This window comes from Manis pentadactyla, chromosome 11, assembly GCF_030020395.1.
Source record: "Manis pentadactyla isolate mManPen7 chromosome 11, mManPen7.hap1, whole genome shotgun sequence".
In the NCBI taxonomy this organism is placed as follows: domain Eukaryota; kingdom Metazoa; phylum Chordata; class Mammalia; order Pholidota; family Manidae; genus Manis; species Manis pentadactyla.
In genome coordinates, this window is record NC_080029.1 from 87,151 (window position 1) to 159,239 (window position 72,089).

Below are 72,089 nucleotides of genomic sequence, written 5' to 3' on the forward strand. Positions count from 1 at the left end.
ACTGCTTTGCCCTTTACTGCCTCTGCTCCTGAGGTTAGAGTATGTTATCTGTGCCCTGATTTCAGTGCTCAGGGTATTTACCTGGAGCTCATCTTTGCCTCCTGCAGGCTCCTGAAAGGGCTGGAGGAATGTTGTCCCTCACCCTGTCCAGGGCTCTCCTGCTGTCCCCTGTGTGGACACATTAGCAAAAGACAGGAAGCGGGATCCCAGGGGGTGCACGACTTTGGTGACCGTGGGGAGTGAGGAAGAAATGACCTTGTGCTGCTCACACTGTCACTGTGTGACCTGTTCACATGGGCTCTGGGCGGCCTGCAGATGAGCCTCCCTCATGGCTGTGGGCTGTGGGGTGGCCATCAGGGGTCAGGCCAGGCTCACCCAGTGTCCATGGGGATGGTTGTCAGGAAGGCAGGCTGGAGCCTCAGGAAGCTGAGCTGCTGTCCACCAGCAAGGTCATCCCCAGGCCTGTTCTGTGACTCACACCCCAGCAGGTTATCTAGGAAAGCCTCCTAGGTAGGACACTGGATGATGGATTTGAATAAAACTGTAAAATGTCATCACGGCCGGAACCAGCTTAGTGTTTAATAGAAAACTGGGGCCGGGCCTAGTCAGCCTGCCATGTGCAGTTGACCATTGCCAGTACCATTCTGTGTTCCCCCAGCAGAAAGAGTCTCATGACGTCAAGAACTCCTTAACGTGATTTTCTGATGCTTGGCCTTTGAGTGGATAAATAAAGTGTAAATTAAGATGGTTTGCATATTTTGCTTTATTATTTTAGAAAGACAACCTTGTGAGGGACACAGCAAGGGTGCCGGGTGAGGCTGCAGCATCTGTGAGACCAGACCACATGACCTTCGACCACAGCAAGGGTGGGGTGCATGCTGGGGACATTCCTGGACTGCCTGCAGGACTTCCCAGAGGTGCTCTAACCAGACACCCTTCAGAGGGCCCCTAAGTCACACCACAGTGAACCTTTCACAGGCTGGGTCAGATCACAGAATGTGTGGCTTAAACAAAACCCCTGGGACAGATTTTGAAAGAGGAGTAGTGGGTGGCTTGGTGATCTTGGAGTTTTGGGGATGCACTCAGGGCCAAGCCATTGTTCCTTTTTTCATAGGTAAATGTGGTTATCCTGGATCATAGATGATGACGTGGAGAAGCAGGCATACAGTCTGCGAATGGTCTACACAGGTCCCACTGCACTTGTTTCAAGTTCCAGGGAGGAGCCAACATGTCTTTCAGCCCCGCGTAGCACAGGTCCTCAGAGACACATCAGGGTCATTCTCCCATGTTCTCACTTCCACAGAAGACAGACACAGACACAACTGTACCAGGCTCTCTCCCAGGTAATAAAGAGGACGGCCCCCCTCCAGTGTCAAGCCCTGCTCTGGTCTTCATCTGAGAACATGATCAGAATTGCCTTTATTAACCCCTGTACTTAAAATCCTGTTAGAGTAATGTGTTCTCTAGGAAGCAGAGGCCATCTCTAAAGCTCCCATCTTTGTTGCCAAGTCTCACCAGTATCACCTCCAAAATCCTGTCAATGGCAGCATGGGTGTAGGGTAACACAGCCCTCGAAACCTTCCATCCCTGTCCCAGTCCCAAAGCTGTAAGGTAAATTTCTTCCCTGTGACTTGTCTCCCTGTGAGAAGAATGTACAGTATGAGCAGTTAAAATGAGTAATGCAGAAATAAGCATTAACTATTTGTGGAGTTTTGTGTGAACCTAAGTTTTTACATGATTTGGGTAAGTCCCTCAGGGCATGGCTGCTCCATTGCTTGGAATGTCCAGGTTGCCTCCACAGGAACAGTTAAAATGCCTCTCAAGTGATTTTACCATTTTACATCCCCAATCACGACCAAGGGATCCTCATGGCATTTGGGAAGCACTCAAAACAGTTTCCTCCTGGTATGAGGACTGACATGTAAGCCAGTGGAATAGAATTGTGTGTGCACAGAGAAGTCTATACTTCTAGGGTGAATTAATCCTGTCAAGGTTGCTGGGAGCATGAAGTGGAATATCTCCCCACATGCTGCCCAGAAAACTGGTTTTCCGCATGCAAACAATGAATCTGTACCAACCTTACCTTATATACAAAGATGAACTCAAAGTGTTTGAGGAGCTGAATGTAAAACCGAACATCCTGAGATCCCTGCAGGGGAGCCTGAGAGCAGCTCTTTATGACCCTGGATGTGTCATGTGGTTCTTCTTATGACACTGAGAGCAGCAAAGAAAGAAGAGCTACCTTGGCATTCATCAAGACTAAGTACATTTGTTATTAAAGGACATTAGTATGAATGTGAAAAGACAATCAAAAGCACGAAATTAAAGATTTTCAAATCTAAGAATACTCCAGTGTCCAGAATATACAAAGAACACTAACTACTGAAAAATGAAATGGTAAACATGCCACATTTAAACAGGGAGGTAGAAAAGGTCTTGAATGAATCTTACTCCAAAGAAGATATACAATGGCCAACAGACACATGAAAATATGCTCCACACCTTCAGACCCTAGGGAAATAGAAACTGAAAAACCAGGATGTACCATTTCCTGGAACCTAGGATGGCTATGATAAACATAAAGGAAGTAAGGGTGTGGGGAAGTGGGAGCCCTCATGTTACTGGGGGTGAGGATGTGAAAAGTTGCTGGGCACTGTGGAGAACAGACAGAAGCTCCTCAAATGTAACAGACAGGATGAGCACACCACCAGCATTTCTGCCGTGACATGTACACAGAAATGGATGGAAACTGGAACTCAAACAGACATGAATAAATGCATATCTACTGCAGCAGTATTCACATCAACCAGAGAGGTGGAAATGGCCCATATGTTAAACTGTGGATGAATAAATGGTGGACTATCCTTACTGTGGAATATTATTCAGCCAACTAAGGAATGATGTACAGACACAAACTATAAGGTGGATGAACTCTGAAACCTTGATGGGGACAGACACAAAATGCCCAGAGGATGCAATTCCACTCGTGTGAAATACACAGGACAGGTGAGTCCACAGGGACAGAAATCAGGCTATGCTGCCAGGGATGGAGGTGACAGGAACAGGAAGAAGGGGCTTGTGGGACGGTTTCCTTTTCCGGAGATGGGAAGGTTTAGGGCCTGGACAAAGGAGATGGTTGCACAAGGTTGAGAATAACTTAATGCCACTCTAGTGTTCAGTTTAAAAAAAGGTTAGTTTTGTGATATGTGAAGTTCACATCCATTTCAAAAGAGACTCCTGTATGACTTCTTAGCTCCCCTAAAGCTCTCCTCACATTCTGCCAGTGAAGACTGTCCATTGTATGTGTGCAGTACAGAGCATTCACCCCCCCACCTGTGAAAGGACAGCTTGCTTGCCTACTGTTTCAGCCCTTATGAATGGAGCAACGACAATCATTCCTGTCTAGTTTGTGTGGACAGAAGTTCTCATGACAGGTCAGTAAACACTCAGGACCATGACTTCTGGTTCATAGGATAAAACTATTCCCAACTTTGTAGAAAACTGTCCTACTGTGCTCCAGAGTGACTAAGTATACTTTCAAACCCTCCACCATGGTGACCCTGTCAGCTGTTCTGTATGCATGTCAACACTTGGTATTGTAAGGCCTTCCATTTTACCCATTGTGTTAGGCCAGTATAGCAGGAGTGGGAGGTGATGGAGGAGGCGAGTGGGTTTGCTCTGGGCATGATGTTCACAGAGGTGTGGACACCATGCCAGTGCCTGCCCCTCAGTAGAGCTGAAGATACATACCCTCACTCTCCTGAAATTCCAGTGCATTATGACCCTTGCTGGAGGGGAATGGGTTCACACAGAGGCCCAGGCCTTGGTGCAAGGACAGGGCTCCAGATTCCCATGTACAAACTCTTCTCCTTCCTGCACACAACAGAGTGAGTCCAGGAGACCCCTCTCCTCAGTATGCCCATCAATGTTCACTGGCAATTTCAATCCTGGTTCCAGGTGTGGAGAGGATTACAGTGTCCCCTCTGTCTGCTGCCTCTCTGGAAGGCCTGTGTGAGAGCCTATGATAACTGAGGCACAGCACTGGTGTAATGGGACTCATGGTGACTGCACTTGACCCTAGTGTCCTGTCCCAGGTGAGGCTGAAGTATTCACAGTGGGGCTGGCTAACCACATCAGACAATGGTCTATCAGAACTGAGATGGGTTCAGGCTAATCCGACCCCATTATCTCTGCAGGATGCTTGCTAAATCTGACACTGCAGAGAGGAAGGCTGTGCCCGGAGAGCAGGCCTGCTTGGAGAGGGTGCAACCTCAGCCCAGTGCCCAGGACCCATGCTGAGCTCCAGTGTGACACCTCTGCTCTGTGTGATTTCACAGGCAGCACAGTGAGGGGGGTGGTGGGACCCAGAGGGAACCTGAGTAGGAGACTCTTCTCACCGACTGGGGGATCAGTCAGCCTAAAGGGAAGTGTCAGGACAAGCCCCCCTGAAGTAGCCTTTGGCATTGGATTATTTTGAGCTGAAGTCCCTTGACCACCAGAGGCAGGAACAGCTCTTTACCCTCCCCCAAGGCCTAAAAAGGAAGTACAAGTTTGAAGTCCTCTTTTGCAAAGGAAATTGACATTGTAGAGAAACTTCAGGTGGTTATGGAAGAGGGATCTGGGGAAGGCTTTTCCACCTGAGGGGCCACCATGTTCACCACAGGGTGATGCTTGTTTACCACGTCTCCTGCCTCAACCTGTAATCCTCCCTGCCCTGGGATCCCCCCTAGTCCTGAGCTATGCTAAGGTTACATACGAGTCTCCATCTGGTTGCCACTGCAGGCTCCCTTCATTATGGACACCAGTGTGTGTGGCTGTGAATGTCCACCAGTCTCCAAACACCTGTGCACACACAGTATGAAGGGTTCTTACCTGTGCCTACCTGGCGGTCATCAAAAAGACAGGCAGCCTCCAGGGAGCCACCAACATCAGAATAGGTGGCTAGAGCATCAGATGCACATACAAAGGACTGGGAAGGGGCTGGGCTGCAGGCTGGAAGCCTGGGCCTGCAGGGAGTGACTGTGGAGGCCTTTCCCTCCATGTGGGCTGACCTAAGGTTGTGTCCTCAGGAAGATGGGGGCATCCCAAGGCCCTGTGGGATGCAGTCTATAGACTTTGTAAAGGCACCCAGCACCATAGCTGAGGTCCCGAGCATAAAATTAGTCCATTTCCGCATCAGAAAGAAATCTTCTCCCTAATTTAAGGGGACACTGCAAGAGTGTGGATGAGTGAACAGGACAATCTCTAAGCATTATCATAAGGGCTGCTACTCAGTCATTTGGGGTCAGCTTGCAGGATCACAGGAGGGTAGAGGAATGGAAGCCAACTGCCCTTAACTTGCAAACTGAGCCTCTGCAAAAGCAAACATTTGACTCACAAGCCCACTTCTGAGCAGCTCGAAGCCCTCCTGATACCTTGCCAACCACTGTGTCTCCCGATTTGTCCCCAGATATCTGCAGATATGACAAAAGCCAGGACATTAAAAAACAATTTGTCCTTTTGTGAAAGAAAAATGAAAACTTGGACACCGATCCAGAGCCCAAAGAGGGTCTGACCTCATCCATGGACAACACCCATCTACTAGTGGGTCAGCCACCCTTGGATGCATCCCAGAACCACCAGAAACCTAAAACACACTGGGACTGGTCTTCTTAGTGGACATGGTCTGAACCTATCATCTGCTCAGAGGATGTGTCTCTGCCTCAAACCTCCGATTCTATTCAGGCTCTCAGGTCCCGGGCCACCCCGTGACCCTGCCCATCATCTCAGGCCTTCCTAACCCCCTCACTGAGCCTTCCTGGTTTCTGCCTCCTCACCAGCCAACCTTGCAGGTAGAGGTGTGTTGTGCAAGTGTAACAACACCATACAATGGAACAACAAAGGAGTTCCTACTTCTCTGTACCCAGACCAAATTTCCAACTTTCCCTAACGGAGCCCATCTTGATGTAAAGTCCTCTGAAAATGGTGCACTCTGGGAACCATGTGCTGGCCAATTTCTGGGCCTCCAGCAAACAGGTAAGGCTTGCAGGGCCCAGAAACACAGCCTGGGAAGATGTGATCCTCCCCACCAGCAGCCAAATATGCCTCTCTTGGTGCAGAGTGAGGAACTAAGCCTGTGGTAGACTGTCTAATACAACAGTGTGCACAGATGTACAGGTGTAATTCCTCACCTGGTACACCCCAAACCTGCAGTATGGAAAGGGGAAGTTTGAGTCACAGATAAAAGCCTTGTGAGTTTTGCAATCAATGCATAAATAATGTTTGACAAAATCCAACATTCTTTCATGATAAGAACCCTTGACAACCTGGGTATACCAGGAAAACTAACCAGACAGAGGCCAAATTAGACCAATGCACAGCTGACATCATAATGACTGAAGAAAGGTTGCAAGATTTCCTCTAAGGTGAGAAGCAAGACAAGCGTCCCCTCCCACTGTACATATTCCATACACTCTGGGTTTCAATCCCCCACATGAGGTGAACAGGCAGGGAAAAGAAACAAAAGGCATCCATACTGGGCAGGAGGAGGGTGCACTGTCTGCTCAGGGTGTGACCTTCCATGTAGGAAACCGTGAAGACCCCACCTAGAAACTGCTGGGCTAACGGACAGAGGATGGAAAGCTGCAGGATACAAGACAACCATACAAAGCTCAGCGCATTTCTGTCCAAAACAGTAAATGACCAGAAATAATCAAGGAAAACAATCCCCTCTGCAACAGCATCAAACACAGGGACACAGTTCAGATAAATTCAATCAAGGAAGGATTCACACAGGAAAATGCAGGATTGAGGAGAGAAACTGCAGAAGCCAAGAGAAATGGAAGCACCCCACATTCGTGCACATGAGATTCAATGTTGTGGAAATGTCCCCACGTCACCAACCATCTTTAGTTTCCCTACCGAACCCCTATACAGTTCCCATGGAAACCCTTATGGCATTTTTTACATAAGTTGAAATATCCTCAAACTCATTTATAACCACAGAAGACCACAGAACAGTCCTGGGGAAGAGCACAGTTGGAGGACTAACTCTCCCTGACTGTAAACGGCCCTCAAAGCTGCTGCATGCAAACCCCGTGGTGGCGGCGGGGACACCATCACCCAGCCCAGCGGGACAGGCAGAGATCCAATTATGACCCCACCCAGATGGGCTCAGACGGTACTGACAGGAGCCCAGGGCCCTCAATGGGGAAAGGCCGTGGGTATCGGCTCGCTGCTGTATTGAAGGTTTGGCTTCATCCTGCAGACGACAACCCCCTGCCAGTGTCAGGACGTGTTGGGGGGTCTGTGTGAACCCAGCCGGGCCCAGGTAAAGCACATGGCTGCCGTGGTTCCCAGGGGTGATGTGTGTCCCTGCTGGGGCCTGCAGAGAGCTTGGGAAACCCCAGTAATCCCCGTGCCTCTATCCTGATTGGCTATTGTCCCCTTATGTTCCCCTTTGCAGTATGCATGCCAGCTCTGATAGACTCCGGGGCCACAGTCATTTGCACTGGTTGACCGAGTACGGGTTGGACAAGAGGAACCCCTGATGTGTTGACTGAGCCTGGTTCTCGGGTGGGTGTGGGAGCCTGGGACTGGGTGAGGCCTTGTCGGGTTTCTATCCTCCAAAGTGCTAATGCACATGGACACGTGCCATTCAGGGATTGAGGTATGTTTCTGTCCCTCCCTACTATGCCCTCCACAGCCCTAGGGCTTCTCCGTCTCTGCCCTCAGCTCCCAACTTGGAGGCCTTCCCTAAAAATCAAGTCTTCTGTGCCCAGTGAAGGAAGGGATGTGGTTCTCAGCAGGACCGTGGGGCTGACCTCTGGCCCCTCCAGATCCTACTGGTCCTGCAGCACAGGAAGCGGTTTGATGGCTCCCTGAAGGCCGGGTCGTCATCTCCATAGTGGACATGGGTGGGGGGCTGCATGCATTTCTTCAGGGGTTGTTCATCCTCTTTCTCAGCCTGAATCCCTGGGGAGGGCAGCTTTTTGTGGTTTGTCCCCAACCTAGAGGAAAGGGGTTCAGGAGGATGGGGAGCCTCTGTGTGACCCGGGAGTATTTCCCATGATAACACCTTCACCGCACTTTGTGTCCAGACATCATGCACATTTCCAGCTTTACCTGTAATAGTTTCTCTGCCACTTAGGACCCTCTGCCCCAGATAAGGTCATTTTCTGCCCAAATGGCTATTATCTGAAAGACAAGAAGTAACAAGCATTGGCAAGGATGTGGATGAAAGGGAAGCATCACACACTGTTTGTGGGAATGTAAATGCACGCAGGGACTGTGGAAACAGCACAGACGATCCTCAAAAACATAAAAGTACAAATGCCATTAAACCAGTAAATTCCCTTCAAAGAATTTACTGGAAGCAAACAAAACCACACACTCACGCCACCCTATGTTCTTTACAGCATCATTTACAACAGCCAAGACACAGAAGCAACCTAAACATCCACCAGCAGATGGACTGATAGGGATGATATGACACATACACCCAAGGGAATGTTATTCAGACACACAAACAATGACACCTGCCATTAGTGACAGCATGGCCGGACCTCGAGGGTATTATACAAAGTGAGGTAAGTCAGGGAAAGACAAAAGCCATAGGACTTCACTTATATAGAGGATGAAAAAGCAAACAAATCAGAAATAGACTCAGATAAAGGGAACAAACTGTGGTTCCCAGAGGGAAAGGGCTGGAAGAACAGGTGAGACAGTAGAACAGCAGAGACTGCCAGGGATACAGTAAGTCAGTCACTGAGATGAAAGTATCTGACAGGGGACACAGGCAATAACACTGTGACCACCTTGCATGGGGACGGACGGGCAGCAGCTTGCAGGCGAGCGTTAGGGGGTGCATGTGCTGCCCAATCCCCATGTCTTACACCGGGCACACCATTGCCATCAGCCACACGTCACTGAACAGAAGTAAAGGACAAGGTGTGCTCTACAGGGTCTCTCAAGGGCTCCTTCGGCAACAACGATGATGCTTAATAAACACAGCAACCGAGATTTCTTCACAAGCATTTATGATAAACAAAATAAGCCTGACCACAAATGAACATGTGACGTGCCTCCACTTTTAAAAATGCACAGAAGGAAAAGTACCCTGAAGCAGCACAGGGAAGATCAGTCTCTATGCTGGGACAGGGTGCAGAGGGGACAGGAAGTGGCATTTCAGGAGAACTGAGGGAATTGAAGTGGTTCGATGTGTTCACTCCTGATAATGCTGATGCTCATCTCAGCATGTATCAAAGGCACATTCCAAATATGTCAGCTTATTGTACATAACTCATGCCTAATTAGAGTGAGTGCATATAAAGAAAAGGGTGATGTGTCAGTGAAGGGCTGATAGACAGTGAAATGTTAGAGAATCTCCAAAATACATCTGCATAAAATACCACTCAGAGCAAAACCATCATGTCCTCATGACAGTAAGGGAGGCTGCAAACCCATGAGTTGCCCCCAGCTCAGCCCCGAGCTGGTGCAGGGAAGCAGTCAGGCCAGTGGGGAGGATCCCAGAGAGAGACCCTGGGGTTCAGGCTAACCTGAGGTTCATACTGTATGCTTCACAAGTGCTCTGTTATTCAGGTGTAGCTTCTCATCTCTAACATTGGGTAACACCAATGCACACTATGCACCTTGTGTGAAAAAAAATAACACAGGAGTGTTAAATGTTTCCTCTAGGAAAATTACAAAATGAATAATAACATTTTGTGAAATGTGATAAATGCCACCAAATCCAAGGCTCTGATCCTGCTCTGGGGCTCTACCCATTCCATAGACATCCCACCCCAGGGCTGCTATAGAGTCAGAGCTCATGCAAATGGGGCCCTCCCTGTGCTGATGAAAAGCAGCCCAGCCCTGAGACCCTGCAGCTCTGGGAGAGGAGCCCCAGCCCCAGGAGGGCCAGGTGTCCCCAGTTGGTCATCAGGACTCAACACACACAGCTCACCATGGAGTCTGGGCTGAGCTGGGTTCTCCTTGCTGCTCTTCTAGGAGGTGATTGATAGGGAACAGGACACCCTAGGGTGTAGGGAGTGTGAGAGGGGTAGCAGTGGATGTGCGACAGGTGCCTAACCAGGACATCTCTGTGTTTGCAGGCGTGCAGTGTGAGGTGCAGCTGGTGGAGTCTGATGGAGGCTTTGTGCAGCCAGGGGGTCATTGAGACTCTCTTGTGCAGCCTCTGGACTCACCTTCAGTAGCTATGATATGAGCTGGGACCGCCAGGCTCCAGGGAAAAGGCTGCAGTGGGTCTCAGCTATTAGTAATTGTGGAAGCACGTACTACAATGACTCCATGAAGGGCAGGTTCACCATCTCCAGAGACAACACCAAGAACCTGGTGAATCTGCAAGTGGACCGCCTGACAGTCGAGGACTCAGTCCTGTATTACTGTGTGAGAGACACAGTGAGGGGAAGTCAGTGTGAGCCTGACAGCAACATCTCTGCAGGGAATCAAGAGGGGTAGGGCTGCAGGGGCTCAGGACACCAGGGGCTCCGGATCCAGTGCAGGTTCAGCGCTAGGAGCAGGTATAAAGGAAAGGGAAGGGCTGCTTTCCAGTGAGGTGTGGGGCTTCCTCTCCATTTAGCACTGCACTCTGGGCATGAATCTCTGTGGACTCAATTCTATGTTTACCTATTAAGTGTCTGGATTAGAAGCATTTCTGGAAAATGAGGGAACTACACTCATATGCATAAAGGGCAAAGAGTTATGTACTGTGGCTCACCCAATCCCTGATAACTAATTATAATTATTTTCACATAATTCACATAAATCCACAAAAGAGGCTCGTCTGGCCTCCACAACTCAGCCCACACCCCCAGGACCCCAGATGCCAGCATAACATGATGTGCAGGTGGGTGTCAGGCAGTAGAGGCCTCCTGAATCCACAAGAAGAAAGGACAGGCCCCTGTGGGGTCACTGTCTACACCAAGCTCACAGCATCCATGTAGGGGACCCCACACAAAGGTAATATGAGCCATGAAGCCCACATGGACGTGGAGCATCGTGATGCAGGACACACCTTCCAGGGGACATAAATCCTGCATCACCTCCATCTGCGGGTGTGGAGAGCAGGGAGGCCTGTCAACAGGGCAGAAGTGGTTTCATAGAGCCAGGACAGGAGGCTGGTTCAGGGGTTACTGTGGGTCAGGGGTGTCAGGGGTGTGGGTCCTGCTCCCAGGAAGGGCTTCGGCAGGGGCTCCCATCTCCCACCTGCATGTGAGGAGGGGAACACGGCTTCCTATCAGATTCCCATGTGTGGGCATAAGGAGAATGGGGGGAATGAGTGTTGGGGCAGAGAATTGCTTTCTATGTTTTCGAGTGATGTGAAGAGAAAACAAGGCAGCAGGAGTCGTCACCGAGTGAGCTCAAAGAGGCCCCTTCATTCTGCAGAAGTCGATGTGCTGTAAAGCACGGGTGCCCCCTTGTGCGCCTGTGAGTATATCCAGAGCCATTCTGGTTTGTAAAGTCACCTTCTGCATCTGGGTGACGTCATCCAGAAATAGGGCTGGCGAGGAACTTGTTACATTCACAGCACAACATGCTGTGCCAAGGTGTCTTTTTTTAGATTTACAACTATAGTAACAGCTCCTGGAAGGAAGATAGCCAGGGGATAAATCTGCGGATGTGGAGAGCAGGGAGGCCTGTCCATTTGGGATGATGCCAGCAGAAATGTACAGCATCCCAGTTGTGTGTGGGCCACGGCAATGTTTGTAGTTTCTGTCCTAATATGTCAGGGGCGGCCCCATGTACAACCGCCCGTCCAGTTTGCAGGGAGATAGGACCAGCCATATTCCCCACATATCCAAATGGTTTCTTCTGGCAGGGGGTCGGATGGCACGGTGCCCACATGGGTGTAACCATCCCACCAGCACTTAGGGGTGCAATTACCACTGACATTGGCACACAGTTCTCTGGGTAACCAGCCAACCATGAGACTGGGTATGGAAACCTGCTGTTCAGTGCACAGCGGAGCTATGGTTTGCAAGGTTACATGTGTACTAGACATCTGTCCCCACCCATTATACACGGTCCCCTCCCAGGCAGAGTGTGTGCTGATTGACGGATCAACTGCTCAGTCACACAGTTTTGCTACACCTTCAGCATCACTGTGATTCCATGCTCAAAGGTGTTCCCATGCACAGGTTGGCAGGAGCGATTTCCACAGCAGTCCGGCAGTGATTTCCATGGGCAGTTCCATACACACCCAGCAGTGGGATACATTATGTACGTTGGTGACAGTACGGGTCCGTGCCACCAAGCTATTACTCCCTGTCAGCCTGGGCAGAAAGACAGGGCAGACAAAGACACTATCAATGGTAAGTCCCGGTTCTCTGGGAGGGTACAAGTGACCTTGTCATCTTGTGACAAAACAGTGGCTGCCTGGGGGCCTTGCTGGTCTGTGATACCAGACCACAGTGCCCAAGGACACTGGCATAGCATCAGGTTCAGCCTTCAACAGAAATTGTGGTATTGGACACACTCACATGACCAAAGTCCCTGCCAGTATGGCTGTTGCCCTCTCCGGCAAGAAGGCAGTCCATTTAAAAGGCCACTTTCCTATTCATGGGGTAACTTGTGACCCAAGGGTCAGCCCTCCCTCCATACCTCATACAAGGTGACCCATGAATGTCCTTCAAACACCAAGGTCCATGGCCACGTCCACTCCTCTGACTGGCCAGGAGACAACATATGTGGGGCAGGAAGGAGCAATGTTTCTTCCAGCAACTGTGGCTGCAACTCACTGGGGCCTTATTTCAAATATTTCAAGATGTATGGGAGAACCACCACCGACCTCCCTGTGGGGCTTTCCCTGTTTTCCCTGGTGGCTCACTCAGCAAGCGTACTGCTACGGGCAAGAGCTTCACCCACTGCATCCATGCTAACTGTTTCAGTCCCTCTTGCATGGGTACCTGACGACTATGCGGATAAAAGGAAGTGCACTGAGCACATGTTTGCACCATTTGTTTTGCTTCAGAAAACGACATCAGAATGTTATATCTCTGGGCAACTTTACCCATGTTACTAGGGCCTACATGCCCTAGTTTCTTATGCAACCATGGCCCCATGTCTGTAGGGGGCATTCCTGAAGCATACAAGCCCTGGCCAAGGCAATGGCCACATCATTCACAGGACTTATTGCTGGGTGGTGTCCTGACACGCATGTATTAGGAGCCCTTCCTTTAACCCATGGGTCCACAGGTCCTTCCACATTGTTTGTCCCCACAGTGGGTGATGGCCAATTCCCGAGGCCTGTGCTGCCCACTGATGCAGCCAGACAGTGAAGCCCCAAAACCCAGCCCAACTGTCAGTGCAAATGGTTATCAGACCTGATCCCCTAGTCAAAACAAGCCACATCACCTATAATTCAGCCCATTGGCTGGATTGCCCTACTCCGAACTCATACCAGAACTCTTCCTGTAAGGGCTGAATGGTGATGTCCACCCATGTCAGTGGGTGGACCTTTGGGGGTTCATCTTTATACCAGGCATCCACTGGTGGTGTCCCTGTTCCCTCCTCAGAGGGGCATAGCATTGACGCTTCCACACTCAGTAAGGTGGGTGCGGATCTAACCGCAAAAGTTAGTGGTCCCAGACTTGCTGCGATTCCTGTGAAAGGGCTTTTAGAGAATCTAGCCGGTTGTTCTAAGTAGGTTCCCCATTTGGTCAGGGTGGGTGTCTGCGCAGCCCCAGTCTCGGGAGCTGTGGCCCAGGTTCGCACCCACCCCTCAATCGGGAGGGCAGTAACCACCTGTACTGCTTGCATTCCCGTGACTCCTTCAGGAGCCCGTAAGGCAGCATACACGCTTCCAGCTGTTTTTCCAAGAATGAATGGAGAATCTCAGTTCCATTTTACAACTGAGGCTGAAACTATTGGGGCTTTGTGGGCCCTGTGCTTCTCCCATAATCCCCACCCATACCCATCCGTGCTGGCAGACACCGTCAGCAGGAACGGTGTGGAGGGGTCAGAGAGCAACGGTATGGAGGGGTCAGAGACTCACAGTGCCTGGGCCTCAGCCACTGCTGCTTTTGTCTCAGCAAAAGCCTTTTCTATCTCTGGTGCCCAGTCCCATGTTTCCCCTCATGTTATAATGGATGCAGTGCCTTCAGCAACACGGCTAAGTGAGGGATAAACGTTCCCCAATACCCCAACAGTTCCTCTGTATGTTTGTAGCTGCCTAACATTTTCTGGGGTGTTACTCTTGTATTTTATCAATCACTGCTTCAGGTAGTACTTTTGTCTTACCCAACCAGACACACCCAAGAACTTGACAGAATAACCAGGTCCCAGCACCTTGTCCTTGTTGACGGCCCGTCCCCACCCCTGGAGGGCCTGGTGAAAACTGCGAGCTGCAGCTTCTAGATCTGGGAGAGAATCAGAAGGCAACATTCTGTCATCTACATAATGGAACACCTGAACCGAGGGTGGAGGGGACCAGGTGGCCAGGCTACTAGCTACCAAACCATGACACAAGTAGGACTGTGCAAGTATCCTTGCAGGAGGACAGTGACTATCTATTGCCGGCCCTCCCACATGACGGTAAACTGATCCTGGATTTCTGTTGCAAAGTCAATAGAAATGAAGGCATTAGCCAGATCCAACACAAAGCGATATGTCCCCAACATCACAGTCAGTGTATCAGTCAGGTCAGTAATGTGTGGTAATGCAGCGTTCAATGGGGAGTCACTCTATTTAGTTCCCGATAGTACACTGTCATTCTCCAGGTGGCATCAGGCTTCTTCACAGGCCACATGGGTGAATTAAAAGGGCTGTGTGCCAGGAGGTTGATGTGAACTTCCTCCAAGAGCCACATGTATCCACTAGTGCCAACACCTGCTGTCCATTGTGTGGGGACAATGGCAAGTTTGACAAATAGCCTCCAGTACCCGGTGTGTCAATATGCTGGGTACCTCAGCCCCACACCTAGTGGTGGAAGAAATCAGTGTGCAAGGCACAGGTTCCTGGTCCGCCACAGTGCTCACCCGCACCTGCTTCGAGGAACTGGGCAATAGCATTGGTCTGGATGCAATGGCTCCCAAGGTCCCATCAGGACCTCTGAATGCTGTCCATCAAGCTCTCATGAGCCAAAGCAGCTGCCAAAGGTCAGTGCACACCTGTCTGTGGCTCACTTCCAGCGGGGTCCTACTGCAGCTGTCTTATTTATTTTTTCCTTGGGAAGCTTCACCGCGGTAGTTCTCACTTTGGTCGCCTGAGGTCGCTTTACTTCCACGTCTCCCAAGTGAGCTAACTTGGACACTGCTGTGTATTCTTCCAGCTGTCATCTCACAGTCACCACATCCAGGCAGTTACAGATTAACACAAAAGCTGCTTACACTGTTTGGCCAAATTCTGCAATTCCATGGCCATGTATGCCGTTAGTCAGGTAGCTATCACGGGGCCACCTGGCTGGGCCGCTGACCCATGGGTTCCTGCATCTCCACGTATAGCCACACTGCAGGGTGAGCATGTAAAGCCAATGATGCTGTGCCACCACCGGGGCTTCCTGCTGGTGATGAGTACGGGGCAGGACTCACCGATCTCTGTAACGCACATTAGATGTTGTCAGCCACCGCCCGAAGTTCCCCTCCTCCTGTAGGAGCCGCTGCCACTCAGCAGTTTCATGAGGGGCATGACGGATGCCCATCAGGAACATCCACACCACTTGCCCAGCCAACTCCCAGGGGGCCAAAGGAACTATGGGCTCTAGAGTCTCCATGGCATCTATACAGTGCCTGTGGTCAGCTATACACACTCCCAATCCTTGGCACTGCCCAAGCGGTCAAGTATGATGCCACCGGGTACCAAACAGAGGATGGGAGCCACATCTGCTCCACACACACCACCGTGTCCAAGGAAGTGGAGGGAGTGCTGCCCTTGGAACCGCCTACCTCGTTCTGCACACAGCATCAAGTGTTGGGGTCTGGGGGGAGCCTTTGAGGTTTGGGGGCAACACGAAGAGCAAAGAAGGCAGCAGGAGTCACCATGGAGGGCGCTCAAGCAGGTCACTTTATTCTGCATCGAGCTGTACTTCTTATGCAGCTACAGTGCTAATTCATGGTTACATAAGCGTTGAAGATGCACACGCATGTGGCCTTCGTGGCCAGATGTCTGTCCTTCAACGCCCTTATCTAGCTCCTTTCCCATGGGTACAGCATGCTGTATTTTCAGGTTTCTCAAGGCCAGACATATCTAGCTCCATACAAGGCCAGACATATTCAGGGTAAAGCAGCAGACAGCTGTTCTCATAGGACACTAGGGAAAATGGGGGGCTGGGTTATCCCTACAATGATCCATCAACAGCCTGAGTCTACAGGAAGTATGTTCATATGTCAGCAAGCGATAATAATAGCAAAGTAATACTAATAATGCAATTGTCCAGGGGTTAGTTCAGGATCGGGGTGGAAGCTGTCTACTCCCAAGTCATGACCCGATTATGAAACAGGTGCATCAGCCTTGTGAGTCCAAACATCAGAGGCTTCCACGGATCCATGAGATTCATCAGCTGACAGGCTCCCTCAGAGCAGCCTTCCAGTTGTTGGAATTATGTATTGATTCTTCAGGGGATGCTATTAGGTGAAAACTGTAACTACCTCAAAATGTGCACTTTGACACCTAATGGCCAATATGCTGTGTTCAGAGGCGGGGCCTCGGGGAGCAGTCAAGTCAAGAGGGGGAGCCCCATGAATGGGATCAGGGCCCTCCTGAAACAGCACTGAGAAGGCTCCCATGACCCCTTCCTCAATGTGAGGTCACAGGAGGGACAGCCCCCCAGGGACGAGGTTCTCCCAGTCACCAAGCTGCTAGCACCTGATCCCAGGAGCCAAAGCCCCACAACTCTGAGAAATAAATTCCTGCTCTTTATCAGCCACCCAGTCTGTGGGTCTTCATTACAGCAGCCAGAGCAGAGGATGACCCTGGTGAGCCGTGACACAACACACTCTCCAGTTTTCACTGCTTTGTTACTATTTAACATTCCTGATAAAATCCCTTCAGTGAGGTTAGAGGATGATCTCCGATGCTCGTCCCAGGTCACAGAACGATCTGCTCACTTGGAACAGAAGCTGCAGGAGCACAAAGAGCAGGAGCCCTTTCAGGGGATGGTCATGCATGGTGGGGGCACAGGGGGCTCTGGTATGGGGAGGACAGTGCCTGGGCCCCACCCACCCTGGTGTGGGCCTGCCATCCAGTGCCTCCAGGTTTTCAGATGGAATCCACACACACCCCTCATGGCTCTGATGTGGGGAGAGAACTGATCCTGACAAATCCCAGAGACCTTCTCCAGGCAGACATTCAGGGAAGGACACTCCTGACCTGTGTTCTGGGGTAGGAGGAGATTCCTGCCTGCTCTGGACCCAGCATCATGTGATGCCACCTATGGGGTGAATAATACTGAACAGGGTTGTGTTTCACAGAAATGTACTGGGGACAATGCATCTAAGAAGGAATTTGGGTCAGGGAATGTGCTCCATGGAGCAGAATTGTGAGGGTCACAGCCCAGAGCATTTCCACTGGGTCCTGCTGCTTTATTATGAAGACATAATGCCCTCCACACACATGAACAATCCACTGTGATAAGAGCAGGATATGCTGCAAATGCCACAGGAAACAGACAGTATCTGCAGAAGGGAACTTGGGGACACTGAGAGACAACAGTCACACCAAATCAGAGAAGGGACAGCTGTGCTCTTTTGACATCTTCAGCTTCAAGACTGAACTTACAACCTTTCCCTGGCCTGAGACACTTTCTCTCTCTGCCAGAGGTTCCCTGTCCTCATGGGATTTGTGGGTCATCAGGTGTGTCCCAGATTTCCACCAGACACACAGACCAGGAGTGAGGAAGTGGGGGTCCTGCAGGGACCTGGCAGGTGCAGCCCTTGGAAAGCAGGGAGTCTGATGCTGGGCCAGATGCTGGACGCTGGGGCCCATGGACAGGGGATCAGAGAGGAGGTGACCAGCAGGGTGGAGCCCCAAAGATGGACAGAAGTGAGTCCCTCATTGTGACCAGGAGTCCTTCAGAAGCCAGGCACCACTCACGAGCTGGACTCACTCACAAGCCCCGGCTGCCCCACTCCTCAGGTGACCCAACAGAGCAGCCTCCCCTGAGTCAGCTGGTGGGGAGCTGCCTTACCCTGTCACCCTCAGGGGTCTCCTCTCCAGGCCTGGGTTTCAGGGGACACAAGGCTTCTGTGTACTGACTGTGCCAAAAAGGAACAGGGCTCCATGTCTATATGAGGGACACCTTGTCCCACTCTCCCTGGGCATCTGCAGGGTCCGAGTGCTGCAGGAACAAACACACGGGCATGAACGTGCTAATCAATGCTTTGGAAGGTTCTGTGTGGTTCTGATGGAGAGAGGAAGTCACTGTCCCCAGGCCTAGAGTTAGTGTGGTGTCACTGCCCTTTTGCTAGACACAGGAGGGGCAAGTGTGGAGTCAGTAAGAACACCACCTTCTATCTGTGTGTGTGTGTGTGTGTGTGTGTGTGTCTGTCTGTCTCCTGGATTGTAGGCAAGCAATGGTTGTGTATGACGTCCATTTGTGCACATATATTCAGATGGTATCTTGACCAGAAGAGCCTAATGGTCCTGAGGGTCTGGACTCACCCTTGGTGTGGACTGCCAGGGCCTCTCGCAGCTCCAGAGAAAGTGCTCCCTGGTTGGCATGAAGTCCCCCCTGGTCTCTGTGCAGAGCATGTGGGTTTAGTAAGGGCCCTTCTCTGTATCAGGAGACCATATCAGAAGCACGTGGTGCCATGAAAGAGCACCTGAGGGAGGACACAGCCACTTACACTGGACGACAGGTACTGAGAGAAATAGGCTCGGTGCCCAGACAGGATGCCCTGAAGGACAGGGACTGGGCTGCAGGGGGCGCTGGCTCACCAGGACAGGCCTGCAGCCCTGGAGCAGGTGCAGGGAGTGAGAAGCCCTTCCCTCCTGGGGCATGGCACTGACTTCCTAAAGAATTGAAATACAAATTAAAGATGCACACAGACAGCTGCTGTGAGTTATAAATACCCTCTTCTTTAAGAAGTGTTTACCTAACCTGATAAGGCAATGGAGAGCCACCGGCAAAGCAGACATGTCCAGGGTTTCTTGAAATCTGAGTAGGAAGAGCTGCAGGATGGGGAGGGATTATTAACTGATTGGTGCAGCATTAAGAGACAATGTGATCCCAGGAGTAAGACACTAAGATTTCAGAACCCAGCACAGGCTCAGGAGATCTATGTGCCGTTCAAGGTGGGCTCACAGGGAATAGGAACTTTGGAGGGGCTTGTTCCCCAGTATAAGGAACCCTGTCTACACTGAGCTCAGGGATGTGAATGGGACACATATCTGCAAACAAGGACTGGGATTTCTGTTCCTCAAACCCCTGCTCCTCACTACCTGCTGGTTCTCAGGTAGGACACAGCCTTCCCTATAAAGTATTCTGCCTCATGAATATGCAAACGAGCAGGGGTGCACTGGTTTAAACATGGGCATGTCTGTGCCCTGAGAGCATCAACCCAGGAGTGCACCCTACAGAGCACCGCCCTTCACCATGGACTGGAGATGGAGAGTCCTCTTCCTCCTAGCAGTGGCTGCAGGTGAGGGGCTCCCCTGTCCCTGGGCTAAGGAGGGGACAGGGCCAGTCAGGGGCATGTCATCCCCTCCCATGTCCTCCTGCAGGTGTCCATTCCCAGGTCCAGCTGGTGCAGTCTGGGGCTGAGCTGAAGAAGCCTGGGACATCTGTGAAGGTCTCCTGCAAGGCATCAGGATACACCTTCACCAGCTACTATATAAGCTGGGTGAGGCAGTTCCCTGGACAAGGGCTCGAGTGGATGGGAAACATCAACCCTAGCAGTGGAGGCACAGGCTATGCACAGAAGTTCCAGAGCCGAGTCACCCTGAACATGGACACGTCCACAAGCACAGCCTTCATGGAGCTGAGCAGTCTGAGACCCGAGGACACGGCCGTGTATTACTGTGTGAGACACACAGCGTAAGAACCCACATCCTGAGGGTGTCAGAAACCCTGAGGGACAGGGGGTGTGCTGGGCTGAGGAGGGACAGGGGACGATGACTTCCTGACTCCCTCAAACCAGATCAGGAAGGAGACAAAAATATAAATATGTCACAACACAACACTAACAAGAATTTTAAAAAGAACACTAAAAGCAACAGTTGTTTCTTGCCACTTGAATCTGTGGAAAGGCCAATGAATATCTCAGAGTGACTGAAATCCCTTTGGACCACTTGCTCTTTGCCTCCAGTGAACAGCTGATTTTGCAAGAAGTCAGAACATTAGCAGATAAATTGTGTTGCACACAAGGAAAACTCTGGTTTAGCAATCAATTTCCTAAATCCTAAAACCGATAGAACATTCGGGTTTCACCCAAAAGTCAGTTCTCCCATAAGTGTTGGATTCACCCCACCCTCCACCACACACTGTAACCTACCATGGAACTAAAAATATAAGTTCATGAATGGCTTTCTTAAATTTACAATCATATGGCATTCTCCACCTTTTATCCAGGGGATTTGCCTCTCCTGTCACCTCTAATGGCATTTGCACTCTTGGAGTCTCAGGGCACCATTTACACTGCCATGATCTCAGACCACCAACTTATCTGGCTAGGCCCCCTCAACACCCTTCAGGCCTTACTGGCCTCCAGCAGTTCACCAGTAAACCTTCCTGGTTGAGATTTGTAACGTAAATGTGATGCTACTGTAAGCAGCAGTGAGAAGGCTGTTCCTGGGACACTTCATTAGACCAAGTCCCACGTTTCCTATTTTCTCTGCTGGAAGCTCATCCTGATCAAAGGCCCCTGTGAGGATGTCTTTCAGCCACGTCACATTATCTCTGGGCTGCACGTGCAGATGGAGCTGGGTTACTGTGCCGTGGAGGGCCGTGTGCATCTCCTGCAAAGGAAGAAGCCCTTCCCATCAGCGGCTCATACTCTCTCTCCAGAGATTCAGGGCAAGTCATCAGCCCCACAGCAGACTGTCTCCTGAAACACGGAGTCCTGGTCGCTGCTGCCTCACTCTGTAACACCTAGTCTTTCCCAGAATTAAGAAGGTAACTGGGACTCAGAAGGGACCAAATTCGTGGATCTACCTCCAATGTAAAGGACGTAAGCCCTTTGTCATCCCTCAGCAGCCAGTGGTCCCGGCCAGCAGGTCTCCCTCCTCAGTGCTCCCTGAGGCTCCCTGGCGCCATGTCAACCAGAAAGTAAAGCTCTCAGTTGCTTCACCAGCCAAGGGGGTCTAGGTGGGAACAGCAGGGACTGCACTTCAGGAGGAGCTGTGGCTCAGCCCTGGGTATGTGCAGGGAACACAGGACAGCGTGGTCCTTCCTGGAGGAAGGGGGCCTTGGGGGACTGTTCTAAGCAGAAAGCCCATTGGGGGAAACTGGGAGATCCAGGTGTCATGGCTACTCATTGGCTGGGTTGTAGCACCCTCTCATTGGTTGGACTGTTACCAGGGGAGGTGGAAACTCTTCCTCCTACTACTTGGTGTTAAAGCAGCCACAGGTGAGGGGCTCCCCATCCAGAGGCTGAGGAGGTGACAGGGCCAGTCTGGGGCACATCATCCCCTCCCACACCAGGTCCAGCTGGTACAATCTGGGGCTGAGCTGAACAAGCCAGGGGCATCCAGGAAGGCCTCCTGCAAGGCATCCGGATGCACCTGCACTGGCTCCTGCATAAGCTGGGGGCAGCAGGCCCACTGACAGGGGTCTGAGGGGATGGGATTGATCTTCCTCAGAAATGGAAGCACCAATACACACAGATATTCCAGAACAGAGTCACCCTGACCAGGGACACTCCCAGGAGCACAGCCCACATGGAGCTGAGTAGTCAGAGACCTGAGGACACGTCCATGTATCACTGTGCGAGAGACACAGTGTGAGAACCCACATCCTGATGTCTGAAACCCTTGGAAATGCTTCCTGACCAGCTGGGAATCCTGGGTTGGTAGCAGGTCCTAGGGCTGTAGGGCTTTCCTTGTCACAGTCTCCGAGTCCCTCTCAGCTGAGAAGAAGGCACGCTCAGAGCAGCATGACCACCTGACACTCGACACTGGGTCTCACCTCCCACCTATCAGGCCAACGGCACTCCATGACCTTCCCGCAGGGCCATCCTGCTGATATGTGAGAAGCCAGGCATGGGCAGCGGTGCCAGGTCAAGCTGAGGCCGCGTCAGCAGCTCCGTCTTCTGATTTCTCCTCTGTGGTGGGTTCCAGGGGAAGCACATCCCCATGGGCCACAGTCCTGCAGGTGTCCCTGGCCCTGAGGCAGCCCCAGGGGTCATCGCACAGCTGGGACCTGGGTGGGGAGATTCCTGATGTGAGATGCTCTCCTGGCACCTACTCATTTCACACGACTGCCAAGGGAAATTATCCCACACAGGGCATAAAACAAAATATATTTACCTCTAACCCTCTGCGGTCAGAAGGCTGCATTCAGATTCATGGGGCTGCAAACACAGTCCTGCCTTGTGTACACCCCCTGGGACACCTGGAGACTGTGTTATTTCTCTTCAGCTCCTAGACCTGAGTCCTGGCACCTACGGGCTCATGGCCCCTTCCTCCACCTCACAGCCGAGGCCTGTCTGTGTCAATGGGCACTTTACCCACTCTGGCTGTGACCCAGTCTCCCTGTGTCTTCCCCTGATGAAAGCTGTTTGATCACAGAAGGCGCCACCCCAATCCTCCATCGTAATATTTTAATCTCACTTTCTAAGTTAATTAAACACAACACAATACCTTTTGTCATTACATTAATATTCACTGGCTCACAGCCTATTCAAACCCCTTCACTCTGTCCTCATGTTCCCAAATTTTCTCAGCGATCTCACATGCCAAATAAACTCATCACATCCCAACATCCTGCAAAGGGCCAGCCTATGAAAGCATAAATTCATGTCCAAACTATTATAAATATCATCAACTCTCTCATCATCTAAGGTCTGCCTCAGGCTCACCTGCAGTAATGCTGACATGAATGGGGTTCACCATGCACCAGAGAAGGGGCCACATTAGGCCACCTGCATTAGTACATGAGGTGCACGTGCCAGCCTGGATCTAGGAAGGGGCACGTCACCATCTCCAGAGACAGCACCAAGAGCATGATGTGTCTGCACATGAACGACCTTGCAGTCAATGCCTCGGAGTTGGGTAAATGGAAGTTTCCAACCGGAATTTCTGCCTGGCAGTGATATTAATGTGCATAGGAAAGCATGTTTGCCTGTCAGTGTTCTGTTTACTGCTGCAGAGCCTCTTTCTGTTACAGGACTGTCTGTCCAGGGCAAGGGGTGCAGAGGAAGTGGCCATTCCCTCCTCCCCTTCATTCCTGGTACATAATTGGTCAGGCACCTTCCAGTCAACAGGGACCTACCCACGGGATTACCCCAAGATGAAGGACCTGGGGACAGGGGAGCCCACTGCAGTGGGAGAGGGAGAGAGTTGGGGAGCACAGAAGGGTGAGGGGGGCATAGGACACTGGGAGCTAGACTGAGACGTGAGAAATAAAAATTCTTTCCCAACCTCTCACTCTTGTTTACTTCGCTCTCATCACATTCATAGAGAACTTGAACAAGCTGGGCAATCCGCTTCCTCCCAGAGCCGCCCCTGGCCAGGCATTACTGTGCACAACACAGCGCGGTAGTGGGTGAAGGTGTCATGTGATCCTAGACACCCACCTGCCTTCAGGGAGGCAGGAGAGACCTGGTACAGGCGTCTGAGGACACCAGGGGGCGCCCAGGAGACACAGAGCAGGATCAATCCCTGCTGCTGATGCAGGTGGAGTTCAGGCCTGGCTTCCTGTACGCATGGGGTCTTCCTGTGCATGTATTTTCTCTCCACAAAGAACCCCTCTGGAGTCATGACTGTGCACTTCCCACATCAGTCTCTGAATCAGCAGGGGTCACTGTAATAGGAGGAAACATTCTCACATGCACAAAAGGCAATCTGCTCATGTCCCTGACAACCAATTAATTACCAAATCTTATATCAGACATTTTACCATATCAGAGAGGTGCAGCCCAGAGATGCTCAGGGACCTGCTGTCTGCCAGCAGCTCAGGAAGTGCCTGGTGGGCACCACGCTGCAGATGCCTCATGAACCCAAAGCCAAAGGAGAAATCCTGGTGGGTGCTTATGGTCTTGGCCCCACGCGGGCATCATTGACCAGAGTGGGCACTGTGCAGGGCAGGGCACCCACAGGATCTTCATGGGGATTCCCAGTCTGATCAGGAAACATGGAGAGTGACAGGAAAGGAGACTCCCCCAGAGGGTTACTGTGGGTCAGGGGGAAGAGTGAGGGTCCTGCTCCCAGGAGGGCTTCTGTGGCATCCAGGGAGGGGAGCTGTGCTTTCCTTCATATTTCCACGTGTGGGCAGGGGGAGGGGGATGAGCCTTGAGGTGTCAGTAGTCAGACATCAAAACAGAGCCTGAGGATGTATTAAACTGAAAAGTATAAAGTATAGGGGGAGATAAGAGGTCATTATGGGTAGGCATCAACCTGGGTCTGCTGAATGTAAAAGAAAGTTCATAAGAAAGCAAGGAATTATAATAACAAAATAATGCAAGTAATGGAATTAGCAAGGGGTGTGACCCAGTCTCAGGAGGAAGCTGTCTATTACTCATGGTCATGAGCATGTCCTCAAGGTCCTGCATCAGCTGTGCTCATTCAAAAGTCAGAGTATTCTGATAGCCCAGCTTGAGGGGTTGTGTGGCAGTAGACTTCCAGGTGTAGAAATTTTAAATTGACACTTTAGTTATTGACATGAGCTGAAGTTTGTTTCACCACAAAATTTCACATCTTGAATCCTAATGCCCATAGTGATGGGTTAGGTGATGGGGTGTTTGGGAAGCACTGAGGTCAGGAGGTGAAGCCCCATGAGTGGGCTCCGGGCCATCATGAAACAGCACTGAGGAGGATGCGCTTCACCTTCCTCTACATGAGGTCACAGGAGGGACATCACCCCAGGAAGGAGGTTCTCCCCAGAGAACCCAAATTGCTGTCACCTGGGATCAGGATCGCAGACCCCACAGCTGTGAGAAATAAATATGTGCTGTTTATCAGCCACCCCGCCTGTGGGTCTTCAGTACAGCAGCCAGAGCAGAGGATGACCCTGGTGACCCGTGAGCCGAACACACTCTCCGGGTTTCCCCATCAGCACTGCTACTTAACATTCCCGATAAAACCCCTTCAGTGAGGTCAGAGGATTTTCTCTGATGTTCCTCCCAGGGCACAGAGTGATCTCCTCACCTGGAACAGAAGCTGCAGGAGCACAAGGAGTAGGAGCCCTTTCAGGGGATGGTCATGCACGGTGGGTCACAGGGGTCTCTGGTAAGGGGAGGACAGCACCTGCTCCCCACCCACCCTGGTGTTGGCCTTCCCTCCAGGGCCTCCAGCTTCTCAGATGGGATCCACACAACCCCTCATGGCTCTGACCAGGGGAGATGACTGATCCCTGAGAAATCCGCAAGACCTCCTCCAGGCAGACCCTCAGGGATGGACTCTCCTGACCTGTGTTCTGGGGTGGGAGGGGATTCCTCCCTGCTCTGGGCCAACCATCATGTGATGACATCTAAGGGGTGAGTAATAGTGAACAGGGTTTTGTATCAGGGAAATGGACTGGGACCATGCACCCAGGTAGGTATTTGGGGGCAGAGGATATGCTCAATAAGTAGATTTGTGAGGGTCACAGCCCAGAGAAGTTCCACTGAATCCTACTGTATAATCATGAGGACATAATGCCCTCCACACACATACACCACCCAGCTTGTAAGAGCAGATTGTGCTGCAGGTGCCACAGGATGCACATGTTGTCTGCACAAGGGGACTAGGGGACACCCAGAGAGAACAGTCAGCAAATCAGGGGCAGGAGAGCTGTGCCTCTGCAACCCCATCAGCTCCAGACCCAGCTCAGGCCCCTCTTCTCGGCCTCAGACCCTTCCTCTCTCTGTCCCCTTGGTGACTCTGCCAGAGGTCCCCTGTCCTCACTGGATACATGGGGCATCAGGTTTCCACCAGACACACAGACCAGGAGTGAGGAGGTGAGGGTCCTGCAGGGACCTGGCTGGTGCCATTCTTGGGGACAAAGCAGCGAGTCTGACGCTGGGCCAGATGCCGGGGCCTGATGCCCATGGACAGGGTGTCAGGGGGGAGGTGACGAGCAGGAGGAGCCCCAAAGATGGGCAGAAGTGAGTCCCTCATGGTGGCCAGGAGTCCTGCAGAAGTAGGGCATCCCTCATGAGCTGGACTCACTCACCTGCCCTGGCTGCCCCTCCCCTCAGGTACCCCGACAGTGCAGCCTCCCCTGAGTCAGCTGGATGGGAGCTGCCTCACCCTCTCCTCAGTGTTCCCCCTCCAGGCCTCTGTTGCAGGGGAAACAAGGCTGCATGGGCCCTGACTGGACCAGGAAGAAACAGGGCTCCATATCTATTTGAGGGACAATGTGTCCCACTGTCACTGGGTGTCTGCGGGGTCCCAGGTGCTGCAGGAACAAACACATGGGCATAAACGTGCTATTCTGTGCTGTGGAAGGTTCAGTGTGGTTCTGATGGAGAGAGGAAGTCACTGTCCCCAGGCCTAGAGTTAGTGTGGGGTCACTGTGCATGTGCTAGACACAGGGAGCATCAAGTCTGGAGTCAGCAAGAACACCACCTTCTATCCTTGTGTTTTGTGTGTGTGTGTGTGTGTGTGTGTGTGTGTGTGTGTGTGTGTGTGTGTCTGTAGACATGCAGTGGGCTATTGTATGAGGTCAGTATGTGCAGATGCATTCAGGTGGTACCTTGTGCAGAGGAGCCTCAAGGAGACTCTAGGCCCCAGAGCCCTGAGTGTCTGGACTCCTGGTGTGTGTGGACTGTCAGGGCCTCTGGCAGCTCCAGGGAAGGGGCCCCCTGGGGGCATGAACTCCCCCTGGTCTCTGTGCAGAGCATGTGAGTTTAGTAAGGCCCCCTCACTGCTTCAGGAGACCATGTCAGTGCACGTGGTGCCCTGAAAGAGCACCTGAGGGAGGACAGAGCCATGTACACTGGACTAGAGGTGCTGAGGGAAATGGCCTGGGGGCCCAGACAGGACACGCACTGCAGGACAGGGGCTGGGAGGCAGTGGGAGCTGGCTCCCCAGGACAGGCCTACATCCCTAGAGCAGGTGCAGGGAGTGAGAAGTGCTTCCCACCTGGGGCCTGGCACTGATTTCCCAAAGAATTTCATCCAATTTAAAGATGCACACAGACAGCTGGTGTGAGCTACAACATCCTCTCCTATAAGAAGTGTTCACCCTACGTGATACAGTCATGGAAAGCAAGGGACCAAGCAGGCATTTCCAGGGCTTCTGAGTAGGAGGAGCTGAAGGACAGGGAGGGATTCACTCACTGGTGCAGCATTTTGGGGACACTGAGATCCTAGGAGTAAGACACTCAGATTTCAGATGCCAGCACAAGGTCACGGGGTGTCCATGCCACTCAGGGAGGGCTCACAGGGACCAGGACCTTCCGTGGTGTTTGGCCCCAGTGGGAGGTGCTCTGTCTTCACTGAGCTCAGGGATGTGACCAGGACACATATCTGCAAACAAGATCTGGTACTTGGGGTCTTCACCTCCATGAGGATGGTCCCTGTGTCCCCTATATTCTCGTTCTTAGGTAGGGCCCAGCCTTCAGTATAAAGTGTTCTGCATCATGAATATGCAAATGAGCTGAGGTGCACCAGGTTAAACATGGGCATGTCTGTGCCCCGAGAGCAGCACCGCATCCTCCCTACAGAGACCCTGAGAGCACCGCCAATCTCTATGGACTGCAGCTGGAGAGTCCTCTTCCTCCTGGCACTGGCTGCAGGTGAGGGGCTCCCCATTCCATGGGCTGAGAGGGACAGGGCCAGTCAGGGGCATGTCATCCCCTCCCATGTCCTCTTACACGTGTCCACTCCCAGGTCCAGCTGGTGCAGTCTGGGGCTGAGCTGAAGAAGCTGGGGACATCCGTGAAGGTCTCCTGCAAGGCGTCCGGATACACCTTCACCAGCTACTATATGACCTGGGTGTGGCAGGTCCCTGGACAAGGACTCGAGTAGATGTGACGGATCTACCCTTTAGACGGAGACACAGACTATGCACAGAGGTTCCAGGGCTGAGTCACCCTGACCAGGGACACGTCCACGAGCACAGCCTTCATGGAGCTGAGCAGTCTGAGAACCGAGGACACGGCCGTGTATTACTGTGCAAGAGATACGGTGTGAAAACCCACATCCTGAGGGTGTCAGAAACCCTGAGGGACAGGGGGTGCGCTGGGCTGAAGAGGGGACAGGGGACGATGACTTCCTGACTTGCTCAAACCTGATCACGAAGGATACAAAGCATAAAGATCTCAAAACAGAAAACTTACAAGAATAAAAAGAAGACACCCAAATGCAGCAGTGCTTTCTTTCTATTGAATGTGTAGGAAGGCCCATGAGTGACTCAGAGTAACTCAAATCTAATTCAAAGCTCTCACTCTCTACCTCCGATGAACTGCAGATTTTGTGGGAATCTGGACATTCTCAAAGAAATTGTTCTGCACACAGGAAGAAGTGAGGTCTAAGGATAAATTTCCCTGAATTCTATAACCACCAGAAAATTCAGGTTTTACATGATCCTCAATTGTCCCATAGATGTTGGGGACAGTCCACCCTACATCACACCCTCCAACCTACAATCAAACTGAAAATAGAGGATTGTGGCCTGAATTTCTTAGTGGGCACCCATGTGGGTTTCTCCAACATCTGCCAAGGGACCTGCCTCTCCCCATCAGCTCTCATGGCATCTGCACTCTTGGGGCCTCAGGGCACCACTACCGTGGATTGAAGTGGGCACCATGCAGGGCAGGGCACCCACAGGACATTCACAGGACATCCAGTCTGATCGGGAAACATAGAGAATGATGGGAAAGGAGACTCCCCCAGAGGGTTACTGAGGGTCAGGGGGAAGAGGTGAGGGTCATGCTCCCAGGAGGGCTTCTGTGGATTTCGTGACACACCGGCATCCAAGGAGGGGAGCTGTGCTTTCTATCATATTTCCACGTGTGGGCACAGGGAGGGGGGATGAGCCTTGGGGTGTCAGCAGCCAGACGTCAAAACAGAGCCTGAGACTATATTAAACTGAAAAGTATAAAAACTGGGTGGGAGATAAGAGGTCATTATGGATGGACAACAACCTGGGTCCACTAAGTGTAGAAGTTCATGAGTAATTAAGGAATTCTTATAAGAAAATAATGGAAATAATGGAATTACCAAGGGGTGTGACCCAGTCTCAGGAGGAAGCTATTACTCAAGGTCATTAGCTTGTTATCAAGGTCTTGCATCAGCTGTTTTCATTCAAATATCAGAGGCCTCAGACTCCTCAGCCTGAGGGGCTCTGCTGCAGCAGACATCCAGGTGTTTGGAATGTTAACCTGATGCCTTAGTTAATGATATGGGCTGAAGGTTTGTGTCCCCAAAATTTCACATGTTGAAACTTCATGCCCACTTCGATGGGTTAGGAGGCGGGGTCTCTGGGGAGCACTGAGGTCAGGAGGGGGAGCCTCAGGGATGGGCTCAGCGCCCTCATGAAGCAGCACTGAGGAGGCTCCCCTGCCCCTCCCTCCATGGAGGCCACAGAAGGGTCAACCACCCAGGGAGGAGGTTCTCCCCAGTCCCCCAACCTGCTGGCACCTGATCCCAGATTCCCAGACCCCACAGCCATGAGGAATAAATTCCTGTTGTTCAGAAGCCACGCAGTCCGTTTACCAGCACCCAGAGGAGAGGGAGGTATTGGTAAGCCATGAACCCAAGCACTGACTCTCTGGGGTGGTGCAGTGACATTTGTTGTCAGTGTTCCAGAGAAAAATCCCTTCATTGTGAGTCATGGGTAATTTTTATTGGATGTTTCTCCTGAAAGTGAGCTTCTGAAGAACAAGGGGTGTGACCCCATACTGAGAGCTGTCACATGTGCATGGGGACAGGTGCCTGGGGGGACGTGAAGCTGCATCCATGAGGTGGACCTCTGTTCATGTACAGCTGGAGCCATCAGATCCTATACTGCGGGTATTTGCCTGATCCGGTGGTTTTCCAGTAAGTGGCTCAGAGAACTGAGGCTCTTGTCATCACTGATGGTTTCTGTTAACATGTTTCCATCTCATCAGAGATCAGCCTCCAGGTTACCATGAACAAGAGTCCTTGAGCCTAACCTTAATTACGCCCAAGTGTCTATGGACACTTAGTGAAAAATTTCTTCTCATATTTGAGTTTCTTCATTACCAATGTTGGCAACCGAGCTTCCAAGAACATGTAGATAATAAAACCAAAACAAACAAAACTGGTGACAGGGGAATTTCATTGATTCAGCAGCAGAAACTCTCCTGAAGCAAACACACCCCAGCAGCAGTGCCGTCCCTCTGCGCACATTGTCACACGGTCGCTCACCGAGTCCTACAGACTCCACGCTGCAGGCCTGAGGACCCCCTGTGCTGAGACCAGACTCTGCTCCCTGTCCATCCCCTGAGCCCTCTCCAGGGGACACAAGGCATCAGGGGGAGGGTCCCATCTCCCCAGCATGAGAGCCACCTGCCCCTCTAAGTCACCCCAGGTCATGGTGGCTGATTCCCCTCAGTGTCCTCATCACTGGGGACCTTCAATGGCACCTTTCCAGCTTTACCCTTTGTCTTTTCTATTTCTAAAAACCCTTCTGTCTTTATTTTTCTTCTTTTTTCATCTTCCTACTATTGTAACATGACCTAGTGTCCAGCCACAATCACCATGAATAACGTCCACAAATGTCACCAGCATCTCAGAGACCCATGTACCTGTTTCTCCCTTCCTGGGGATGAGCTCTACTTGAAACCCACCAGCACCCCTGTGAACCAATGCCCACCTACCCTGTTGTCTCTTCTGTCTGTCCATGAACCCTGTCTGTCCAGGTGCCCCCACCTCCTGGAGGCAGGATGGGCCCTTCATGTATGTCTGTCCAGTTAAGGCCCTGAGAGCAAATGGACACTTACAGACCCACATGGAAGTGGAGGTGGGGGCCTCTTCCCCTCATTCCAGAGCAGCTCTGCCCATGTTCCCAGGTTCCACAGTGGCTCTCAGGGGCTCTCAGGATCACCGGAGGCATCTAAGGGCTCTGGGGTACTGAGGACACCCAGGGGTGCTCAGGATATACCAGGTGCTCATGACACCGTCGGACACACAGGATAAACTAGGGGACATTGAGACTCCAGAGGGTGCTGAGCACCCACAGCTCAGAAAGTAGCCCCATGAGCAGGTGCACAGGAAGGCTGCTTCCTGCCAGAGTCTGTGGTTTCCTCTGCATCTAACCGCTTCCCATGGAAACCCTCTGTGCACCTCATGCTTTAGGAACTGGGCATTTCTGGCTTAGGATCTTTGTTGTGATGTGTGGTCACTTTATCACATGCACCAAATCCAGGGGTTCAGCTATGGAGGCAGCAATGGGTGCAGGGGTCCCAAGCAGAGGCTTGAGGATGCTCAGGGACCTGGTGGGAGTTTTCCAATGAGACTCTGGGTGGGAATCTTAGAAAACCACCAAGGACAGTCTGAGGATTGGGGTGACACCCAAGGCATCCAGTCCAGGGTCTGTGGCCTGAGGACCTGGTGGCATTGACATATGACCCTCCTCCTCAGAAAGTATCTGGCTCATGCTCTCTGAGCCTTGCTCGCATTGCCCCCACTTTCTGTGAATTAGTGTCTTTCTTTGCTAAACTGTGTGGCCACATCTCTGTCTCCTGCTCCCTGATGTGGCTTCAGGGGTGAACCTGTGGCTCAGGCCTTACCTAGGCTTCAGCTGTGACCTAAGTTGGGGAGCCCTCAGCACCATAAAAGGCCGATGGGACATCCTCACCACTCTTGCCCCTTAGAGCCCATGTAGAGGGACGTGCCTGGTCCCTCCACACGTGGACCCTGGGTAAATGCAGTGGTAGGTAGAGGCCAGGAGGAGGCCGGATCAGTACCTTTAAAGTGGGTGCAGGCCTGTGAGGCTCAGCTGTCCTGCAGAGGCCACCCTCATAGTGGGGTTGGAGGGTGGGAAAGGGTGGTGACTGAGAGCTCAGGGGTTGGGACATTGGGCAGTCTGGGCTCCATTGCCCCACAGGGCCACACTGTCCCTCCTGAGCCACAGCAGAGGCTTCTGTCCCCTGAGCACATCGTGTCCCTCAGTCCTGCTCTGACTGAACCTGGAACACCCCAGTTTCTAGGACACACCCCGAGTCTCAGGGAAATGAGGTGGTGGACTTTTATGACATCTGCAGACCCCCTTACAGGGACTGTGGGTGACTGTTGGAGACAACAACTGGGAGAGACAACCCAGCCAGGTGGCCCAGCTCTGACCATGGCCGTGGTCAGTTTATATGACACCTGCACATAGAAGTAGGTCTCTATCAATCACGGGTTGTCTTTGCCTTTTATTCTGTGTCCCCTAAAGCAGTCAGAAGGACTGGATTTAACTGGCCCGGGTTCTTTATTTGGGCAGCAGCTTTGCGCAGGGAGAAGGCAGGGGGCTGGGCGGTGCTGGGAGGTGGCAGCTCCCGGAGCTCCTCTGACCCGGAGGGACGGGCAGAGGCTGTGGAGGGAGGGGGTTTCTGACACTGTCCCGCAGGCCAGGGAAGGTCCCAGAAATTCATGGGGGTGTCTTTGAACAAAGTGTCCCTTCAGGGACCCCCTCCATCTCCCAGATCCTGCAGTCACTCCCAGGGACAGATGGCAGCACTGACGGCTTCAGCAGGAGCAGAGGGTGGGCATCCGGGCACCGCTGTGGGGAGTGTGCCCAGTGTGTCACGCCATGAGCCACGTGCAGAACAGCCTCAGGCCAGCACAGCGTCCATGGGTTTATTTCAGACAAAATGGCTTTACTGATCACTTAGATGGGAAACACAGGCAGCCTTGAGGTCTACAAGCATTCATTCCAAATGCCTTATTGCTTCAGTTTCCTCAAGCTCACGGCCCAGACTTGGTTTCCCCTTAAGGAATTGTGAACAGTACCCTGATAGTTCCTAGCCCAAACTCACTGGCGCCTCAGCATTAAAGCTCCCTCTGGGCATCCATTTATGTGGATTCTCCAAGATGAGATCACCTGTGAAGCCCCATAAAGATCTTGGACACCTGGGTGTGAGGAAGGAAGGGGTGGGGGGTGGGGAGGAATCCCAGGGACACGAGAACACGGGTTTATCCCCTCGGGTTGTAGTGATGCTGGTGCATAGGAACATCTACATCACAGACAGTGATGTAAATGTAACGATGTGCATTCCCTGGGCGTGGCACCTCAGCAAGGTGGGGTAGGGAACCATGGATATCAGAGGGCAGGAGGGCTAGAGAGTTAGATATGGACCCAGAAAATGTTGGAGCCCTAAGCACAGGTGTGTGAGCCTGGCTTTCTCGGTGTTCTATATAGGACTGCAATGCAGCAAATCCCGCATTTCCACGCAGGAAGGGCGTGAAAATCACTGGGAATGTGGCAGCTCTTCCCTGGAGGTGGACTTGGGAGCAGTCGGGGCCACTGGGAGGAACACAGGCCCTCACCCCTGGGGTCATTCCACCAGACATGGTCTCAGGGAAACCTTCCAGCACCCATTTGCAGTCTTTATGCAATTTTTAGATCTATATAAATGAATATCCTTTCTAATGTCCATACGAATGTCTATACGAATAACACTAATTTTTGCACTAGTGTATAATAGTCACTCATTTCTATCAATACACTAAGACACAATGAAAATTCATATACTTTGAAAGCATTTCAATGTGTTAATCATCTCTAACACACACCCCTGCTTGGGGGCTCTACCCACTCTGCAGACGTCCAGCCCCAGGGCTGCTATCGAGTCAGAGCTCATGCAAATGGAGCCCTCCCTTTGCTGATGAAGAGCAGCCCAGCCCTGACCCTGCAGCTCTGGGAGAGGAGCCCCAGCCCCAGGAGTCCCAGGTGTCCCCAGTCGGTCATCAGGACTCAACACACACGGCTCACCATGGAGTCTGGGCTGAGCTGGGTTCTCCTTGCTGCTCTCCTAGGAAATGATGGATGGGGAACAGGAGACCCTGGGGGTGTGGGCGATGTGACTGGGGATCCAGTGGATGTGTGACAGGTGCCTGACCAGGACGCCTCTGTATTTGCAGGTGTGCAGTGTGAGGTGCAGCTGGTGGAGTCTGGTGGAGACTTGGTGCAGCCAGGGCTATCGTTGACACTCACCTCTCTGGCCTCTGGATTCAATTTCGTTAGTAATTACATGAGCTGGATCCACCAGGCTCCAGGAAAGGGGCTTCAGTGGGTCTCAGCTATTAGTAGTGGTGGAGGCAGCAAATACTACACTGACTCCGTGAAGGGCAGGTTCACCATCTCCAGAGACAATGCCAAGAACACTGTGCATCTGCAAATGGACCGCCTGACAGACGAGGACTCAGCCCTGTATTTCTGTGCAAAAGACACAGTGAGGGGAAGACCCTTGCGAGCCCAGACACCAACCTCCCTGGAGTACACAGTAGCAGCTGGGCAGCAGGGGCTCAGGACACCAGGGGGCGCTGAGGACCCACCATCAGAGGGACGCAGCCCCAGGAGCAGGTGCACATGGAGGCTCAGGGTGGCTTCCTGTCAGGGTCCGGGCTCCCTCTCCACGTGGCAGCTCCCCCAGGGAACTTCTGTATGTTTATGTTCCTTTGCTCACTCCTAACATCTCGCAGAACAGAAGGTTTTCTTGTTTTCCTGCTGATTGGAGCTCTTTTCACCATTGCACCAAATGTTGTGTGTCCCTCAAGGAGGCATAAATGACCCTGGGTGGTCACCAGGGTGGGAATCCCGAATAAGCTCAGGGGTCACTGGTGGGGGTTTCCAATCAGGCTCAGGACAGAGCCCTCTGAGGGATTCCCTGATTCACACAGGATGTACAGGTTTCATGAGAGCCAGACCAGGCTAGGCCAGGGTCAGGTGCTACAAATCCTTTGGGAGCTCATGTCTGACTCTCCTCCTGACCACAGTGGGCAAATCAGGCCTGGCTCTCACTTTGAGCTCATTTTCTTTCAAATCCATTTCACCATCTTTATTTGTTTTCCTGCTTTTCCCTTTGCTGCCTCTGCTCCTGAGTTTAAAGGATGTGCTGCCTCTGTCCTAATCTTCAGGCTCAGAGTCCTTACCTGGAGCTCAGTTGTGGCACCTGCAGGCTACAGGAATTGTTGGAAGGATGTTGTCTCTCACTGTTGCCCAGGACTCCCCTGCTGTTCTCTGTGTGGTCAAACTGAGAAAAGCCAGTGACAGCAGGAGCCCAGTGGATGTACCTGCTTGGTGACAGTGGGAAGTGAAGAAGAAATGACCTTGTGCTATTAACATTATCACTTTGTCACCTGTTAACCTGGGCTCCAGTTGGCCTATAAATGATCCTCCCTCATGGGTTTTGTGCTGTGGGGTGGCAATTAGGGTGCAGGCCAGACTCACCCAAGGTCCATGGGGATGGGCATCAAGAAGGCCAGACTGGACCCCCAGGAAGCTGAGCTGCTGTTCACCAGCCAGGACACCTTGTAGGGCCCCAACCAAAGCTTTCCTTCAAAGGACCCCCAGGTAACCCACAATAAACCAGTCACAGACTGAGACAGCTCATAGGATGTGCAGCTGCAGCACAAACTATGGGACAAACTTCAGGAGCAGCAGTGGGAGGGCGGCCATGATGGTCCTTGTTCCTGGAGGTTTGAGGACTCACTTAGAGCCAACCCATTGTTTCCGTATTTTTTCATAGGAAAACCTGGTTATGCTGGAATATTGAGGATGATGAGGAGAAGCAGGCATGCCATCTGCATACAATCTAGGTCAGGTTCAACTGCATTTATTACAAGGTGCCGGGGGGAGCAGGCAGACCATGAATACTGCTTAACAATGGCCCTCGGCTAAATATTGACATCATTCCTCCAAGTTCTACCTTCCAGAAAACACGGGTCACAAATGCAACTCCACCAACTCTACATCAGTTCATAAGGAGGAATGCTTTCCTCCAGTTCCAAACCCTGTTCTGCTCTCCATCTCACAGCACTATCAGAATGGCCTCAGCAAGCAATGCCCTTAACATCCTTTCAGAATAACATGATTGCTAGGGAGAGAGAAGCCATCTCTGCAGCTCCGCTCTTTGTCTCTGAGTCTTACCAGAATCACACCCAACAACCTGTCCATGGCAACATGGGCTTGGTGTAACATGCCCCTCACTCCCTTCCATCACATTCCCAGTTCCCGATCCCTAAGCAGCATCCACAGAGTAAAGACAATTCTGGCATCTGTTACTGAGAAAATCTGCCACAGAGTGTGTATTACTGGATATGAGTGACGTGGGGTCTTCGAGCTCCATGGTTTCTACCTGCAGCTCTTCCCTGAGGGGACCTTCAACCAGATGAGCCTAAAGGGGACTAGAGGCCCCAGGGTCCCTAAGAGTCTGGACTCACAGTGAGTGTGGACAGTGTCAGTGCCTCTGGCAGCTGCAGGGAAGGGGCTCCCTGAGGTGACATGAAATCCCTCCTGGGTCACCCTGTGGGGTATGTGGGTTTAATAAGGCCCCCTCACAATTACAGGGGATGATGGAGAAGCATGTGTGGCCCAAGAAAGAAAATGTGAAGGAGGACACAACCACTTAACACTGGGCTAGATATGTGGAGGGAAATGCTTCGGGTGTCCAGACAGGACCCTCCCTGCATGGTGGGGGCTGGGTGCAGGGGGTGCTCAGGACACGTCAGCACAGGGCTGAAGCCCCAGGAGCAGAGGAACAGCAGTAGAGGAAGGATCTCCTCTCAGAATTGTGGGTTTCATTGCAGGAAAAAAATCTAAAATAATAGATGGACAAGGAATGCTGAAGTGTGTATTATGGCAGAAGTATCCGCCAACTCAGTGAGCAATAAAATCACATTCAAGAGGGCATTGCTGGGCCTTCTGGGTGCCTGAATGGGAAGAGCTGGAGGGCAGTGGGCTTGTTAAATTAATAGTGCAGCATATTCAGGACAATGATCCAAGGATAAGACATTCCAATATCAGAGCCCAGCACAGGCTGAGGGGGTCCCTTGCTTGTCAGGGTGGGCTCACAGTGAGCAGCAGTTTCCCTGGATGACTGTCCCACAGTGGGAGTAGCTATCTCTGCCCTGAGTTCAGGGATGTGACAGGGACACGTATCTGAAAACAAGGACTGGAACCCGGATGATCCTCACCCCCCTTAGGATGGTCCCTGTGTCCCCTACCTGCTCGTTCTCAGGTAGGGACCAGCCTTCCCTATAAAGTATTCTGCCCCATGAATATGCAAATCAGCTGAGGTGTGCCAGGGTAAATATGGGCATGTCTGTGCCCCGAGAACATCACCCCACCACCGCACCCTCCCTACAGAGCCCCTGAGAGCACCGCCCCTCACTATGGACTGGAGCTGGAGAGTCCTCTTCCTCATGGCACTGGCTGCAGGTGAGGGGATCCCCAGTCCCTGGGATGAGGAGGGGACAGGGCCAGTCAAGGGCATGTCATCCCCTCCCATGCCCTCCCACAGGGGTCAACTCCCAGGTCCAGCTGCTGCAGTCTGGGGCTGAGCTGAAGAAGCCGGGGACATCCGTGAAGGTCTCCTGTAAGGCATCGGGATACACCTTCACCAGCTACTATATGCACTGGGTGCGGCAGGCCCCTGGACAAGGATTCGAGTGGATGGGACGGATCGACCCCGAAGATGGTGGAACACGCTACGCACAGAAGTTCCAGGGCCGAGTCACCATGACCAGCGACACATCCACAAGCACAGCCTTCATGGAGCTGAGCAGTCTGAGACCCGAGGACACGGCCGTGTATTACTGTGCGAGAGACACAGTGTGAGAACCCACATCCTGAGGGTGTCAGAAACCCTGAGGGACCAGGGGTGTGCTGGGATGAGGAGGGACAGGGGACAATGACTTCCTGACTCCCTCAAACCAGATGAGGGAGATAAAGGGTAAAGATCTCATGGCACACCAGTAATTTGGAGGAATGATGTAAGAGTCCAAATTTACTGCAAGGAAGATGCAAGCAATGTTTTTTCCCTGAGGAAACCTCGTCTGGACTCTCTGTTTTGCGGGGAACATGTTAGGGTCCCCAGGGCACTTTTAGTGAGACTGTCATCAACCGAGAGTCCTAGTGAGGAAGCTGCATGAGGAGCAGAGAATGAAGATTTGCAGGGAGCATAACTCCGTGCTCCCCCTGAACAGCCATGCCTTCTGCCTCTGTGCGGCTGCCTGTGGTCTAAGGTCGCCAGTCCAGTTCCCAGGTGCAGTGGTGCCAGCACCCCACCACACCCAGTGCCACAGAGCTGATTCGCCACACCGCGCCCCACACACCTGACTCTGTGAAGGCCTAGCTCTGCGCAGGCGCTGACTCTGCGACCTCTCCAGAGGAGCGCTCGGCAGCGCCAAGGAAGCTTCTCACACTGCTGACTTCTCCCCTTTTCCTCCCGTGGGGGCACCTCCCTGCATCCTGAGGGTAATGAACTCCTGTCAGCACAAAGCAGTCCCATCCCATGTTGTCCCCTAGAGGAGGCGCATGTGCTGAGAGCTACAACACTATGGCTTGGGCGCCCCCTGCGGGCCCTGGGCAGCGGTGCAGGACTCAAAGATGCTCCTGTCAGAGAAAGTGGCCCCCCCTGCAGGCGGGCAGGGTGAGTGCAGGACGTGGGCTCACAGCTCAGAGGAGGCCGCACCCCCTGTGGGCACCACAGCTGAATGAAGAAACTTTGGAAAATCAAGACAGCCTGGTGCCCAGTATCCCATGTCTTCTTCACATACAGTTAATGAACTGTATGTGGAAGCCTTATGGAATGAAATAAATGTAGACATACACTTCACAACTTATGCCAAAATTCACTCAAAAATTTTCATAGAGAAATTTAAGTTGCAAACTATACAGATTCTAGAAGAAAACTGAAAAGAAAACCTACATATGTTGGGCTTGGTGATGAGTTTCAACACCCAACACCAAAAGACTATTCAAAAAAGAGAAAAATAGCATGGAATTTGTAAAATTAAAATCTTCCATTCTGTGAAAGGCCTTGTTTGGAGAACCAAAATACGTGCCACAAAGTGGGAGAAAATATTTGCAAAACACATATCAGATAAAGGATTTGTATTCAGACTATACAAAAACTTTAAAACAAGCAACCCCATTAAAAATGGGTAAAGATCTAAACACACACCTTGCCAAAGAAGAAACATAGTTTATAAGCATAGGAAAATATGCTCAACATCATACATCATTAGAGAATTACAAACTAAATTAGATGCTAAGCAATTAGATAGCACTGCACACCTAGAACTGCTGAACTCCAAAACATGACACCATCGATTGATGGAGGGTGAAGGACACAGAAACTCTCCTTCACTGCTGGTGGAGCTGTATGTACAACCGCCTCGGAGGACAATGTGGTGCTTCTTTCAAAACAAGTCTCAATTTAGGCTCCAACAATTGCACTTGCAGTATTTACACAATTGCTTTGAAAAATTATGCCCACACAAAAACCACCATGGAATTATGAACAACAGGTATGTTCAAAATGTCAGAAAACTTAAGTCAGGATATCCTTCAATAGACCATTGCATGAGCAAAATAGGTATATCTATTATGGTGGAAGAATTTTGCTCTACCCCTTGAGGTTCCTCTAACTGGTTTAAGGATCAGATGGACATGATACAGATTAACAAGAGAAAAAAAGTTTTGATTAAGTATGTTCATGGAGTCCATAGACATAGATTCTAAAGACAGTCAGCAGTCTGATATAAACATGATCCTGAACTAAAGCAAAGTGGGTAGGAGTCTGGGACCCCAAAGGAAAAGGGAAACAAGTCACAGGAATATGGAAAAGTAAATGTTTGGTAAGGAAATGTTTGTTGGGCCACACAGAAACAATGGGACACAGAGAGAAATTTTAACGCTCTGCCACATCCCTCCCTGTCCACAACCCATAGGTAATATAATCTAGCTCTCTGTGGTGACAGTGCTCTTCCTGGATCAGCTTCTCTGTAGAAAATATTTGTATGCTGTTGAATTGGGGAAGGACAAGTTTCTTCTGAGACTTTGGGTCTTGATTGTTTTCAACTCTGAAATAATCTGCATGTCACAGTGGCACATGATGGGCCAGCCTGCTCTCGGCCCCTACATACCCATGTGAAGAGTAGCAGAATATGCCATCCCAAGAAGGGCCACTTTGGCATAAGGACTTTTTTTTGTCTGATTAATTTTTTGAAACAGCAGACACAGGAGAATCTCTGAAAACCTAGTGAAAATGCACTTCTGTGAGTAAAATCTGTATTTATTAGGGAAATCTCCATTCGTGAGGGTGTCCCCCTCTCTATAGCAGGAATAGAATGTGTCAATCTCAAGACACTCTTATCAATGGAGAAAGCCTAAATCTGCATTAAAACAATGCCATTGCTTAGTTGCTTTGACTTATGGCCTCCCAAAACTGGCTTCCCCTTCCCCCAACATCTTTTTTTTTTTTTAGTTCAAAATGGACTTTAAGGTGACAGCTTCAGCCATATTAGGGAATTATTAAGTTTCCCATATATGCATGTTATTAAATTTCTTACTGAAGCAGAATCAATTAACAATATTTTTAAAGGTAGAAGTGAATCAATGCCTGCAAGAGGCAGGTCTAAGATTAGGTTTCAGCCTGGCAGGTCCAGGGGCTCATGCTCCCCCTGTGTAACTTGGGCCCTCTCCAACCCTCCAACCTGCTAAGTACCTTTGGGGTGGCCCCAATCACAGGCACAGTCTCTCTCACTGCACCCAGGCTCTCCAGTAACTCCAAGCAGACACCTACTCACCTAAATTCTACCAGGAATGGCTTCTGTTTCCTTTGGGTTCCACGAAAAGCCTTAGATTTAAATGCCTTTGGTCTGGCTTGGGCTGCATTCACATTCTTGATGCCATCAGAGTACCTGGAGGATGGAGCCCAGAGTTGGATAGACTGGGCACAGGGTGGGTGGGATGTGGGGTCTGCCTCTGGAAGTGCTTGGGCTGGAGCAGGTGAGACACAGTTCCCAGGAAAGCTGAGGAGCTGGACCTGGCAAGAGAACAGATGCCAGGTGTGGAAAGCAGCAGATCCCATGTCACTGAGGGTCCAGTGCACCACTGCGGGTCTGAAGCCCAAGGGAGGAGGGGCTCACTGAGAGATGGGGCTGCAGCCACCCTGCTGGTGCCCCTGCTGTCCTCCCACAGCAGCAAGAACTCTCCACTTACAGAAAATGAAGTGCTGCTGTGGTGAGTGTGAGGCTCCTGTCTCGGCATCAGGTCCTGGCATTTCCAGATGGGCCCAGAATAGCCCCTATGCCCTTGGAAGGTGCACATACCTCATCTGTGCCCCTGGGAGTCATGCCTTCCCCTTGGTCACATTATTACCTGCCCCAAAGAACAAATCTGCTCATTTCCAGTCTCTTCTCCCTCCTTTAAAAAGAGCAGAGGCCAAAGGCTGGGTTAAAACTCTTGCTCAAGGATGCTCAAGGATTATTCCATACACAGAATCCACAGCCACCTGACTTTCCAGAGGCCACAGGGGCTGAGCCACACATATGTAAAACCCTGCAGCCTCAGTGAGAAACTGTACACTGGGAGACACAGTTGCTTATGTATCTTCAATTCTTAATCAGGAGAAATGTCAAAGTTTTGTTATGACTAGAGGGGCAAATATTTTTAGGGACACAGTCTGCTGTATGGCTGTCATGGCCAAGGCTGCACTCAACATTTAGGGGGTTTAATGCTCAGATGGCTAAGGCTGTGAGGAGGGGGGCACCTCTTTCAACCACATAGGTGTTGGGAATTGAAACGACACCAGGGCTGTCTATACTGCCCCAGTAGCTGCTCAATTGCCAGTAGCAGGGTCAGCCCAGAAAGTGATCACAGGGTTGACAGGGTTTGGGCTTCCTGAGCTGGAGGACCATGGATGTCTGTCTGGATGGGCGGATGCCAAGGACTGTTTTGTCTAAGACTTGCCTGTCTGCTGTGGCCACTCAGGTGGCATGACAGGTCCAGCTGGTCCCAGGAAGACCCAACCCGCCCCTCAGGAGGGAAACACCAGGGGCTGCCAGGGGGGCTTCTCTGAGTGCAGTATGAATGCCCACATGTCTTCTGAGTGCCCTCACAGATCAGAGCTCGGCTGGAACCTGGAGATGACCCGTCGGAGGGCCATCAAACCATCCTTCATAGGTGGGAGATGGGACGAACTGCACATGACCTTCAAGGCCATCCCACCCCTGGACTGAGGTTGAGTGGGACTTGAACAAATCAGTGTCCAGAGAAGATATTTCATTCATCTATCAGAGCTAAGGCCAGGGGTGGGGAACAGAGAAAAACAGGGGGCCTGCTTCATCCCTGACTTATGTATCACACTGGGTGAGTCCTGCCGACCATGAACAGATTGAAAAAGAGTGAGACAGAGAGAGTCAGTTATGCTTAAACACAACCTTAACACTATAACCCTATGTCTAACCCTGACTGTGATCCCTGTCCCCAACCCTAACCCCAACATAACTAATTCTTCAGGCAACAAAATGTTTGGGGGAGGTTAAAGGAAGAGAGAAATGAATGGAGGCCAACTTGTACTTTGGGGCACTACATTTGCAAGGGAACAGAGGCAGCTATCGTCTTTCAGTGACCGCATTGGGGTTTTGGGGTGGGGGAACTGAATTGGGTGTCAGCTGAAAAGGAAATCCAGGAAGGATTCTGAGTCAAATACCTTATCAAAGTTTCTTGAAATGTTTGATTACTTTCTCAAACCTTTGAAATGTGCACTGTATTGTGACACTTGCTATGGGGAACTCAGTGCAAAAAAAAGTGAATTGAGAAGTAGAAAGGAAACACAGAAACTCCTTTGATGGCATAATCTTCAGGCTGACCTCTGAGCCACATGAACGACAGGGACGCACAACCTTTCCACATTTGCCAAAGATGTGAACATGCCATCCAGTACATGAAACCTGCCAGTTTCTAGCAGAAAACAAAGGGAAAGCTGACCAAACCTGACCACTCTCTTTATGTTCATATACACATTAGGATATCAGAAACTATACCACTTCGGAGTGGAAGTCCAACAAAGCCCCCACAAGTCCGTGCCTGCCAAGTCCCTGAAACACACAGCACCCCCTCCTCTTTCACTGATTCTCATAGCCACCCTGTCAGGGATGGTAGAGGTATTAAAACCTTAAACAGACAAGAGGGTGGAAGCAATCAGTCCCCACTGGGCCTGTGGTCTTATTCTCCCTCGACTGTTGGGGAGGAAAAATTTCCTCTACCATGCAGGGTTCTTTTGGTCAGTCTAAGAATTAAGTTGACATGAGACAAACTAACAGAGCCACATCTCCATTTCTGGAGACACACCCAAGTCCTAGTTCTCCCTGAATCTGAGTTCCATGGCCACATAGGACGTGGGTGTGTATTACTATGCAAGAGACACAGTGAGGGGAGGTCACCGTGAGTCCAGACACCAACCTCCCTGTGGGGAGATGGGAGGGGCTGGGCTGCAGTGGGTGCTCAGGACACCAGGGAGCACAGAACCCCAGGGGTTCAGGACACCAGAGTGCTCAGAACCCACTGAAAACAGGGTTAACACCTGGAGAAGGTACAGAGACATGTAAGGTCTCACTTGACACCCTGGTGCTTCCTGTCCCTTTTTTTTTCTCAGCAAAAGCCTTATGCAGAAATTCCTGTTTTTGACCCATTGGCAACCATGGTTTCTCTTACTTTACAACAGGTAATGTAGAACAGAAATTAAATCCAATTATCTTTATATAATGACCTTCATATAACATTAAGTTCAATATTTAACTATTTTAAATTGTACAATTCAGTGTTCTTAATATATTGATATTATTCTGTTATCAACACCACTATCTAGTTGCAAATATTTTCTTCTCCTCAAAATGAAATTGCATACTGTGAAAGCAGTCACTTCCCGTTCCTCTCTAAGCATCTGGAAAACACTCATCTACTTTCTGCGTCTGTTCGTATTATTCCACATAAATGAGATGATTCAATGTGCCCCTTGTCTGCATCTTTCAACTAGGACAGTGTTTTCAAAATCATCCATTCTATAGCATGGGTCATTCCTCTTTATGGCAAAATAATGTTCCATTATGTGGCTAGACCACATGTGATTATCCATTCATCAGCTGATCTACTCTTGAGCTTGTCCACTTTTTGGCTGTTGCAAAGAGTGCTGCTGTTAACATTCATGTACATTTTTGTATGATCCAGTTTTTAACTCTCTTCAGCATATACCTAAAAGTAGAATTTCTGGTTCATATGGAAATTTTATGTTTAACTTTTGGGGGAACTGCCAAACTCTTTCCTCAGAGCTGCATGATTTTTTAGTTCCCACCTGCAATCCATAAGTTTTCCAATTTCTTCACATCCACGACAACACATGTTATTGTCCCTCTTCTTAAATTACAGTCATTTTAGTGGTTGTGAAGTGGTGTCTGATTGTTTTTTTATTTGTATTTCCTTAATGACTAATGAGGTTGATGATCTTTCTGTACTTATTTATCTTCTTCAAAGAAATTTCCATTCTCTTCCTTGACCATTTAAAATAAACTTCTCCATCTTTCTGTTGTTGATCTGTAAGGATACTTTATCCTGGCTGTTGGGCCAGTGAAGGAGGCAGCTCTGCACATAGGAGGGCTTTTGGCTCTGACCACATCACGCTGGAAGCGTGCAGATTCAGGAAACACCCATTTCCCTCCAAGCCTGTAGTAGCTGTGGTCCTGGAGATACGAAGATCTGCTGGATCTCCCAGCCCCGCATTGCATGAGCACCAGTGAAAGTGGACACACAGCCTTGGTGAGAAGAGAAAAAGGGAAGGAAACCCTAGGGAGCATCGAGCAGGGAGATGAAGCAAAGCAAAAGGAATGTGTCCTTTACTTTGAGAACACCCGGTTTGCTTCCTTGTCTGCACTTGCGTGTCTTAACAGAATCCACAAACCAAAGTTTCTGAGAACTGAAAAACACTAGTCAACTCTAAGAATCCAGCCTGCCTCCTAAGGGTGTACACATGGATCATACATTCTTAAAATGTGCATTCATCCATGCAGACTTTTATTAACATTAACTACATATCTATATGAATTTAAATTTGTAACTATAAATGGATGTACAGATACACAAATATCTGGGTAAACATGCAGCCTTTTTTGCTTTAACATTTTAATAAAATTGCTCAATAAATATTTCCTAAATAATCAAATTTCATGATGAACTACATTACAATATTTGGTAATTCATAGACAATTCTCATTTAGATCGATCAGTTAACTTTTCAATTAAAAATTTTTCATTTTACTGGACCTTTACCTAGTCTTAATCTTATCTCCCTGTTTTTCAGAACAGATTAAATAGCCCTGAGCTCATCCACACTCCTGCCTCTGGAAGGATCTGAGAATTGTCCCCACAGTTATCAGAAGTAGGCTCCCCCCATGTGTGTCCACAGGATGAGAAGTCTCTCCTTCCTTGGATCAGATGAGCTCTTCAGGATCACACAACTCTTCATTGTCCTTACCAAGCTCTTGTCCCAAACAAAAGCATGACACTTCAATTCATAGCACTTTGCTTGTAACGACTGTACAGTTGACCCTTGAGCAAAATGTGGGTAAGAAGCACCAATACCTTATGTAGTCAAAAGTCTGAGTATAATTTTTGACTCCCCCAAATTTAACAACTAACAGCTTTCTTTTGACCAAAAGCCTTACCAATAACATAAACAGTGAATTAACACATATTTCCTATGTTATGTGTATTATACATTGTATTCTTATGACAAACTAAGTATAGAAAAGAAAATGCTTTTGTCAAATTACCACAAATCACCAAAAATTTTCCAATATATTGATAAAAGAACTTTATCTAAGTGGACCTGCACAGTTCAAACTCATGTTGTTCAAGAGTCAACTGTATCATATGACTTTTTTTCAATTAGTTTAAACTACAAGAGATCATAATATCTCCACATATTAGTCAGGATTCTCCAGAGGAACAGAACCCACAGGATACTGGTTCACATGGTTATGTAGGCTACGCCCCACAGTGCGCTGCCTGCAGCCAGAGATCCAGGAAAGCCTGTGATGTAATTCTCATCTGATTGTGAATGAACCTCTAATCTGAGACCCAGGGGATCTGCTTGTATAAACCTCGGCCCAAAGTCAGGAGACCAGTGTTGCAGCTCATGCATACAAAGAGGAAGCAAAAATCAGTGAGTTCTTCCTCCTTCTGCCTTTTATTCTATTCAGACCCTCAATAGATTGGATGTGGCCCACCTACATGGAAGGGGCAATCTACTGTACTGAGACCATGTATGCAAATGCCAATCTTTTCTGGAAACATCCTCAAAGACACCCACAGAAACAGTATTTAAACTGGATACCCATTGTCCAGTCAAGTTGACATATAAAGTGATCAGTCACAAGGCAGCCTTTTGTCCACTTGAGACCCATACACTTATCCTTAAATCATACTCATTCTCCAAATAAGACAATATCAAAGACATAATCCCACTCAATATAAAATGTGTCCTACATACAGCTAAAAATGCACAAACTCCTTTCCTAGGATAAGTAAAATTCTCAAGTGATTTTATCATAACTTAAATATTATGATGCAAAAATAACAATACTGAAATGTTATGATGTAAAATCAATACTGTTTTACATAAACAGGAAATAAGGGGGAAGAAAACAGACACAAACATATTCACAGGAAAGTGAGGAAATACTCATGATATCTACAGTCCTCACTTCTGTAGACGCTAGCATTTACAACTACCTCCTTCCCCTACTTATTCTGTATTCCCTTTACCATGAGCAGGCTGAGCACAGTCCATTACATCATGTAATGATGAAAGCCTTCTTTTCTGAAAGATCTGAGCATTGCTGTCCCTGTAGGTATTGCCACCTAGCTGATGCTGTAATTGAATATTCAGACACCTATTAGATTTCCTTCCATGTGAACATGAAACTCAGGTCAGTCTCCCCCAGCCCCAGCCCATCCAGGCCAGGACAGACCCTCTGCACCTGTCACACTCAGGCCCAGACACGACCTGGTGAGTCATGGGCTCCCTGGGTCTGGGTGTCAGGGGCCGTCTCTCCCCCATGATCCCCAGGGTGTTGGCTGGGTCTCCAGGTCCCCCCCCAGATGGCACAGAGGTGCCCTGAAGTCTGGCTCAGCCTCCTTAGGCATATTCTATCACCCAGTCAGGCAGGCAAATCATGATTGTTTACTCTACTCCCCTCCTGTCCCTGAACCAACAGAGGCTGGGTGGTGCATTCAGGGCTCTGCTCCTGAAATGATTGGGGGCAAACAGCGTTTAGGGGCTGCAGGTTCTGCAGCAATGTCCAGGTGACACACTGGGTGAAGGGAGAGGAGAGCTCCCCTAGCCCCCAGGTGTGATGTCCCAGGGCAGGAATGGGGAAGGTGTTCTGTGTGCAAAGTTGTCAGCCAGAGATGGGGACACACACAGTCCCTTCTGGTTCCCAGGAGGGGACACCACTGATGGCACTGGGGACATTTCACACCTCTGACGTCCACTAAAACTTTCACATGTGGTGTTACTGCTGTGACCCCCAGTCTGGGTCCCTCAGACTGAAATGCTGAGGGTCAGGCCATCCCCTCAAGGTCACATAGTGGGGAGGAGCTGGGCTCTGCCCTCCACCATGATGTGCTCATATGGCATCAGGCACAGTCCCCAGTTCGGTGACACACAAAGTTACGAAGGAGCCTCTCAGATGGACTTTTCAGGGGAACCTGCTTCCTGCGCAGAGCTTTCCCCTCACCATGGCATTCTCGCCCCTTCCCCAGACCTCCCCCTGTGGGGGTGAACTCCAGGCATCATGGTGTCCTGGCATGCAATGTGCTGGAAGCCATGTGCCCTGAATTCAGATCCTCGGGAATGGCCCTGAGAGCAGACATGGACCTTCTGGAGCGTGAGAGTCGGGACACTGAGACCAGGCTCCTGGCCCACCCATGGAGGGCTAGGGGCTCCCCTTGCTGTCTGCTTGGGGTCCTGAGTAGAGTGGGGATTCTGGGCCCACCCTGAGGAGAGGGTCCAGAGGGCCCTGGTTCCCTGCAGACAGTCCACTGGGTACAGGGAAAGAGCAGGATCAGCTGCTTCTGGGTATGTGGGCAACCCCAGGAAAGGGGACCATCTAAGTGGAAATGCCTACCTTTTGTCCAAAATAGATTCCACTGTAATTAACTAATATTTGTCACATCCCTTTTATATATTTAATAGTGAAGGTCTTTCAAGTGAAGAAATATTCAGAGAAAAAGCTGTTAAGTGATCCAATAAACTTATAAATTATGATAAACGTTAGTTCTACCCAGGTTTGACTGAATTCAGTGTGATCATTACATTTAAATCTTGACCCCAAATCTTGAGTATCCAACACTGAACTTGAGTTGACGCAGAGGGTGAGTAAACCAGAATGGGTATCCGACAGTTTAGAGGACCCTGGGTGTGTGATGGGTATTTTCTAGTGAAGATATCGGTGTAGCTTCATGGGAGTGCGGGTGTATTGACTCTGTTTCCAAAGCCACATTTGATCCTTGACAGTGTTTGGTTTCCTGACCTGCAGCACATTGCCTCACCTGGAAGGAGAGGCCCCTGGTAATAGAGAGGGGACCCCAGGAGAGGGCTGAGTGCTCTGAGGACACAGCCAGCACTCCCCTCCCAGGGGCAGCCCCAGGGACAGGGACCTCTCCTGGCCTCTTTCCCCTTTTATACAGAGGCACCTCATTATGCAAATCTCCACACAGGCCACAGGATGAAATCAAAGTACACATTCACTTAAATTTGGCTCCTCCACACCCACGGTAATATTTTCTGGATCCAGGAATCTCATGTGCAAGGACATGAATCAGCTGTGGCTTGTGTTCTTCCTGGTGGCAGTTCCCAGTGGTGAGTGGCTCAGGGTCTCAGACATGAAGACGTGGAGACCCTGAGTCTGAGCCCATGACCTTGTGTTTCTCTCCTCCCCCAGGGGTCCTGTCCCAGGTGCAGCTGCAGGAGTCAGGACCTGGCTTGGTGAAGCCCTCACAGACCCTCTCCCTCACCTGCTCAGTCTCTGGATTCTCTTTAACTAGCTCTGGTGTACAGTGGACCCGCCAAGCCTCAGGAAAGGGGCTGGAGTGGGTTGGTGGTATGTGGGCTGATGGAAGCATCTACTACAACACTAATCTGAAGTCCCGACTTACCATCACCAGGGTCACCTCCAAGGGCCAAGTTTATTTATCACTGAGAAGCCCAAGTGAGGAGGACACAGCCATGTATTACTGTGCAAGATATACACAGTGAGGGGAAGTCTGTGTGAGCCCAGACACTAACCTCCCTGCAGGGACACAGGAGGGACTGGGCTGTGGGGGCTCAGGACACCAGAGGGCGCTCAGGACCCACAGCACTGAGGTCAGTCCCTGGAGCCAGTGCAGAGTTGGGTGCAGAAAGCCTTCCTGTTGTGATCATGGATTTCCCTGCTGTGTCCTGGGAAATTTTGTGTTTGTTTTGTGGATCTAATTTATCATATTATCCCTGCAGACGAGAAACAGGGTGATGACACTGAGTGCAAATGTGACATCAGCAGAGATGAAGAAGTTTACTTCAACAAGTTACTGTTTTTCATCTTAGATAAAGAGCATTCTGAGGTTTCTCATCATCAGTGAAACAATTCAGCACAGTCCAGGCATCTTTGAGCTGAGCTCATGGTCTCTAATCTCAGGCAGGCACATACTGACCCCTATGTTTATGAGCACCCTCCTGGTATGTCTGCCCAAGAAGCCCTTGCCATCCCTGCTGCAGGGCAACCTCTTACTCATTATCCACATCATGACCAGATAATTGATAATCAGGGATGGCTTCCATCTGTAGCTATCCCCCAGTCTTATGGGTAGAAAAGGAGAGCTGTACTCCACCTAAGGAGAACAGCTCTCTGATTTGCCCATAAAAGAGGCATGATGGTTAGCAAAGGGATAAAAACCCACCACAGCCCTGCAGAGTCATGGACTGGGTGGGTCTCTGAAAGTAGCCCTGGGGACTGTGTCTTAGTACTTGTCTCTCAGCTTCCACATGGAGAGTCCACATGGCTAACAACATCCATCTGGACAGACCCTGATCCCTGCCCACCCTCTGCTGTCCCATGAGCACCCCCACAAAACCCACCCCAACATCTCCTCTGTCTTCTATTTCTAAATTATCCTAAGTCTGTCCTAGACACTGAGCTCCAAAAACTTGGGAACCTGCTCATCTTCCCAGATGCCCCACCAAGTCTACATGCAGAGTGAGGCTCAGTAATGAAGTTCAACCCTAATGGAAAGCATGTAAAGTGCTACAGGAGTGGATTCTGTGGTTAAATTATGTTTCAGAAGAAAATGAAATAACAGAAACAAATGAGATTATACTGTAGGCGCCAAGGGCAGGCCACCCCAAAATGTGCCATTGTGACATGTGAGCTAAAAACTTTCAAATCCCAAGAGACCCAGAAATAAACTTTGACCCCTCCCACCTCCTAGCTGCATAAAAAGAACTTAGAGAAACTGCTCCAGAAATAGAAAAATCAACATTTATAACTATATCATAATATAACCTAGGTGAAGGCGGAGCCAAGATGGCAGCGTGAGTAGGACAGTGGGAATCTCCTCCCAAAAACATATATATTTTTGAAAATACAACAAATGCAACTAATCTTAAAAGAGAGACCAGAAGACAAAGGACAACAGCCAGACTACATCCACACCTCTGAGAACCCAGCACCTGGTGAAAGGGGTATGAAACAAGCCCCAGCCTGGTGGGACCCAAGCGCCTCTCACCCCAGCTCCCAGCGGGAGGAGAGGAGTCAGAACGGGGAGGGAGAGGGAGCCCAGGACTGCTAAACACCCAGCCCCAGCCATCTGCACCAGAGCACAGACACAGTGCATGCAAGGAGTGCTGGAAACTAGGGAAACAGGACAGCAAGACCTTGGAGTGGGTCCCGAAGCCAGCACCCCTGTGACAAAGAAAAGTGAGTGCTCTTTGAAAGTCTTAAAGGGACAGGGATGCCACAGCTGCACAGAAGCATCCCAGGTCACAGTCCAGCAGCTGGAAATTCCAGGGAACTCCAGGTGTACTAACCCCCTGGGCAACAGCTCTGAGACCCCTCATGGAGATAAACAGCCAAAGAGCCCCCTGTCCATTACCCCTCCAGGACCCCGCCATAGTAGAGTAGAAGCCTGAGGCTGGCCATGCTCACAGCAAGGGAGCTTCCTCCATACCGGCCAGACAAGACACAAAGAACCAGTCTATATGCAATTGCCCAACACAAGCCACTAGGGGTTGCAGTTGTCCCAGTAAAGAAAGGCCAGTAGCAAGTGGAAAGTGTGGCTCTCCCAGCTGACAGTCAATAGCACCTATCAACATGAAAAGGCAAAAAAATTTGATCCAGACAAGACTAAACCAGACAGCTTCGGCATCTGATACATCTTCCCCTGAGAAGGAACCTGGGGAGATAGATTTAACCAGTCTTCCTGAAAAAGAATTCAAAACAAAAGGCATAACCATGCTGATGGACATGCAGAGAAATATGCAACAACTAAGGAGGGAGAATACAGAAATAAAACAAGCTCTGGAAGGACTTCAAAACTGAATGGAAGAGATGCAAGAGACCATTAATGGACTAGAAAGCAGAGAACAGGAATGCAGAGAAGCTGATGCAGAGAGAGATAAAAGGATCTCCAGGAATGAAAGAATTTTAAGAGAACTGTGTGACCAATCGAAATGGAACAATGCCCGCATTATAGGGGAACCAGAAGAAGAAGAGAGAGAAAAAGGGATAGAAAGTGTCTTTGAAGAAATAATTGCTGAAAACTTCCCAAACTAGGGGACGAAATGGCCTCTCAGATCACAGAGGTACATAGAAATCCCATGACAAGGGATTCAAGGAGGGCAACACCAAGACACATAATAATTAAAATGGGAAAGATCAAAAACAAGGACACAGTATTAAAGGCAGCCAGAGAGAAAAAAAAGGTCACCTACAAAGGAAAACCCATCAGGCTATCATCAGACTTCTCAACAGAAACCCTACAGGTCAGAAGAGAATGGCATAATATACTTAATGCAATGAAACAGAAGGGCCTCGAACCAAGATTACTGTATCCAGCACAATTATAATTTAAAGATGAAGGAGGGATTAAACAATTCCCAGACAAGTAAAAGTTGAGGGAATTTGCCTCCCACAAACCACCTCTACAGAGCAACTTAGAGGGACTGCTCTAGATGGGAGCACCCCTAAAAAGACCACAGAACAGAACACCCAACTTATGAAGAACGGAGGAGGAATAAGAAGGGAGAGAAATAAAGAATCATCAGACCGTGTTTATAATAGCTCAATAAGCGAGTTAAGTTAGACAGTAAGATAGTAAAGAAGCTAACCTTGAACCTTTGGTAACCACAAACTTAAAGCCTGCAATGGCAATAAGTACATACTTTTCAATAAACACCCTAAATGTAAATGGACTGAATGCACCAATCAAAAGACACAGAGTAATAGAATGGATATAAAAGCAAGACCCATCTGTAGGCTGCTTACAAGAGACTCACATCAAACCCAAAGACATGCACAGACGTAAAGTCAAGGGATGGAAAAAGATATTTCATGCAAAGAACAGAGAGAAAAAAGCACGTGTTGCAATACTAGTATCAGACAAAATAGACTTCAAAATAAAGAAAGTAACAAAAGATAAAGAAGGACATTACATAATGATAAAGGGCTCCATCCAACAAGAGGATATGACCATTATAAATATATATGCACCCAATACAGGAGCACCAACATATGTGAAACAAATACTAACAGAATTAAAGGAGGAAATAGATTGCAATGCATTCATTCTGGGAGACTTCAACACACCACTCACTCCAAAGGACAGATCCACCAGACAGAAAATAAGTAAGGACACAGAGGCACTGAACATCACACCAGAACAGATGGACCTAATGGACATCTACAGAACTCTACATCCAAAAGCAACAGGATACACATTCATCGCAAGTGCACATGGAATATTCTCCAGAATAGACCACATACTAGGCCACAAAAGGAGCCTCAGAAAATTCCAAAAGATTGAAATCCTACCAAACAACTTTTCAGACCACAAAGGCATAAAACTAGAAATAAACTGTACAAAGAAAGCAAAAAAGCTCACAAACACATGGAGGCTTAACAACACGCTCCTAAATAATCAATGGATCAATGACCAAATCAAAATGGAGATCCAGCAATATATGGAAACAAACGACAACAACAACACAAAGCCCCAAACTACTGTGGGACACAGCAAAAGCAGTCTTAAGAGGAAAGTATATAGCAATCCAGGCATATTTAAAGAAGGAAGAACAATCACAAATGAATGGTCTAATGTCACAATTATCGAAATTGGAAAAAGCAGAACAAATGAGGCCTAAGGTCAGCAGAAGGAGGGACATAATAAAGATCAGAGAAGAAATAAATAAAATTGAGAAGAATAAAACAATAGCAAAAATCAATGAAACCAAGAGCTGGTTCTTCGAGAAAATAAACAAAATAGATAAGCCTCTAGCCAGACTTGTTAAGAGGAAAAGAGAGTCAACACAAATCAACAGTATCAGAAACGAGAAAGGAAAAATCACGACGGACCCCACAGAAATACAAAGAATTATTAGAGAGTACTATGAAAACCTATATGCTAACAAGCTGGGAAACCTAGGAGAAATGGACAACTTCCTAGAAAAATACAACCTTCCAAGACTGACCCAGAAAGAAATAGAAAATGTAAACAGACCAATTACCAGCAACGAAATTGAAGTGGTAATCAGAAAACTACCCAAGAATAAAACCCCCGGGCCAGATGGATTTAACTTGGAATTTTATCAGACATACAGAGAAGACTAATACCCATTCTCCTTAAAGTTTTCCAAAAAATAGAAGAGGAGGGAATACTCCCAAACTCATTCTATGAAGCCAACATCACCCTAATACCAAAACCAGGCAAAGACCCCACCAAAAAAGAAAACTACAGACCAATATCCCTGATGAACGTAGATGCAAAAATACTCAACAAAATATTAGCAAACCAAATTCAAAAATACATCAAAAGGATCATACACCATGACCAAGTGGGATTCATCCCAGGGATGCAAGGGTGACACAACATTAGAAAATCCATCAACATCATCCACCACATCAACAAAAAGAAAGACAAAAACCACCTGATCATCTCCATAGATGCTGATAAAGGATTTGATAAAATTCAACATCCATTCATGATAAAAACTCTCAGCAAAATTGGTATAGAGGGCAAGTACCTCAACATAATAAAGGCCATATATGATAAACCCACAGCCAACATCATACTGAACAGCGAGAAGCTGATAGCTTTTCCTCTGTGATCGGGAACAAGACAGGGATGCCCATGATCCCCACAGTTATTCAACATAGTACTGGAGTTCCTAGCCATGGCAATTAGACAAAACAAAGAAATACAAGAAATCCAGATTGCTAAAGAAGAGGTCAAAGTGTCACTATTTGCAGATGACATGATATTATACATAAAAAACCCTAAAGACTCCACTCTGAAACTACTAGAGATAATATCAGAATTCAGCAAAGTTGCAGGATACAAAATTAACACACAGAAGTCTGTGGCTTTCCTATACACTAACAATAAACTAATAGAAAGAGAAATCAGGAAGACAATTCCATTCACAATAGCATCAAGAAGAATAAAATACCTAGGAATAAATCTAACCAAGGAAGTGAAAGACCTATTCCCTGAAAACTATAAGACACTCTTAAGAGAAATTAAAGAAGTCACTAACAAATGGACACTCATCCCATGCTCTTGGCTAGGAAGAATTAATATCGTCAAAATGGCCATCCTGCCCAACGCAATATACAGATTCGATGCAATCCCTATCAAATTACCAACAGCATTCATCAATTAACTGGAACAAATAGTTCAAAAATTCATATGGAAACACCAAAGACCCTGAATAGCTGAAGCAATCCTGAAAAGGAAAAATAAAGTGGGGAGGATCTCACTCCCCAACTTCAAGCTCTACTACAAAGCCACAGTAATCAAGACAATTTGGTACTGGCACAAGAACAGAGCCACAGACCAATGGAACAGAATAGAGACTCCAAAACATTAACCCAAACATATATGGTCAAGTAATATTTGATAAAGGGGCCATCTACATACAATGGGGAAATGACAGTCTCTTCAACAGATAGAGCTGGCAAACCTGGGCAGCTACATGTAAGAGAATGAAACTAGATCACTGTCTAACCGTATACACAAATGTAAATTCGAAATGGATCAAAGACTTGAATGTAAGTCATGAAACCATAAAACTCTTAGAAAAAAACATAGGCAAAAATCTCTTAGACATAAACATGTGTGACCTCTTCTTGAACATATCTCCCGGAGCAAGGGAAACAAATGCAAAAATGAACAAATGGGACTATATCAAGCTAAAAAGCTTCCGTACAGCAAAGGAAACCATCAATAGAACAAAAAGGTATCCTACAGTATGGGAGAATATTTTCGAAAATGACAGATCCGGTAAAGGGTTGACATCCAAAATATATAAAGAGGTCACACACCTCAACAAACAAAAAGCAAATAATCCAATTCAAAAATTTGCAGAGGAGCTGAATAGACAGTTCTCTAAAGAAGAAATTCAGATGGCCAACAGACACATGAAAAGATGCTCCACATCGCTTGTCATCAGAGAAATGCAAATTAAAACCACAATGTGATATCATCTCACACCAGTAAGGATGGTTACCATCCAAAAGACAAACAACAACAAATGTTGGTGAGGTTGTGGAGAAAGGGGAACCCTCCTACACTGCTGCTGGGAATGTAAATTAGTTCAACCATTGTGGAAAGCAGTATGGGGGTTCCTCAAAATGCTCAAAATAGAAATACCATTTGACCCAGGAATTCCACTCCTAGAAATTTACCCTGCAAATGCAACACCCCAGTTTGAAAAAGACAGATGCACCCCTATGTTTATCACTGCACTATTTACAATAGCCATGATATGGAAGCAACCTAAATGTCCTTCAGCAGATGAATGGATCAAGAAGATGTGGTACATATACACAATGGAATATTACTCAGCCATAAGAAAAAAACAGATCCTACCATTTGCAACAACATGGATGGAGCTAGAGGGTATTATGCTCAGTGAAATAAGCCAGGTGGAGAAAGACAAGTACCAAATGATTTCACTCATATGTGGAGTATAAGAACAAAGGAAAACTGAAGGAACAAAATAGCAGCAGAATCACAGAGCCCAAGAATGGACTAATAGCTAACAAAGGGAAAGGGACTGCGGAGGATGGGTGGGAAGGGAGGGACAAGGGCGGGGAAGAAGAAAGGGGGCTTTACAATTAGCATGTATAGTATTTGGGTGCATGGGGAGGGCTGGGCAACACAGAGAAGACAAGTAGTGATTTTACAGCATCTTACGATGTTAATGGACAGTGACTGTGAACGGGGATGTGGGGGGGACTTGGTGAAGGGGGGAGCCTAGTAAACATAATGTCCTTCATGTAATTGTAGATTAATGATACATATATATATATATCACCTAGGTGTGGTAGAAAGGGAGGTGTGTGTCATTCTCTGATTAAATCCCTCTCTGTGTCCTATTGTTTATGTGTGTCCCATCAAGCATTTGGTCACCAAACATTTACTCTTTCATATACTGATGTGAATTGCCTTCCTTTTCCTTTGGAGCCTAAAACCCTTACCCCCTTGTGCTTGGTCCAGAATGACACCTATCCTCATTCTCCCTGACTGTTCTTGGAATCTATGTCTATGTATTACCCATATGTATGTAATTAAACTTTGGATTTTTTTCTCCTGTTAATGTGTCTCATGTCAATTTGATTTTTATACCAGCTAGAAAAACCTTGAGGGATAGAGAAAATTCTTCCTCCCCAACAACTCCCATACCCCTTCCTTCCACAGTAAAAAGGCAGTCTGTGGAACAAAAAGTGACACTCACCAGATACGGAATCTTCCTGTATCTTGATGTTGTACTTCCAAGCCTACAGAACTGTGAGAGATACATTTCTGATTATAAGCTATTATTTTGTTATAGCAGCCCAAATAGACGAAGGCAGAAATGGGATCTGAGAAGTGAGAGTGCTATTGTGCTGAATGCCCCAAAATGTGGAAGCACCTTTGGATCTGGGAAATGGGTAAAGGCCGTAGGAGTGTGAAATGCATGTCAGGAAAGGCTTACATGGCCACGAGGGGGTCATTGTGGGTGACTGCAGTGAGATCCCAGCATCAAACAAAGTCAGTTATAAGGGAGTAAATTTCATTTATTTGAGGTCAGGGTTTGTAATCCAGGAGATGCAGATTTAGGTAGCAACCTAAATTGTGCTCTTAATTACTGACAGAGATTAGAGTTTTCAAGGTAAACAGCAGAAGCATAAATTCATTTACATACATTATTGAATGCTTTGTGGTTATGTTACCAGTCAGATCATTGGTCTTGTTGTGAGAAAGAATTCAAGAATGGATGCAGAAAACCTGTTGAGTATTGAGTTTATTTGGTGATTTATAGTTGAAAAGAATGGAGAGAGTATGCACCTGGAGAGTTGTGGTATGGCAGACTCAGAGGGTGTTGCACAGAGAATAAAATAGAGCCATTTTCATATAAAGGAAGATGAATATTCACAAATATTAGGTTTCAAAGGGAACAGGCAGAGTTTTCCTGAAATTCAGGCTTGCACTGCCCTCATATTGGACTAAGGGCTTTTTTACTATATTTGGTCCCCATCAGGACTGTCTTGGTGTAGGGAGTTGTGATTTTCTGACATTAATCACAGAAGGGCTTGGTTTTTACCATGGTAATGGATTTGTGGGTAACATTTGGGTCAATTTCTCCTACATGTTGAAATTAGCCATTTCAGCTAATCTGTTATCTATATTATCATTCCACATCCCACATGAACAGTTCATATGGAATTTGTAGAATATAAGCAAGAATCCAGCCAAATGTAAACAGTGGCCAAGGAACCCTCCCCTTCTCTGCTCATGACCGGCTCTCTGCCTACTACTGGAGCTAACAGAGATTTGTACATTATTCACTTTCTGATTGGTTGCTATGGCCAGAGACAGGCAAGTGTCCATATGAATCTATAATGAATGGTGGTGTCAAAAATGTCATTGGCATACTTATGAATATGAGACTGCTCATGCGTGCAGATGCCATATCTCCACCCAGCTCCATTTTAGTTATTTCCCTGAGCCATGCTGACTCCATATTTATTTTATTTTTTCACTTTTTAAACCAGAAAGAAAAGAGAACAGTTGAGAAAGCCATTATTTTCTTAGAGAATATCTTGCTGATATGAACAGAATTTGGCAGAAATATTCACAGTAAAAGCCATTCTAATGAAGTTGCAGGTGGAAATGAGGAACATGTCTTTGGAAACTGAAGGAAAGTGATCCCAGTGGTAAATTAGAAGAGTTTACCTGACTCATATTGTGTTCTGTGCAAGGTGGAATGCATGGGAGATGCTACTGGGCATTTGTTGAGGACATTTCTAAACAAAATGAAGGATCAGCTTGTAAAATATGAGAAGATAAAATGACTTAGACATACTTGATAAAGGATGAGGCAGAATATAAGATTTATTTTTGTGTGTGTGTTTTATTTTTTATTAATTTTTTAATTTTATTTTGGTATTAATGTACAATTACATAAGCAACATTATGATTACTAGACTCCCCCTATTATCAAGTCCCCCCCACATACCCCATTACAGTCACTGTCCATCAGCGTAGTAAGATGCTACAGAGTCACTACTTGTCTTCTCTATGTTATACTGCCTTCCCGTATCCCCCCTACACTATGTGTGCTAATAGTAATGCCCCTTTTTCCCCTTATCCCTCCCTTCCCAACCATCCTCCCCAGTCCCTTTCCCTTTGGTAACTGTTAGTCCATTCTTGGGTTCTGTGAATCTGCTACTGTTTTCTTCCTTCAGTTTTTTTCTTTGTTCTTATACATCACAGATGAGTGCAATCATTTGATGCTTGTCTTTCTCCACCTGGCTTATTTCACTGGACATAATACCCTCTAGCTCCATCCAGGTTGATGCAAATGGTAGGATTCATTTACTTCTTATGGCTGAGTAATATTCCATTGTGTATATGTACCACCTCTTCTTTATCCATTCATCTACTGTTGGACACTTAGGTTGCTTCCATTTCTTGGCTATTGTAAATAGTGCTGCGATAAACATAGGGGTGCATCTCTCTTTTTCAAACTGGGCTGCTGCATTTGCAGGGTAAATTTCTAGGAGTGGAATTCCTGGGTCAAGTGGTATTTCTATTCTTTGAGGAACCTCCATACTGCTTTCCACAATGGCTGAACTAATTTACATTCCCACCAGCAGTGTAGGAGGGTTCCCCTTTCTCCACATCCTCACCAATATTTGCTGTTGTATGTCTTTTGGATGTTGGCCATCCTAACTGGTGTGAGGTGATATCTCATTGTGGTTTTAATTTTCATTTCTGTAATGATTAGCGATGTGAAGCATCTTTCCCTTTGCCTGTTGACCATCTGAATTTCTTCTTTGAAGAAGTGTCTGTTCAGATCCTGTGCCCATTTTTTTAATTGGCTTCAATATATTTTCCCATACTGTAGGATGTCTTTTTGTTCTACTGATGGTATCCTTTGCTGTACAGAAGCTTTTTAGTTTGATGTATTCCCACTTGTTCAATTTTACTTTTGTTTCCCTTGCTGGGGAGTTATGTTCATGAAGAAGTTGCTCATGTTTATGTACAAGAGATTTTTGCCAATGTTTTTGTCTAAGAATTTTAAGGTTTCATGACTTATATTCAGGTCTTTGATCCATTTTGAGTTTACTTATGTTTATGGGGTTAGACAATAAACTAGTTTCATTATCTTGCATGTAGGTTTCTAGTTTTGCCAACACCAGCTGTTGAAGAGGCTGTCATTTCCCCATTGCATATCCATGGCTCGTTTATCATATATTACTTGACATACATGCTTGGTTTTATATCTGGGCTCTCTAGTCTCTTCCATTGGTCTATGGGTCTCTTCTTGTGCCAGTAATTTAGTATGTCTTTGTAGCAGAGCTTGAAGTCATGGAACATAATTCCCCCACTTTATTCTTTCTTCTCAGGATTGCTTTAGCTATTCAGGGTTTTTTGTGGTTCCATATGAATTTTAGAACTATTTTCTCTCATTCATTGAAGATGCTGTTGGTATTTTGATAAGGATCACATTGAATCTGCAGATCGCTTTAGGCAGGATTGGTCATTTTGGAAATATTTATTCTTCCTATCCATGAGCATGGGATATATTTCCATTTATTGGTTTCTTCTCTAATTTCTTTCATGAGTGTCTTGTAGTTTTCAGAGTATAAGTCTTTCACTTGGTTGGGTTTATTCCTAGGTATTGATTATTCTTTTTGATGCAATTGTGAATGGAATTGTTTTCCTGATTTCTCTTTCTGCTAGTTCATCATTAGTGTAAAGGAATGCAACAGATTTCTGTGTATTAATTTTGTATCCTGCAACTTTACTGAATTCAGATATTAGTTCTAGTAATTTTGGAGTGGATTCCTTAGTTTTTTTATGTGCAATATCATGTCATCTGCGAACAGGGACAGTTTAACTTACCCTTACCAATCTAGATGCCTTTTATTTCTTTGTGTTGTCTGATTGCCAGGACTAGGACCTCCAGAACTATGTTGAATGAAATTTGGGAGAGTTGGCATCCTTGTCTTGTTCTGGATCTTAAAGGAAATGCCTTTAGCTTCTCGATGTTAAGGATAATGCTGTCTGTGGGTTTGTCATATATCGCCTTTATTATGTTGAGGTAGTTGCTTTCTATACCCATTTTGTTGAGAGTTTTATCATGAATGGATGTTGAATTTTGTTGAATGCTATTTCAGCATCAATGCAGATGATCATGTAGTTTTGTCCTTCTTGTTTTTGATGTGGTGGATGATGTTGATAGACTTTGGAATATTGTACCATCCTTGCATCCCTGAGATGAGTCCCACTTGATCATGATGGATGATCTTTTTGATGTATTTTTGAATTTGGTTTGCTAATATTTTGTTGAGTGTTTTTGCATCTATGTTCATCAGGGATATTAGTCTCCACTTTTATTTTTTTGTGGTGTCTTTGCCTGGTTTTGTTATTAGGGTGATGTTGGCCTTATAGAATAAGTTTGGGAGTATTCCCTCCTCTTCTACTTTTTGGAAAACTTTAAGGAGCATGGGTATTAGGTCTTCACTAAATATTTGATAAAATTCAGCCGTGAAACCATCTGGTACAGGGGTTTTGTTCTTAGGTAGATATTTGATTACCATTTCATTTTCCTTGCTGGTAATTGATCTATTCAGATTTTCTGTTTCTTCCTGGGTCAGCTTTGGAAGGTTGTAGTTTTATAGAAAGTTGTCCATTTCTTCTAGGTTATCCAGTTCGTTACTATATAATTTTTCATAGTATTCTCTCATAATTCTTTGTATTTCTGTGTTGTCCATAGTGATTTATCCTTTCTCATTTCTGATTCTGTTTCTGTGTGTAGACTCTCTTTTTTTTCTTGATAAGTCTGGCTAGGGGTTTATCTATTTTGTTTATTTTCTCAAAGAACCAGTTCCTGCTTTCATTGATTTTTTTCTATTGTTTTATTCTTCTCAATTTTATTTATTTCTGCTTTAATCTTTATTATGTCCCTCCTTCTACTGACTTTGGGCCTCATTTGTTCTTCCTTTTCTTGTTTCATTAATTGTGAGTTTAGACTGTTCATTTGGGATTGTTCTTCCTTCCTGAGGTAGCCCTATATTGCAATATATTTCCCTCTTAGCATGGTCTTTGCTGCAACCCACAGATTTTGTGTTGTTGAATTATTGTTGTCATTTGTCTCCATATATTGCTTGATCTCTGTTTTAGTTTAGTCATTGATCCATTGCTTATTTAGGAGCATGTTATTAAGCCTCCATGTGTTTGTGGGATTTTTAATTTTCTTTGCGTAATTTATTTCTAGTTTTATATCTTTGTGATATGAGAAGCTGTTTGGTATACAATTTCTATCTTTTTGAATTTACTGAGGTTCTTTTGTGGCCTAGTATATGATCTATTCTTGAAAATGTTCCATGTGCACTTGAGAAGAATGTATATCCTGTTGTTTTTGGATGAAGTGTTCTGTAGATGTCCATTAGGTCCATCTGTTCTAACATGTTGTTCAGTGGCTCTGTCTCTTAACTTATTTTCTGTCTGGTTGATCTGTCCTTTGGAGTGAGTGGTGTGTTGAAGTCTCCCAAAATGAATGAATTGCATTCGCCCTTTAATTCTGTTAGTATTTATTTCACATATGTAGGTGCTCCTGTGTTGGGTGCATAGATGTTTATAATAGTTATATCCTCTGGATGAACTGAGCCCTTTATCATTATGTAATGTCCTTCTTTGTCTCTTTTTACTTTCTTTGTTTGGAAGTATATCTTTTCTGATACAAGATACTGAAACTCCTTTATTTCCCTCCCTATTAATTGCATGAAATATCTTTTTCCATCCCTTTACTTTCAGTCTGTGTATGTCTTTTGGTTTGAAGTGAGTCTCTTGTGGGCAGCATATAGATGGGTCTTTTTTTTATCCATTCAGTGACTCTATGTCTTTTGATTGGTGTATTCAGACCATTTACATTTAAGGTAATTATTGATAGGCATGTACTTATTGCCATTACAGGCTTTAGATTCATTCTTACCAAAGGTTCAAGGGTAATTCTCTTACTATCTAACAGCCTAATTTAACTCACTTCATGTGCTATTACAAACACAACCTAAAGGTTCTTTCTTTATTCTTCCTCCTTTTTCTTGCCCCTCCATTCTTTGTATGTTATGAATCATATTCTGTACTCTTTTTCTATCCCTTAGGTGACATCTATTTAGCCTTAGGAATACTTCCATCTATAGGAGTCCCGCCAAAATCCACAGTAGAGGTGGTTTGTGGGAGGTAATTTCTCTAATCTTTTGCATAACTGAAAATTGTTTCATCCCTCCTTCAAATTAAATGATAACCTTGCCGGGTAGAGTATTCTTGGTTCAAGGCCCTTCTGCTTCATTAAATTAAATACATCATGCCACTGCCTTCTGCCCTGTAAGGTTTCTGTTGAGAAGTCTGATGATAGCCTGATGGGTTTTCCTTTGTATGTGATCTTCTTTTCTCTCTCTGGCTGCTTTTAAAAGTCTGTCTTTATCCTTCATCTTTGCCATTTTAATTATTATTTCTTGATGTTGTCCTCCTTGGATCCCTTATGTTGTGAGATCTGTGCACCTCCATGACTTGAAAGACTATCTCCTTCCCCAGATTGGGGAAGTTTTCAGCAACTACCTTCTCAATGACACTTTCTATCCCTTTCTCTCTTCTTCTTCTGGTACCCCTAAAATAAGAATACTGTTCTGCTTGGATTGATCACACAGTTCTCTCAATATTCTTTCATTCTTAGAGATTCTTTTTTCTCTCTGTGCCTCAGCTTCTTTATATCCTCTTCTCTAATTCCTATTCCATTTACCATCTCTTCTACCAAATCTAATCTGCTTTTAAATCCCTCCATAGTATGTTTCATTTCAGATATGGAATTTCTTAATGATTGAGTCTTTGATTTAAATTGGTTCCTGAGTTCTTGAATATTTTTCTCTATCTCCATAAGCATGTATATGATTTTTATTTTCAACTCTTTTTCAGGAAGATTGGTCAGTTCAGTTTCATTTGACACTTTTTCTGTGGTTTTTGAGATTTTGATCTGAACCATGTTCTTTTGACGTTTCATATTTCTGTGTGGTGCCCACTAGTGCCCAGAAGCTCCAGTCTCTGGAGCTGCTCAGCCCCTAGAGTGAGGTTGGGCATTGGTCATATGGGAGTGGAGCTGGTGCCTGGGGGGTGGAAAGAGCTGTAACCTGATTCCCATCTGCAGTGCCTGTCTCAGAGCCAGTGGGCTGAGCACACAGGTGTAAGCCTCTGTGCTTTGCATTTGTAGCTGCTGAAGGTGGGGCCTCCCTATGGCTGGCCTGATACCAGCATAGTGACAGCAGGTTTGTGAACTGGTGCTGGCAGGCTAGGAGGAAGGTGCAGCAGGCTGCATATCACAGTGTGGGTTCTTGGAGCTGAGAAGGCAGCCAGGGGTATGGGGCAACTGAAGCCCAAAATTCCCAAACTTTAGGGCAGAGCACATCCTGAAAACCTTGTCCAGCTCTCCCCTCCCCCACACATAAAGCTCCATGCAAACCCGCCCCTTTGGCACTCTTGCTGCTAGGAATCCTGTCAGACCGCCTATCTTTCCTCTGACACAGAGCAGCCGGGTGTGTATTCCCTCCTCCACAAACAGCCAGAATCTCAGTTTCTCAAGCACTCTGCCTAATTCAGATCCCCAATGTCCAGAGCACCACACAGTGTAGGCCTCTGCTGGAAAAGCAGACCTCCAGGGCTGGGTGTTCAGCAGCTCTAGGCTCCCCCCCACACTCTGTTTTTCTTTCTCCCACTGGTGAGCTGGAGTAGGGGAAGGGCTTGGGTCCCACTTTATTAAGGCTTTCATACATTACCATGTTTTGTGAGGTCTACTCTATTCATGAGGTCTCTGGGCAATCTGGTTCAGCTTTCTTTCTTGTTGCTGTTCTAGGGTTAGTTGTATCAATTAACTACATTTTCATACTATTTGTGGTTTTGGGAGGAGTTCTCCATCTCACGTCTCATGCCACCATCTTGAATCTTCCCCTCTACAGTATATTTTAAAGGGACTGTTTTAGGTGGAAGTGCTCCTAAGGCTAAATAGCTGCACCAGAGAAAATAAAACCACAGTAAAAGAAGTAGACCAAGCAATTACTAAGCAAATGCAAAATTAAAACAACTACTCTCAAAGTCAGTCAAGGGAGACACAAAAAATACAGACTATGACACATAATATATAAAGAGTGGGAGGAGGGAGAAAAAGAATATTTAGATTGTGTCTGAAATACGGTAATAATCAAGTTAGGAAAGACTTTTAGTAAGGAAGCTGCCCTTGAACCTTTGGTAACTGCAAATCTAAAGCCTACAGTGGCAATAAGTACATATCTATTGATAATCACCTTAAATGTAAATGGACTGAATTCACCAATCAAAACACATAGACTTGCAGAATGGATAAAAAACAAGAGCAGACTGTTTGAGAAGATGGTGGCGTGAGTAGGGCAGTGGAAATTTCCTCCATATATGGTCAATTAATATAGGATAAAGGAGCCATGGACATACAATGGGGAAATGACAGCCTCTTCAACAGCTTGTGTTGGCAAAACTGGACAGCTACATGCAAGATAATGAAACTGGATCATTGTCTGACCACATACACAAAAGTAAATTTGAAATGGATCAAAGACCTGAATGCAAGTCATGAAACCATAAAACACAGGTAAAAATCTCTTAGACATAAACATGAGCAACTTCTTCATGAACATATCTCCCCATGCAAGGGAAACAAAGCAAAAATGAACAAGTGGGACTATATCAAGCTGAAAAGCTTCTGTAAAGCAAAGGAAACCATTAATAGAACAAAAAGACATCCTACAGTATAGGAGAATATATTCATAAATGACAGATCCGATAAAGGATTGACATCCAAAATATATAAAGAGTTCAGGCACCTCAACAAACAAAAAATGAATAATCCAATTAAAAAATGGGCAAAAGAGCTGAACAGACAGTTCTCCAAAGAAGAAATTCATATGGCCAACAGACACATGAAAAGATGCTCCACATCAGAGAAATGGAAGTTAAAACCACAATGAGATATCACCTCACATCAGTAAGGATCACCACCATCCGAAAGAAAAACAACAACAAATGTTGGCAAGGTTGTGGAGAAATGGGAACCCTCATACACTGCCGGTGAGAATGTAAATTAGTTCAACCATTGTGGAAAGCAATATGCATGTTCCTCAAAAAGCTCAAAATAGAAATACTATTTTACCCAGGAATCCCACTTCCAGGAATTTACCCTAATAATGCAGCAGCCCAGTTTGAAAAAGACAGATGCACCCCTATGTTTATGCAACACTACTTACAATAGCCAAGAAATGGAAGCAACCTAACTGTCCATCAGTAGATGAATGGATAAAGAAGATGTGGTACATATATGCAATGGAATATTATTCAGCCATAAGAAGGAAACAAATCCTACCATTTGCAACAACATGGATGGAGCTAGAGAGCATTATGCTCAGTGAAATAAGCCAGGTGGAGAAAGACAAGTACAAAATGATTTCACTCATATGTGGAACATAAGAACAAAGAAAAAACTGAAGGAACAAAACAGCAGCAGAAGCACAGAACCCAATAATGGACTAACAGTTACCACAGGGAAAGGGACTGGGAGAGATGGGTGGGAATGTAGGGATAACAGGTGGGGAATAGAAAGGGGGCATTATGAACAGCATGTCTTATATGGGGGAGCACAGGGAGGGCTGTACAACACAGAGAAGACAAGTAGTGATTTTACAGCATCTTACTATGCTAATGGACAGTGACTAATGGGGTATGTGGGGGGGACTTGGTGAAGGGGGGAGTCTAGCAAACATAATGTTCCTCATGTAATTGTAGATTAATAATACCAAAAAAAGGAAAACAAGAGCAATTGATATGCTGCCTGCAAGAGAATCATTTCAAAACCAAAAACATACACAGACTAAAAGTGAATGTCTGCAAAAAAGACACTTCAGGCAAATAATAGAAAGAAAATATCAGGAGTAGCAGTACATATATCAGATAAAATAAACTACCAAACAGAGAAACTAACAAGAGACCATGAAAGACATTACATAATGATAAAGGGATCAGTCCAATATGAGGATGTAACCATTATAAATATCTATGCACCCAACCTAGGAGCACCTAAATATGTAAAACAAATTCTAACATAATTAATGGGGTAAATGGAATGCAATGCATTCACTTTAGGGTACTTCAAAACATTTCTCGCTTTAAAGGACAGATCAACCAGACAGAAAATCAGTAAGCAGGCAGAGGCACTGAACACCACATTAGAACAGATGGACCTAACAGACATCTACAGAACTCTCCACCCAAAAGCAGCATGACACACATTCTTCTCAAGTGTACATGGAATGTTTTCCAGAATAGATCACATACTAGGCCACAAAAAGAACCTCAGTAAATTCAAAAATATTGAGATCGTGCCAACCAGCTTCTCATAACACAAAGGTATGGACCTAGAATGAATTATGCAAAGAAAACAAAAAAGCCCACAAACACATTGAGACTTAACAACATGCTGCCAAATAATCAGTGGACCAATGACCAAATTAAAACAGAGATCAAGCAATATATGGAGATAAATGAAAACAACAACTCAACAGCCCAAAACCTGTGGAATGCAGTGAAGGCAGTTCTAAGAGGAAAGTCTATTGCATTGCAGGCTTACCTCAAGAAAGAAGAACAATCCCAAATGAATAGTCTAAACTCACAATTAATGAAACTAGAAAAAGAAGAACAAAGGAGGCCCAAAGACAGTAGAAGAAGGGATATAGTAAATATCAGAGCAGAAATAAATAAAATTGAGAATAAAACAATAAATAGAACTAGTGAAACCAGGAGGTTGTTCTTCAAGAAAATAAACAAAATAGATAAACCCCTAGACAAGAAAAAAAGAGTGTACACACATAAACAGAATCAGAAACAAGAAAGCAAAAATCACTATGGACACCACTGAAATACAAAGAATTATGAGATAATACTATGAAAAATTATATACTAACAAACTGGATATCCTAGAAAAAATGAACAACTTTCTAGAAAAATACAACCTTCCAAGACAGACAAAGGAAGAAACAAAAACCCTGAACAGGCCAATTACTAGCAATGAAATTATACTGGTAATCAAAAAAAATCACCTAAGAACAAAATCCATGAACCGGAAGGCTTCTTAGCTGAATTTTATCTCACATTTAAAAAAGAGCTAATACTCATCCTCCTTCCAGTTTCCCAAAAATTTGAAGAGGTGGGAGTACCTCCTAACTCATTATATGAGGCCAGCATCACTCTAATCCAAACGTGGACAAAGACACCACAAAAAAATAAAATTACAGACCAATATCAATAATGAACATAGATGCAAAAATACTCAACAAAATATTAGCAAACCGAATTCAAAAATACATCAAAAAGATCATACACCAGAGAGGCGGAGCCAACATGGCGGCGTGAGTAGGACAGTGGGAATCTCCTCCCAAAAACATATATATACTTTTGAAAATACAACAAACACAACTAGCCCTAAAAGAGAGACCAGAAGACGCAGGACAGTGGCCAGACTGCAGCTACACCAGCGAGAACCCAGCGACCGGTGAAAGGTGTGAGATACAAGCCCCGGCCCGGCGGGACCCGAGCGCCCCTCCCCCCAGCTCCCGGCGGGAGAAGAGCAGGCAGAGCGGGAGGGAGACGGAGCCCAGGACTGCCGAACACCCAGCCCCCGCCATCCGGGCCAGAGCGCAGACACAGTACTTGCCCAGGGGGCCCTGGATACTGGGGGAACAGGGAGTAAGACCTCTGAGCGGGTGCCGAAGCTGATACCCCTGTGACAAAGAAAAGCGGGGGCTTTGTGAAAGTCTTAAAGGGATAGGGACTTAACAGCTTGACGGAAACAACCCAGGTCACAGTACAGCAGCTGGAAATTAAAGGGAAAACCGGGTGCACTAACCCCCTGGGCAACAGCTCTGAGACCCCTCACGGAGGTAAACAGTCAAGCAGCGCCCCCATCCATTACCCCACCGGGCGCTGCGAAAGCAGAGAAGCAGCCTGAGACAAATTCTGCCCACAGAAAGGGAAATATCTCCCTTCCGGCCGGGCAAGACACAAAGACCCACTCTACACGCAATTACCCAACAGAAGCCACTAGGGGTCGCAGTTGTCCCAGTAAAGAAAGGCCAGTAGCAAGTGAAAATTTTGGCCCTCCCAGCTGACAGTCAATAGCACCTGTCAACATGAAAAGGCAAAAAAATATGATCCAGACAAGACTAACCCAGACAGCTTCGGCATCTGCTACATCTTCCCCTGAGAAGGAATCTGGGGAGATAGATTTAGCCAGTCTTCCTGAAAAAGAATTCAAAACAAAAGTCATAACCATGCTGATGGACTTGCAGAGAAATATGCAAGAACTAAGGAAGGAGAATTCAGAAATAAAACAAGCTCTGGAAGGACTTCAAAACAGAATGGACGAGATGCAAGAGACCATTAATGGACTAGAAAACAGAGAACAGGAACGCAGAGAAGCTGATGCAGAGAGAGATAAAAGGATCTCCAGGAATGAAAGAATTTTAAGAGAGCTGAGTGACCAAACGAAAAGGAACAATATAAGAATTATAGGATTTCCAGAAGAAGTAGAGAGAGAAAAGGGAATAGAAAATGTCTTTGAAGAAATAATTGCTGAAAATTTCCCCAAACTAAGGGAAAAAATGGCCTCTCAGACCACAGAGGTACACAGAACTCCCATGACAAGGGATCCAAGGAGGGCAACACCAAGACACATAATAATTAAAATGGCAAAGATCAAAGACAAGGACAAAGTATTACAGGCAGCCAGAGAGAAAAAAAAGGTTACCTACAAAGGAAAACTCATCAGGCTATCATCAGACTTCTCAACAGAAACCCTACAGGCCAGAAGAGAATGGCATGATATACTTAAAGCAATGAAACAGAAGGGCTTCGAACAAAGACTACTGTATCCAGCACAAATATCATTTAAATATGAAGGAGTTATTAAACAATTCCCAGACAAGCAAAAGTTGAGGGAATTTGCCTCCCACAAACCACCTCTACAGGGCATCCTACAGGGAATACTCTAGATGGGAGCACTCCTAAAAAGAGCACACAACAAAACACCCAACATATGAAGAAGGGAGGAGGAGGAATAAGAAGGGAGAGAAATAAAGAATCATCAGGCTGTGTTTATAATAGCTCAAAAAGCGAGTTAAGTTAGACAGTAATATAGTAAAGAAGCTAACCCTAAACCTTTGGTAACCACAAACTTAAAGCCTGCAATGGCAATAAATTCATACCTTTCAATAATCACCCTAAATATAAATGGACTGAATGCACCAATCAAAAGACACAGAGTAATAGAATGGATAAAAAAGCAAGATCCATCCATATGCTGCTTACAAGAGACTCACTTCAAACCCAAAGACGTGCACAGACTTAAAGTCAAGGGATGGAAAAAGATATTTCAAGCAAACAACAGAGAGAAGAAAGCAGGTGTTGCAATTCTGGAATCAGACAAAACAGACTTCAAAATAAAGAAAGTAACAAAAGACAAAGAAGGACCTTACATAATGATAAAGGGCTCAGTCCATCAAGAGGATATAACCATTATAAATATATATGCACCCAATACAGGAGCACCAACATAACTGAAACAAATATTAATAGAACTAAAGGAGGAAATAGAATGCAATGCATTCATTCTAGGAGACTTCAACACACCACTCACTCCAAAGGACTGATCCACAAGACAGAAAATAAGTAAGGACACAGAGGCACTGAACAACACACTAGAACAGATGGACGTAATAGACATCTACAGAACTCTACATCCAAAAGCAACAGGATACACATTCTTCTCAAGTGCACATGGAACATTCTCCAGAATAGACCACATACTAGGACACAAAAAGAGCCTCAGTAAATTCCAAAAGATTGAAACCCTACCAACCAACTTTTCAGACCACAAAGGCATTAAACTAGAAATAAACTGTTCAAAGAAAGCAAAAAGGCTCACAAACACATGGAGGCTAAACAACACACTCCTAAATAATCAATGGATCAATGACCAAATCAAAATGGAGATCCAGCAATATATGGAAACAAATGAAAACAACAACACTAAGCCCCAACTTCTGTGGGACACAGCAAAAGCAGTCTTAAGAGGAAAGTATATAGAAATCCAAGCATATTTAAAAAAGGAAGAGCATTCCCAAATGAACGGTCCAATGTCACAACTATCGAAATTGGAAAAAGCAGAACAAATGAGGCCTAAGGTCAGCAGAAGGAGGGACATAATAAGGATCAGAGAAGAAATAAATAAAATTGAGAATAAAACAATAGCAAAAATCAATGAAACCAAGAGCTGGTTTTTCGAGAAAATAAACAAAATAGATAAGCCTTTAGCCAGACTTATTAAGAGGAAAAGAGAGTCAATACAAATCAACAGTATCAGAAATGAGAAAGGAAAAATCATGACGGACCCCGCAAAAACTACAAAGAATTATTAGAGACTACTATGAAAACCTATATGCTAACAAGCTGGGAAACCTAGGAGAAATGGACAACTTCCTAGAAAAATACAACCTTCCAAGACTGACCCAGAAAGAAATAGAAAATGTAAACAGACCAATTACCAGCAACGAAATTGAAGTGGTAATCAAAAAACTACCAAAGAACAAAACCCCCGGGCAAGATGGATTTACCTCGGAATTTTATCAGACATACAGGGAAGACATAATACCCATTCTCCTTAAAGTTTTTAAAGAAATAGAAGAGGAGTGGATATTCCCAAACTCATTCTATGAAGCTAACGTCACCCTAATACCAAAACCAGGCAAAGACACCACCAAAAAAGAAAACTACAGACCAATATCCCTGATGAACGTAGACGCAAAAATATTCAACAAAATATTAGCAAACCGAATTCAAAAATACATCAAAAGGATCATACACCATGACCAAGTGGGATTCATCCCAGGGATACAAGGATGGTACAACATTCGAAAGTCCATCAACATCATCCACCACATCAACAAAAAGAAAGATAAAAACCACATGATGATCTCCACAGATGCTGAAAAAGCATTTGACAAAGTTCAACATCCATTCATGATAAAAACTCTCAGCAAAATGGGAATAGAGGGCAAGTACCTCAACATAATAAAAGCCATCTATGATAAACCCACAGCCAACATTATATTGAACAGCGAGAAGCTGAAAGCATTTCCTCTGAGATCGAGAACTAGACTGGGACGCCCACTCTCCCCACTGCTATTTAACAT

At 47.1% G+C, this 72,089-nt stretch overlaps 1 long non-coding RNA gene, 1 pseudogene and 2 gene segments (V, D, J or C); 3 read left to right on the top strand and 1 right to left on the bottom strand.

Annotated features, from left to right (window-relative positions):
• The first annotated feature begins 9,870 nt into the window (after positions 1-9,870).
• On the top strand, positions 9,871-10,458 carry LOC118919461 (immunoglobulin heavy variable 3-66-like; annotated as a pseudogene).
• Positions 10,459-19,528: 9,070 nt separating this feature from the next.
• On the top strand, positions 19,529-19,973 carry LOC118919462 (immunoglobulin heavy variable 1-46-like). The segment is given in 2 exon segments: positions 19,529-19,574; positions 19,657-19,973. Coding segments are annotated over 2 exon segments (363 nt in total).
• Positions 19,974-27,718: 7,745 nt separating this feature from the next.
• On the bottom strand, positions 27,719-37,685 carry LOC130679439 (uncharacterized). Its single transcript, XR_008992377.1, has 3 exons — positions 37,578-37,685; positions 27,897-27,982; positions 27,719-27,816 (listed from the first exon to the last, which is right to left on the bottom strand). It is a non-coding gene; the product is annotated as an uncharacterized LOC130679439 (long non-coding RNA).
• LOC118919451 (immunoglobulin heavy variable 1-46-like) lies at positions 27,722-37,891 on the top strand. The segment is given in 2 exon segments: positions 27,722-27,808; positions 37,484-37,891. Coding segments are annotated over 2 exon segments (363 nt in total).
• The last annotated feature ends 34,198 nt before the right edge of the window (positions 37,892-72,089 follow it).